The 61315-nt window shown below is 47.1% G+C and overlaps 18 protein-coding genes across 18 annotated transcripts; 10 read left to right on the top strand and 8 right to left on the bottom strand.

Moving 5' to 3' along the window:
- Positions 1-5775: 5775 nt before the first annotated feature.
- C8R40DRAFT_1001435 (Alpha/Beta hydrolase protein) lies at positions 5776-6797 on the top strand (the record flags this gene model as incomplete). The annotated part of the gene is made up of 3 exons (XM_046222761.1): positions 5776-5860; positions 5957-6521; positions 6629-6797. Coding segments are annotated over 3 exons (819 nt in total), but the record flags the coding sequence as incomplete, so codon positions are not given.
- Positions 6798-6848: 51 nt separating this feature from the next.
- Positions 6849-8624, bottom strand: C8R40DRAFT_391989 (uncharacterized protein). The gene is made up of 5 exons (XM_046234903.1): positions 8065-8624; positions 7931-7971; positions 7742-7836; positions 7581-7655; positions 6849-7526 (listed from the first exon to the last, which is right to left on the bottom strand). Exons 1-5 carry the CDS (start codon positions 8206-8208, stop codon positions 6958-6960), a joined length of 924 nt encoding a protein of 307 aa, XP_046084595.1. The 5' UTR covers positions 8209-8624; the 3' UTR covers positions 6849-6957.
- A 281-nt stretch (positions 8625-8905) lies between these two features.
- Positions 8906-9391, top strand: C8R40DRAFT_1172716 (uncharacterized protein; the record flags this gene model as incomplete). Its single annotated transcript, XM_046231899.1, has 3 exons — positions 8906-8995; positions 9060-9080; positions 9146-9391. The coding sequence occupies 3 exons, from the start codon at positions 8906-8908 to the stop codon at positions 9389-9391; spliced, it is 357 nt and encodes a 118-aa protein (XP_046084594.1).
- A 123-nt stretch (positions 9392-9514) lies between these two features.
- On the top strand, positions 9515-11184 carry C8R40DRAFT_1113890 (uncharacterized protein). The gene has a single exon (XM_046228492.1). The coding sequence runs from the start codon at positions 9750-9752 to the stop codon at positions 10833-10835; it is 1086 nt and encodes a 361-aa protein (XP_046084593.1). The 5' UTR covers positions 9515-9749; the 3' UTR covers positions 10836-11184.
- Positions 11185-12075: 891 nt separating this feature from the next.
- On the top strand, positions 12076-14198 carry C8R40DRAFT_1049991 (carbohydrate esterase family 8 protein; the record flags this gene model as incomplete). The annotated part of the gene is made up of 8 exons (XM_046224600.1): positions 12076-12373; positions 12604-12650; positions 12872-13030; positions 13236-13312; positions 13385-13566; positions 13667-13772; positions 13878-13990; positions 14071-14198. 8 exons carry the CDS (start codon positions 12076-12078, stop codon positions 14196-14198), a joined length of 1110 nt encoding a protein of 369 aa, XP_046084592.1.
- An 849-nt stretch (positions 14199-15047) lies between these two features.
- On the bottom strand, positions 15048-17499 carry C8R40DRAFT_1071056 (gamma-glutamyltranspeptidase; the record flags this gene model as incomplete). The annotated part of the gene is made up of 11 exons (XM_046226298.1): positions 15048-15127; positions 15207-15434; positions 15499-15601; positions 15661-15787; positions 15857-16147; positions 16231-16502; positions 16561-16750; positions 16826-17034; positions 17103-17150; positions 17223-17281; positions 17346-17499. The coding sequence occupies 11 exons, from the start codon at positions 17497-17499 to the stop codon at positions 15048-15050; spliced, it is 1761 nt and encodes a 586-aa protein (XP_046084591.1).
- A 1926-nt stretch (positions 17500-19425) lies between these two features.
- Positions 19426-19599, bottom strand: C8R40DRAFT_1023859 (uncharacterized protein; the record flags this gene model as incomplete). The annotated part of the gene is made up of 1 exon (XM_046223046.1): positions 19426-19599. A coding segment is annotated over one exon (174 nt), but the record flags the coding sequence as incomplete, so codon positions are not given.
- An 8034-nt stretch (positions 19600-27633) lies between these two features.
- On the bottom strand, positions 27634-28276 carry C8R40DRAFT_1172709 (uncharacterized protein; the record flags this gene model as incomplete). Its single annotated transcript, XM_046231898.1, has 2 exons — positions 27634-28088; positions 28138-28276. The coding sequence occupies 2 exons, from the start codon at positions 28274-28276 to the stop codon at positions 27634-27636; spliced, it is 594 nt and encodes a 197-aa protein (XP_046084589.1).
- A 1520-nt stretch (positions 28277-29796) lies between these two features.
- Positions 29797-30425, top strand: C8R40DRAFT_1071053 (uncharacterized protein; the record flags this gene model as incomplete). Its single annotated transcript, XM_046226297.1, has 2 exons — positions 29797-29917; positions 29965-30425. The coding sequence occupies 2 exons, from the start codon at positions 29797-29799 to the stop codon at positions 30423-30425; spliced, it is 582 nt and encodes a 193-aa protein (XP_046084588.1).
- An 889-nt stretch (positions 30426-31314) lies between these two features.
- Positions 31315-33431, bottom strand: C8R40DRAFT_391834 (pheromone A receptor-domain-containing protein). The gene is made up of 9 exons (XM_046234902.1): positions 33042-33431; positions 32731-32853; positions 32573-32676; positions 32452-32518; positions 32374-32388; positions 32186-32308; positions 31632-32136; positions 31504-31579; positions 31315-31411 (listed from the first exon to the last, which is right to left on the bottom strand). The coding sequence occupies exons 1-9, from the start codon at positions 33142-33144 to the stop codon at positions 31403-31405; spliced, it is 1125 nt and encodes a 374-aa protein (XP_046084587.1). The 5' UTR covers positions 33145-33431; the 3' UTR covers positions 31315-31402.
- Positions 33432-34138: 707 nt separating this feature from the next.
- Positions 34139-36469, top strand: C8R40DRAFT_1113844 (kinase-like domain-containing protein). Its single transcript, XM_046228491.1, has 4 exons — positions 34139-34691; positions 34742-35402; positions 35471-35642; positions 35851-36469. Exons 1-4 carry the CDS (start codon positions 34420-34422, stop codon positions 36063-36065), a joined length of 1320 nt encoding a protein of 439 aa, XP_046084586.1. The 5' UTR covers positions 34139-34419; the 3' UTR covers positions 36066-36469.
- Positions 36470-37154: 685 nt separating this feature from the next.
- C8R40DRAFT_1238565 (uncharacterized protein) lies at positions 37155-38020 on the top strand (the record flags this gene model as incomplete). Its single annotated transcript, XM_046233462.1, has 3 exons — positions 37155-37469; positions 37531-37631; positions 37691-38020. The coding sequence occupies 3 exons, from the start codon at positions 37155-37157 to the stop codon at positions 37803-37805; spliced, it is 531 nt and encodes a 176-aa protein (XP_046084585.1). The 3' UTR covers positions 37806-38020.
- A 1413-nt stretch (positions 38021-39433) lies between these two features.
- On the bottom strand, positions 39434-40237 carry C8R40DRAFT_1029609 (uncharacterized protein; the record flags this gene model as incomplete). The annotated part of the gene is made up of 3 exons (XM_046223126.1): positions 39434-39690; positions 39738-40086; positions 40148-40237. Coding segments are annotated over 3 exons (696 nt in total), but the record flags the coding sequence as incomplete, so codon positions are not given.
- A 347-nt stretch (positions 40238-40584) lies between these two features.
- C8R40DRAFT_1071049 (uncharacterized protein) lies at positions 40585-42433 on the bottom strand (the record flags this gene model as incomplete). The annotated part of the gene is made up of 5 exons (XM_046226296.1): positions 40585-40652; positions 40726-40756; positions 40784-40894; positions 40949-42191; positions 42249-42433. The coding sequence occupies 5 exons, from the start codon at positions 42431-42433 to the stop codon at positions 40585-40587; spliced, it is 1638 nt and encodes a 545-aa protein (XP_046084583.1).
- C8R40DRAFT_1172703 (uncharacterized protein) lies at positions 42384-43965 on the top strand (the record flags this gene model as incomplete). The annotated part of the gene is made up of 5 exons (XM_046231897.1): positions 42384-42860; positions 42910-42973; positions 43034-43608; positions 43659-43878; positions 43931-43965. 5 exons carry the CDS (start codon positions 42384-42386, stop codon positions 43963-43965), a joined length of 1371 nt encoding a protein of 456 aa, XP_046084582.1.
- A 6650-nt stretch (positions 43966-50615) lies between these two features.
- On the top strand, positions 50616-55187 carry C8R40DRAFT_1198338 (uncharacterized protein; the record flags this gene model as incomplete). Its single annotated transcript, XM_046233093.1, has 18 exons — positions 50616-50630; positions 50682-51131; positions 51191-51218; positions 51272-51628; positions 51682-51987; positions 52037-52090; positions 52143-52253; positions 52287-52388; positions 52442-52534; positions 52588-52656; positions 52706-52867; positions 53111-53167; positions 53257-53318; positions 53379-53806; positions 53884-54301; positions 54352-54746; positions 54912-54975; positions 55143-55187. 18 exons carry the CDS (start codon positions 50616-50618, stop codon positions 55185-55187), a joined length of 3216 nt encoding a protein of 1071 aa, XP_046084581.1.
- Positions 55188-55704: 517 nt separating this feature from the next.
- On the bottom strand, positions 55705-57232 carry C8R40DRAFT_1172700 (uncharacterized protein; the record flags this gene model as incomplete). Its single annotated transcript, XM_046231896.1, has 6 exons — positions 55705-55815; positions 55882-55950; positions 56013-56533; positions 56584-56754; positions 56806-57001; positions 57050-57232. The coding sequence occupies 6 exons, from the start codon at positions 57230-57232 to the stop codon at positions 55705-55707; spliced, it is 1251 nt and encodes a 416-aa protein (XP_046084580.1).
- Positions 57233-57358: 126 nt separating this feature from the next.
- Positions 57359-58881, top strand: C8R40DRAFT_1050012 (NAD-P-binding protein; the record flags this gene model as incomplete). The annotated part of the gene is made up of 7 exons (XM_046224601.1): positions 57359-57535; positions 57593-57768; positions 57862-58011; positions 58074-58267; positions 58337-58493; positions 58551-58612; positions 58682-58881. 7 exons carry the CDS (start codon positions 57359-57361, stop codon positions 58879-58881), a joined length of 1116 nt encoding a protein of 371 aa, XP_046084579.1.
- Positions 58882-61315: the final 2434 nt, after the last annotated feature.

Raw genomic sequence — 61315 nt, 5'->3', positions numbered from 1 at the left:
GACTACATCCGAAGGATGACCATTCACGTATGACATACCAAGGGTATTCTTATTGGACCTTACACTGGCAGGAGTTTGGAAGAACTTACTCAAGTGACCATGAACCGAGGATTGACTCGAAATGACTTTCTAGAACTCAGGAATTATCAAATACTCCTTCTAGAACAAGATCAGGCATTAATCTAAAAGACTGCGATTTAGTCTAATAGACCAATCAAGTTGCATGGTTAAGGAAAATGACTAGAAGAACGATCGAAGTACTGCGAGGCTCCGAAGACATATCAAATGGATGTCAAAGAGACCTGACGTAGGAAACATTGAAGAATGCAATTAAATGAATACTATGCGTAACTCCCTTGATAGAGTATAGGCACAATGGGTGTCTGTTGAAAGAGAGAAGCAATTAGTTTAATCCAGATGAATCAGATTGATAGGATTAGAATCGAGGAGAGCTGATTTGCCTCCGGACGAGATGACAAACGATCGAAGTAAGTGTTGAACCGCAATGACAGTTGAACACCATTCGAGTCATTCTCTAAAAACAATTAAATTAAATGAATATTGGAGTACCTACCTATGTTTGGAGGTATACTAGAATCTTGGAACCAATATGGACCAAATAAGGACATGTAGATTCAAATTAAATGGTATCTGACTGAGTGTAGAAGTTTCCTTGCGGTTCCGAACGTTTATTGTATTAAATTGATTGTACTATGCGCCTCTATATTCTGTATGTATAAATAGCGATCCGATGTATCTGGAATGAAAAAAGTGATTTTGGGACGACGTTGCAGTGCTAATCCGTAAAAAGGAAAGACACACTCCCGCCAGACTGAAACCTCTTCGCTAGCAGCCATTCGGGCCCGGCACTTGTGAGTATAGGAACGTTGTGTTCTGCTCCTTGTGACTGCGAGAAGTATATCCAGTTGTTGGGTATTCTTCGAACTTAGGATCAGTCGTTGGTCTTAAGGGCAAATCACGCTGTGTGGTTGTGCCAGCACATAGTTCTAGCCCTCCGTAGGGGTCTGTGTGTTTCGGTTTTAATTTACTTTGATTCAAACCCCCAATTCTTGATATACCCAAATCAATACAAACCAAAGCACAAATCGTGCTGAATCTACCTTGATCAAAGGAATACATCGAATCCTTAGAACGATTCAAATTGATTGATCGAAGCTTCGTACTTAGCTCTCAAAGCTTTGCGGAACCTTTGCCAACGCTACCCCTTGCTATTAAATAAATTTGATAGCAGTGAACTCGCATATTGTGTATTAGATTGGTTGGTTGGAGTGCCCATTAGATTCCTTCCTTTCTCTTTCACACAAAAACGAGGCAAGCTCGTTACCGCTCGGTACTCCGAAGATCCACTCTTATTGTAATCTTACTCTTATTGTTCTTTCTCGCTACACATACCCTTACGTTCTAGTCCTTCCTTATTGTCTTTTACTTTACCCTGCAGGTACTACTCGTATAGCTCCTAGTAGTTAGTCTGGCGCTCCGCACCGATGTGCCGATCCGTAGATATAAATACTGCCTGTACGCTACTGTAGTTCCTCAGTTTAATTATCGACTTAGATTCCCTCTTTAACTCTGTGCTCTCTAAGTCTTCAGGCTCACTGCCTTGAAGTACTACCTCTATAACCTTTGGACTTATAAGTTCTCTGGTTCGCTCCTCGTCACCGGCGATACCACCGCTCCGACTTGGCTGCTACTCAGCTCCTCCCTTTTATACTCCTGATCTCCGGGGACTAACGGCGTAACGGCGGTGTTGTTAATAACTTCACTACTGTCCCACTCGTCTTCCGCACTTAGACACCTTCTGGCCCTGGCACGGTTTCACGGTGTACATGATCTTAACAATCTCCTTGAGCAATATGGTTTGATTGAATGTATTACTCATGACCTCCCACTCTGATACAAATTTGATGGTCCCGATCCTAATTTTTCTTTATATGCCGACGTGGATCCTGAGTCTCTTACAAAGATCTATCAAGCCCTCATTGGTTGCCTCCTGTTTCTTGTGCTATGTATGCGACCTGATATTGCATACTCAGTTATGTTTCTTGCACAATTCAACTCGAAACCATTGCTGAGACATCTTGTTGCTGCAAAAGGAACACTTTGATATCTTGCTAAAACTCGGACCTGGTCCTTGCAATATGGGGGTGATCTTCGATTAGATCTTGCCAATACTCTCGGACTCAAATCTGACATGATGGCTCTATGTGGGTGAATGTTGGGCAGGACGGTAACGAGCTTGCCTCGTTTTTGTGTGAAAGAGAAAGGAAGGAATCAAATGTGCACTCCAACCAACCAATCTAATACACAATATGCGAGTTCACTGCTATTAAATTTATTTAATAGCAAGGGGTAGCGTTGTTAAAGGTTCCGCAAAGCTTTGAGAGCTAGGTAAGAAGCTTCGATCAATCAATTTGAATCATTCTAAGGATTCGGTATATTCCTTTGATTAAGGTAGATTCACCACAATTTGTGCTTTGGATGTATTGATATGGGTATATCAAGAATTGGGGGTTTGAATCAAAGTAAATTAAAACTGAAACACACAGACCCCTACGGAGGGCTAGAACTATGTGCTGGCACAACCACACAGCGTGATTTGCCCTTAAGACCAACAACTGATCCTAAGTTCGAAGAATACCCAACAACTGGATATACTTCTCGCAGTCACAAGGAGCAGAACACAATGTTCCTATACTCACAAGTGCCGGGCCCGAATGGTTGCTAGCAAAGAGGTTTCAGTCTGGTGGGAGTGTGTCTTTCCTTTTTACGGATTAGCACTGCAACGTCCAGTCAGAATTTGTTGAGCTGTTATTGGAGTACAATTGTGAAGTTGGTTTGAAATCGTTCAACATATAAAGAAAAGACCTAGGGAAAAACCCATAACTTCTTAGCAAGTATCTATATGAAGAGCAAAAGAAACAATCCTCAGTGTTGAACTGAAGAGGATCAGAACAGCTCTTATTATACCTATATGAAGAGCGAAAGAAACAATCTATCTAGTTAATGAGTCTCTGATAGGATAGGTATGATAATAGGAAAAACTTACCCTCAGTGTCAAACAGAAGAGGATCAGAACAGCTGAGGGTAAATAGTGTGTGAATGGCGAACTAAATAATGCGAGTCACATGTGAGCGGAATGAATTGGCCCAAAAAGGAAAGTACTTCCAACAACCTGCAACTAACTCAACATTCAACTTGTCTATTGAAGATACAAAATATTCAAGGCTCGGACTGCATCATTCCCGTTACGAGAATTCACTCCAACCTCAAGAATGACATCAAGCTGAACAAGCCCTCTATGCCGCCATCAACTCTGCAAGACTGTCTCAACTGCCTACTTCAACACCACATGCTTCGGGTACATCAAAACATCCCCTTCCCAAGATTGAGTTACCAAGCAATTTTTTGTTTTTTTTCACCTGTCCAATTAATTGGTTCCCAGGTCAGTGTGTCTTAAATTTTAAATTTCATTCTCAGATACATGCTTTATTATGTTGCACCTTTGTATGTAGATACTAAGTAATGATTCAGTCCAATAAAAGATTTGAAAATTTTGGAAAAGAGCAGAAAAATGAACATTCCGAGTACTGCAGTGGGCCTTGATTATGTAAATGAGTTGATGCCCAGCCTCAATATTTTGAATCCAGGTTTCAAGTGATGCCGGGGTTAGGATTACAGAAACTGTACTGAGCACTAATTTAATCAGGCTCAACATCAACTATCGTTGGGTTAAACCTGGTTGAATAGAACTGCACGCCTGTGTAGTATACACTGGGTATACATAAGTTCAAGCTTTGAATTGTTTGACCCAATTATAAGTAGTCAATCATCCAGTAGAATGGCCTTACAACCTCGTAAGTGGTTGCTCATAATACATCCATTGGAGGTAGGACTGAAACAGTCAACCTTCCGCGTCTAACTGTCTGAAGAGATTTCCTGGCACAGATGACGTTTAGGCTCATTTAAGTCTTGCTAGACCTCACCAGTAATCACAGTACACAATTCTTGTGAAAAACCTTCAAACCTTGACTTGAGAATTCAATATTCAGTCTCCTGTGTGATCCAAATTCCAATCATTTGATATTTTCCTTTCTAACGCACTTCCGTTTTCGGATCGATTTTAACTCTCTATGCTACAACACTGTTACACAGGCCCCCTCACCCCAGCATCCGCACATCCGCGGGTATTCCGACTCCGTGGGAGTTTGCGCTACAACACTTTGTGTTTGTTTGTTTCCCGGTTCAGCCCTCTATGATAGCCACCATTAATGCTTCGCCCCGCTCGCAATAAGGTTCTAGGACCCAATCATCGTCAATCATCCGGTAGAATGGCATTGAACTCGTAAGTGGTTGCTCATAATACATCCGTTGTAAGTAGGTTGATTTCCGTCTAACAATTTAAAGAGATTTCTCATGTTTCCCATGAGGTCTTGTGTATGTAACATTCGCAGCAACTTTCAAACCTTGGCTTTACATTCCAAAGTTCCTGTGTCATCCATCCAATCATTCATTCAAGCGTTTACTACTTACTTTCCTTCCCAACACTCCGTTTTCAGATCGCTTTCTATACTCTCAAGTTACAATAACACTAAATGTTTGAACGCGTTCAATGGTCAATCCGCTTTTTTTCGGATGTACTTACTTGTGCGAAAAACCTTCAAACCTTGACTTGACAATTCAGTCTCCTGTGTCAATCATTCAATAACTCAATACTGTCCTTTCCAACTCACTCCGTTTTCAGATCGCTTTTTATACTCTCAAATTATTTATACTCAACGTTCAAACGCGTTCAATCAGTCAAACCGCTTTTCTTCGGATGTACTTGTCTCCGATGTCTTCCAACAACTCCGTTCACAGATCGCTTGTTATACTCAATTACCACTCAATAACACTCGATATTTCAAACGCGTTCAAACGGTTAATCCGCTGTTCTTCGGAAGTACTTGTTTGATGATTTTCTCTCGGAAGTACTTTTTCATAATTTCTTCCGAGAAGAATTCTGAAGATCATTGTCATGAGTCCCTTGTGTGTGGGGAATTATCCCAAGAGTTTTTTAGTTCATTTTTTCGGCGGGTGATTCACCCATTGATATTGATATACATACCCCTTCAAGGAATTTCTGGATTTGATTTACATATGTATACCCCCTTCAAGTCGGAATCGTGGATTTGATTTACATATTATGATGTAGGTTGAAGCCCTGTTGCTTTCCTTCCCCCCCTCCTCTCCTCCCCCTGGCTCCTCCTTAGACATCCGGAAAGTCAAAGACACCGAACAGGATCCACTAAATATGCGAAGCGCTGAGATTCTCGAAGCAATCCGACGCAATAACACGAATTTCTCACCTGCCGTCGCGGAGGTGAGTCTGAGGCTAGTATTTTCGCCTGCCAATACTATGACTTACTAAGTTACACCCGTTCCCCTCCCACCTTCCACCCACCTTCCATGCATCCTAAGGCCTTCCGCCAGATATACGGCAAGAAACACCACGAGTTAAACCGAACCAAATCACACAGGGTAGTTCGAGAGAATATCTCGTATGGCCCTCATGAACGTAATGTCCTAGATGTGTATTTACCAGCGGAAGGAGCTTCTCCCGCGTCTCCTGCGTCTCCGGTTTCTCCTGCCTCTTCCACTCCTCCTGCCTCCCCTTCCTCTCCAGCTTCTCCCAAGTCTCCCACGTCTCTAGCTTCTCCCACGTTTCCTGCCTCTCCTCCTCCGTCGTCATCGTCTCCATCGTCTCCGGGGTATAATCGACCTGTAATGATATACGTGCATGGCGGACGTCTGGTTGCCGGAGATAAAGTGTGGTATAAAGGATCATTATACGCTAATATCGGTACGTAGATCGTCGGGGTGTCAATACAGAACTTTTCGCACTGATTTTCAAGGTTCCTTTTCTTCTTTTTATTCACCACTCAAACAATACCCACAGGCGATTACTTCGCATCCCACGGCATAATCACCGTAATCATCAACTATCGACTAGTGCCCGACGTTACATATCCCGGAGGCGCCGAAGATATCCAGAGGGCTCGAGAGTGGGTTTATCACAATATCTCGAAGGCAGAGTTCGGGGAGGGTGATCCTGAGAAAGTCGTGTTGGTGGGACATAGCGCAGGGGGGTTACATCTCGCCACTAACCTTTATTTATACCCCCCGGAGCCAAAGCCAAAGCCACTGAAATACTCTGTACAACCTGAGTCGTTCAAAGAAACTCCAACATCCTCACACCCTCCTCCTCCTCCTCCTCCCCCAATCGCAGGAATCGTCTTCATATCCACCCCCTTCGAATTCGTCGATACCGATACCTTCAGTCCGATGCCGCCGCATAACACCCAATTTCAAACAGCGTTGAAGGCGTATTACGGGACGCAACACCTCGATGAGGTGCATGAGTTGTCACCAATTGGTTTGATGATGGAGAAGATACCGGATGATTCTCCGCTGCTGGATCCAAGGAAATTACCGTGTTTGGTTGTTTTGGCGCAGTATGATCCGTGAGTTGTACATAGTTCTCTCTCTCTATCTCCGTTTTTTTTTGGCAAGGCAAGAATCTTTTTTTCTGAAAACGAGTTGTTCCCTGGGGTTTTTTTTTTTCTTGCAGACAAGGGATTCAAGACCCGACATTCGCGTTTGTCGACGAGTATCGGAGGAGAAGCCCGCAGGGGGTGTTGCCGGAATTCGTGGTATTGGGAGGACATAATCATATCTCGCATGTATGTTCGATTGGGACGGAGGATGATGTACAGGGGAGGATGTTGCGTGAGTTTATAGGCAGAGTATGTTGAACTTGGGGCCTTCACCGGTTCACCGCACAGTTCAAGTTAGTTGTCTTCCAAGTCCGAATCCAAGTCACCCGAGGTGAATTTATGTAAAGTAGTAGTAGTAGTACAGTACAGAAAAAGAACAAATTTTCAAAAGATGTTTATTGAATCACAAACGTGTAACAGTCCACCACAATATCTCCCTTGACTTATCATCAAGCGACAACCCAGCATCGACTCTGATCAAATCCTCGCCGGTACTACCCCCACCATCATTATCCCCCGCGCCGGGAACCAGAAACACCTCTTTCTCCCACATATCTTTCCACGACTCCGGACTATGTCGATAGAACAACGTCCCCGTGCTGTTCCTTTCCCCTTCCTGAGGCGTCGCGGCACCGCGGTGGGAGCCGAATATAATGGAACCGGGAACAGGAGAAAGGAGGGACGCGAGTTTCTTGGCTATCAAGAGCTGTTCGTCCTTCTTGAATAGATGGAAAAAGGCGGAAGTGTGGATTGCGGAGAGATGTCCGCGGAGAGGATCGAGGGATTTTGGGTTGGGTTGGAGGAGGAGAGATTGGAGAGACACGGAGGGTATGAAGTTTGGAGGTGATTCGTGTGACAGCAGCGGAGGTTGGGTGGATATGAAGGAAGACTCGAGCACGTTTCCTGGAACGAATGTGACTGGGAATGTTGTTGGGTTGGTGTTGAAGAGTTCGTGTCCGAAGTTCCAAAAGTCTGGTGGTAACAGTAAATACCATAGATACGTAGATGTAGGATTTTATTACCCACCAGGTCGAAGATCAGACGCAATCACGTTCTGAGCAGGGAATCCATCCTCGATTGCTTTGCGTAAATCGTTCCCGACTTTCAAGTCGTAAGTACGTCAGTGTATCAGTACTCCGTTGTTTCTCTTTCTCTCTACAGCACGAAGAACAAAAATTTAAACTCACAACAACACCCTATATCCAAAAACAAAGCATTTGCCCGTGTAGAGCCTAGTTCTAACAGTTGTTTGTACCCGGATTGAGAACGAAGGATACGGAATCTAGTGGAAAGTTACAAGTAGCAGAAATTATTCGTCAAGGGATTAGTAGACGAAACGACTCGGAGTGCGTTTCTTGAAGGATCCAGGTCCATACCTCAGAAATCCAAAAGTCCAGATACAATGATACGGATACACCTAGTCGCAGCGGAATATGTACAACGTACAATGTACAAGGACAGTGGCAATTTAGAGAAGCTGGATGCTGGTGAATGCCAAAAAACTTCTTACATCAAGAGCCTTCTGCGCAATCTCCGCAATACGTTCCTTCAATTTCTCCTCGTCGGCTATTCCGGTTTGTCTTTTGTAGAACGCTAGTTCATCTTGATTTAGGGTGAGGTGGGAGAGTGAGATGGTACGGGTTTCTAAAGCCATTGCCAAAAGGTATTGAGAGTATTAGTATTGGGTGAGGAGGAGGAGGGGATCCGATGCCAATGGTGGTGGTTTGGTGGGTGGGTGAGAGCACTTGGGGCTATTTATGGGACTTGGGAAATAAAGGACTCTTTCGGGATTTCTGCGATATCAAAAATAGACTGATGATAAGACTGGTTCAATTGGTATCGCAGAAACAAGTCTAAGTTTTTTAGCGCTAGTACTTGTATGTCTAGTACTTGAGTCTTGTATGTACCCCTCTTCGAATTGACAACATTCAAACGTGGGTGGGTGAGTGTTGAAATTAAACGTTGAACAAGAACGTTCAAACGTTCAATGCTCAACGTTCAACACCCATCTGATTTCTGGCTGAACTTTGATTCTCTAAAACTTAAAATGTAGTATTAGTTGTCTCTATTCTTGGTATATGTATTCCTGGTGTATTCCTGGTGGAGGCAACTCTCAGGGTGTGCGCCATATCTAATATCTAGAAGTGATAAGTATAAAAAGCATGCAACAGATTTGTTTGGGGAGTCTTTTACTTTTAGTATAAGAAAAGATTTAAAAAAAGGACACACGTTCATATGCACACGCAGACTAACACAACAACTCGGACTCACACACTCACAACTCACCACAACTCACAACTCACACTCACACTAACACAACAACTACCAGCGGACAGCCGACATACCAACAAATGAAAACCCTCGACGTCATCGTCGTAGGCGCAGGCATCGGTGGACTATCGACCGCACTTGCGCTCGCGGCGGACGGACGTCGGGTTACGGTAGGTTACAGTGTTGGATGCTATTAAGGAGTTTGCGAAGGTACGCTGTTCTCACGGTTGATAGAAACGAGTGGAGGACCTTTCTGTGTGTTTATATACAACACCCAAATCCTCCAAGAATAGCTGCATCTGCACGACGGACCCGCACAGGAGGCCCAGGACGCCCTCATGGCCTTGGGCGACTCGGAAGACAACCCGATTTTTTGGGCAAGTGGGGTTATGAGGGATTGGTTGTTTGGGTGGGAGGTTGGGGCGCAGACGAGGGGGTTGGGTGTGAGTCATGTGAAGGAGGGAGGGGAAAGAGAGGAAGGGGAAGGGAAGAGAGAAGGGGCGGAGGAAGAGGAAGAGATGGGTGGAGATGGGGATTCCGAAATTCCCACCATTACCACCGCCTGAGGCATCGGTGTATCCAGGGAAGAATTGGAGAGCGAACTTATTGGGAATGGCCGAAGTCATTTGGATGACTAAGCTATTCGATGACTAAGTTATTTGTACACCCGTCGGGGACAAACAACCCACCGGGGCCATTGTCCTTTGAACAATGAATATTTGAATGATATGTTTAACCCCCCATTGTGGTGTTTTTGTGATAAAGAGCGTGGGGGGTTGAGGATATGGGGTGCATATTTTCATCGGTCCTCGTATCGACTTTTGCGACTTTGAACTCGTCCTTCTCGTCCTTGCAAACTCGTCTTGAAGACCCTTTTGTATTCAACACAGCGAGTACTATGTACGTATTTTTCCTGTCTTTCCTATGCACAAACAAACAAACAAACGCATACCTAACCCTCCGTTCATCCAGACTCCCACGTCCGATTCCTCGCAGAGCGATTCTTCTCCTACTTCCTACTTGCCCCTCTACGAAATGCTCATCCAACCCATCCCGATCAGTCCTACTTTCACCTCTACTGCTTTCACCTCTACTGCTTTCACCTCTACTGCTTTCACCTCTACTTCTTTCACCCCTACTGCTTTCACCCCTATTACGTTCATCGGCTCACCCACCGCATTGATTGCGATAGCGAGAACGTCGAGGGATGGGGACGGGTGGAAGTATAGGCACAGGTATGGGTATGGGTATGGGAATGGGGATAGGTATGGGGATGTGGTGGTTCCTCAACCGATTGAGTTACCGAGGCTTTTGGTGTTTGGGGATGGGATGGAGGTCGACGACCACGACGTCTTCCACGACGACCACGACGACCACGACGACGATAACCAGAACCACAACGAGGCCGTACTCGACGTGGATGTACTCGACGCAGACGTGGACTCGTCCGATTCCGATTCAGAATCAACCACCTCAACCACATCCCATATCTCCGATATATCTTCCATGACTTCCGTGTCGTCCTCATCCTCCATAGCCAAGTCATCACCGGCAGCAGCAGCAGCGGGGGTGGTGTACGTCCCACCGCACAAACTCTCCACCACCAAACCGGAATCGGATTTCGAATACGAAAGCTCTATCCCCTCACACCGTCTCCTCTCCTACTCCCGCTCCCAACACTCCTCTAAATCCTATCCCAACCCCAACCCCAAATCCCAATCCACATCCCAATCCAAATCCACATCCACATCCAAATCCCAGTCCAAATCATCGGTAAATCGATACAAATACCAAGGCGGTGAAACGGGCGTTATGACCGGGGGTGTTATGTTGGGTTCTGCTATTCGTTCTCCGTTTACGCCTACTCGTCCCACACTTGCATCTACTCGTACTCGTTCTCCACTTGCGCGCCACACGAAACGCGGTACTACGCGTACGTTGATCTTGGGTCCGGATTCTTCTTCGTCTTCGGATTGGCGGCGTCCGCGTGTTCCAGGTCTTTTGGCGTAGACGAATGAACGGATAAATGGACTCAAGGACGAACGAACGAACGAACGAACGCTTTGCCTAAACGAACCCTTTGAAGACGAGATGAACATTGAAATGACACCGGGACAGTCTAAGTGACTTGGTTTCGTATTTTGTAGAGCTGTATCATAAATAACCAAAACACCCTGAACGCATTGTATGTATCTTTTATGTACCTATTCCATACTGTATCGATGTATCTATATCCGTTTATTCCTGTATCAGTGTATCCTTCCAACTTTCCATCTTTCCCTCTTATTTTTGTTTTTTTGATATCTACGTTGAGATTCAGGGAGTTCATACAAGCAACTTAAACATAAATAAACACAACCCCATTACCCCTCCTCACATGAAAACGAAGGTCTCGAGGAACATGACCCCACCATGACTACATATTTGTGAGGACTGGTAATCTAGTAATACCTAGCCAGTTCCGAGTCCGGCGGCACTGGATGGTATTACTTGGCTGATAGCCTAATTAAACAAGAGCAAAATGTGCCTGCAGATCAAAAAAAAATTGTTCAATTCCAGGTAGAATAAACCTTGCACCTTGCAAGCAAGGTGACTTTCTCGTAGTTTGGCTCAAGTGATACCATCCACAAGTACGCCATTCAGTGATTGGCAGTATAACCCGACCCCGGACCGCTCCTTTCTATAGTAGTACGCACTGCGCAGCAAGCCCGAAAATTTCCCCCCCATTTTCCACCACATCCACCGTGACCATATATCCACGCCCAACGGTATCGATGCAATTACCATGTATCCACACTCTCCACCAATACGATGATATGTACCATATGTATGTATCATTGGCATGACTATAACGTTACACCGTACCCCACTCCCGTAGGCTCCCGTGCGTTCCCCCCCTCCCGAATCCCCCGTCTGAGGCTCCGCAGGGCTCCGCCCGGACCGTTTTTCAAGGGACTAATAACGCCGAGTGTTTATGTAGACAAATTGTCCATACAGCAAAGGGTTCATGAGGTGCATACCATACGAAGCAACCGGAGTAATATTCGGATACGTTCTGGTCATTATGCATTTTATGGCCCCAAGCAATCCGAGAACACGAGTCGGGAACCACACGTCATGCAGCACATTGTCTGTGTTATTCTCGGAAGAAGAACTTACGAGGTAGATAGAACTATTAAAGAAAGCAGTTGATCCAGAACCGTTGAAATCCCCTCCGTCAACTTAACCTCGTCAATACTAGCTCGTCGATATGGCTTCTTCCCGCGGCTCGTCCCTACGCCGAATCTCTCTCCTCTCCTTACTCTTCGTGTACTTCCCCATCATCACCACCTATTCCTATTCTGTCTTTGGAGTCAACGCGAAGCCCATCGACCTTCCGTTGTCGACGTCAAGTTCGCAACTGAGCAAACGCACTGCACGTACTACGGCTCCCGCTGGGGCCCTCGTTGTAAGTAAATCCCCTGCAAGTGGGCAGTATAGCACTGTACAGGCGGCGGTGGACGCGCTTCCGGATGATGGATCGACGCAGGTTATTTTCATCGAGACGGGTGTGTGTGCATATGTCATTGTTTTGTTTTTCTTTCCCCTTTTCTTCAATATGGTTTTTTTGTTCATGTCTTGCAGTGTCGTGGTCGTGTTCTCCACGCATCAGAAAAATTACTTTTCATCTATAACTATTGACTCTACATCTCTTTGACTCTTTCATGATTGTTTTACCATGATACTCCAGCACAATCTCAATTGACATAACGAATACTGACACTATTTTCAAACTTAGGAACATACGACGAACAAGTGTATATTGACAGGAGCGGAATGTTGACGGTATGTTCACCAATCTAAACCACTCTGACTCTCTCAAACTCCAGATCATCGACTGACTGTATTCTTTTTCCCTTTTCCTTTGCTTGTATCATAAACCTTTCCATTACCACCCCATCGAATTATCTATCTACATCTACATCTACATACATAACACCGAACCAAAACCCTGTTCATGTTACATGCCACTCCAACTTGAATTTACCCTTCGCTGCCTTCTGAAGATCCTCGGCGAAACCGCCAACACCGCCAACTACGCCTCCAACGTCGTCACTATCACTAACTCGCTCTCAGCCACCGCTGCCGGATCGGACGACGCGAGCGGAACCTTGAGGGTACATAAAGATGATTTCGCGCTATATAATATCAACGTGAAGAATACTGTGAGTGATCTACTTACTCATTCTGTCAAGTTCTTTTTTTGGGAGGATCTATTACTGTGTTTACCATACACTACTTGGATCGTGTTCTGTGTCTATACTGGCTTGGATCTATAGAATACTTGAACAGTACATAATTTTCTTTCAGTCGAACTGATCTCTGACCCCGTGTTCGTTTTTGTTTTGTTTTTTTTGCCTGGGTTTCTAGTTCGGACAAGGTTCACAGGCACTTGCGCTTAGCGCGTATGGAACGAACCATGGGTATTACGGTGTGGGATTTTACAGGTAAGATCGTGATACTAGCTATAACTTTAACCTCACTTTCTCGCACCCCGTTAACCTCGCACCCCCACCCAGCTATCAAGACACCGTTTTAGCCGAACAGGGTGCCCAATACTACGGTTATTGCTACATCGAAGGCGCGGTAGACTTCATCTTTGGTCAACACGGGTTCGCGTTCTTCCAGAGAAGCACCATTGCGTCCGTTGGTCCTGGAACGATTACTGCTGACGGACCGAGTGAAAAAGGAGATGGGCTTTGTGAGTTTTTCTCTTGTGGTGTTTGATGAAAGGGCTAGCAGAGAGAACTGACAAGTTTCTCTCTCTCCTTCGTTCCCTCTTACGTTCTCCGAATGAATAGTCGTCATCAATGAATCGACAATCGAACAAAGCGCTGCTGCGACTGAAGATTTGACCGGGCTGGTTTATTTGGGGAGACCGTGGACTGAATATGCTACGTATGTTTTGTTTCCAGTCTTTCCTTTTTCTTCCTCTTTCTTATTCCTTCTCTTCCTCCCCCTCCCCCCCTCCTCCCCCACCCCTTCCGCTGTCTGTCCGATTCAAACACACAGCGTTGCCTTCACCTCCTGTACCCTCGGCTCCGTCATCAACAGTGCCGGCTGGGAAATATGGTCCACCTCCGAACCGAACACAGAGGATGTTACATTTGCGGAATATGACAATGGTGGTAGGTACCTTCTTTCCTGGTGTTAATTTTGTCTGTATTCGCCGGCTGACCCTATACTCTTCCCTATCTCTCAATAGGCGCCGGCTCCGTTGGAACCCGTGCCTCTTTCGCGACGAAACTGACGTCGAATGCTGGGTATACCGCTGCGGCTGTTTTGGGGAGTAGTTGGACATCCTGGGTTGATCAGGGGTATGTTGATCAGTAAGTGGGTTGAGGGTCTAGGCTGAATTGTCAATATGGCTGGGGAAGAAGGGGAAGGGGAAGGCAGGGAATGAATCATGTTACCATACATTGTATACCACTGTGTTTCAGTTGCTCGTGTTGAATGTTTTGTCTGGTCTAATCTTTTTGCAGGGTTTGTAGCGAAATGCTATGATTCCCATAGCATTAATTGCCCCCATTGGGGAAACACACACGTCTTGCTTGTGATGCTGCAGGCTAATGTGTTTGCCAAAACAGCATCACATTTGCTATGTCTTCAATGATGTGCAGTAGCAACCCTGGTGAGGCAAAATAATGTACAAACAATGAAGAAAGGTCAGTAATGCATGGTGGTTGTCGCATCTGTCTCACACCTGTTGATGAGTAGCACGGTTGGTGGACGCTCAATTAGGCAAGGTAGGGAATTTGGACAGGTTTGCCTTTTTGGGCTTCCACCCGCGGTGGCACAGAACAAGGTCCTCAATTCAAGCATGGGTCGAAACATATGCTTTTCAAAGCTTATTTTTTTTGTATTTGTATTTGTTGGTGGATTTAAGTAAGTATTTGCCCCCGTTTCTTTTGTTTCATGCATGGATTAGAACTTGAAGAGCAGAAAATATTCAACGTAAATTTGTCTGTCGCTCGCCCACGAGGATTTGCTATTTATGATATGGCAAGTGGAGACAACAATTATCCGTTCATTATCTTCTTTACATGTAGACCACAATGGTACTTTATACTTTTTTTCTGAGCATGATATCTCCTCCACGAATGTCAGTCTTAAACCCCCGTCATTGAATTGGTCCAGCAAACTTATCATATCAAGGCCAGTGAGCATAACCTTACCGATAACCTAGTATGCCAAACCAGCACCAGCTGCTTTTCGAGGATCATTCGCTGCTTCAATCGTACCATTTGGTTGGCGGATAACAACTATAACAGAGGGAAGAATCATTAATATTTAGACAGCAGGTAAACATCGGAGAAAAGATGATGAGAAAAAAACACATACCATGCGCCGTAGACCCCGTCGTACTCTGATAGGAGATATTATAACCCATATCTCTAAAGTACGCCACTGTACCATTATCATAACCCGCAATCCCAACGTTTTCCGACGCATACTCGAAATACGTGTTACCATCAAGCTGGTCGTGCCAGCGAGAATGATGGACACATAGTGTAGAGTTGAGACCTTGATCTATATGATGGTAGAGGTGCTGGAGAGTGGCGGTAATAACTATTGATAGAACGACGAGTGAACTTCAAAAAGAGGTCGGAGATCGTGTAGCGGAACGACGCACTTCGACTGCCACCTGCACTTCCTGTCGCAATGATGATATCGCCCGTCTCCAAATCCTCTGCGATCGAGGAAGCAATTGATGACTGTGGCCGTTTTCCGCCAGCCTGAAATTGTATATACAGATGAGGGAAAAGGATATATCGAAAAACAAAATGATACACACGATATAGTTCGCCGGCGAAGCACTGAAACCGAAATCATTGATCTCTCCCGGGGAAGAAAAGTCACCCATCTCGTCGTTGAGAATGACTCCATCCGAAGTCATTAGATATGAGCCCCAGAAGTTGTTACTATTCCAGAATGCAATCGAGTTCATGGAAGTGAGTCCCTGCTGCTACTGACGAACAAAGAAATCTTACACAGTAGTCGTCAAAGATATCGCCATCCCATCTTTATCAATGACTGCCATATGTGAAGTGCCATTGTCAATGAGAACTTGGTAGTTTTCTGGATTATAATAAGTCACAGGGAACGTCTGGTTATCCATAATCTTGCTCCGAGTTTCATTTACCACAGCCTCAGTGAGAAAGTACGCTTCAAGCTCAGTGACGTTCGGGGTGAAAGCCGGGTCACCGTATTCAGTTCTCTGTCCATATGCGAAGCGGGTGGCTTCAACTAGTCGATGAGTAGTTAGATTGATGGAGGGGTCGCTATGAATAGACAGATGAATAAGTATGCGCGTTAGAACAAATGAAGTATTGAAGAAGAGCTGGGAATTGGAACACCGATGTACCTGTCTGAAACATTCCCATCGAAACCCTCGAATATTTTGAGCGCGCTAAGCACCACAGTCCCACTAGACGGGGCTACGGTGGAAAAAATCCTGGTATTGCGGTACGTGATATTCCGAGGCTGACGAACAATCGCTGTATAACCAGCCAAATCGTCCGTGGTCATAATCCCGTTACTTTGATATACAGTTGAAGCAGTGTTAATGGCAATGTCACCCGTATAGAAGACGTCGGCACCATGTTGGGCAATCTTCTCCAGAGTTTTGGCATATCTCTAGCGTTCAGCTGTCATTGGTACAACGGTATAAGAAAAGTGAGGACGTCATTCTAACCTTGCGATAGCAAATATCCCCTTCGACAAGAACAGTACCATTGGGAGCATATGTTTCGGCCCAGATAGCATCCTGCGTAATGAAGTCCAATCCTTGCAAAGCAGAAGCAAGGTCAATGTTGACTTCGAATCCATTTTGAGCGAGGTTTATGGCTGGTACGAAAAGATCTTCCCAAGGCAGGGACCCGTGTCTAGTCGACAGATAGACATTAATGATATAAATGGTACCTTCAAACTTGTGCCTTGTTACCGGTCTTGTTACTTACCGCTGATGGAGTGTCTCCCAGCCACGCAAATCCCCCGGAACACCGACTGAAAGACCGCCCAAAAACGAAGCGTCCGGGTCGGAATTGTTGACATACATGTATTCGTTCCCCGCAGCAGGCATCGTTTCTCTGAAATCGATCATCTCGTAGTCGTGACTGCCATCATCATTGTTGAAGCGGACGAGCATGAATCCGCCTCCGCCGATCCCCTGCAAGGAGACAAGCAAAGCAGGATGAATGGATGAAACGTTTTAACATTGACGCGGCCAGAGCGTACCGAATGGTAAGCAGATATCACTCCCACACAGAGACCTGACGCGATGATCTACATGCCGAAAAACGCTGTCAGCCATACGGAGATGATCTTTCTATAGATAGAAACACCGGAAAAACAAACCGCATCAGCTGCATTCCCTCCTTGCTTGAGAATGTTGATTCCGATTTCCGTGCAAGGTGCTACGGGGCATGATGAACGAATGAGATGCCAGGTATCCTCAAGATTGTGAAAATTCCAACGCACCAGCCTCTGTTGCAATACCGCCATGAGGAGCGGTCTCTCGAGATAAAACCTGGTCACCCGTGCTAACAGCTGCGCCGTGAACAACAGGTACAACAGTGGCAGCACTGAGGAAGAGAAGGAATGATCCAACGAGTCGAAGCTTCCTGGAAAGCATCTTGGTTGTATGAGGTACAAGTCAGGTCAGTATCAAGAGAAGAGGCCCGAAGTCGTCTGCTTTATATGAGTGTTCTTGGGTGTTACCCCTTAACTCGGGGCAATCACCATTGTATCAATTGAGCAGCTATTCGAGGCTAGTTTTGATGTGCTAGGATGTGCTGGCTGGACTGTGGCTGGATATTGAATGTTTGAATGGAGGACCAATCGGTGGCAGCATGTTTTAGTGACAATGTAGCGGTTGTTTTGACAGTATGGCTGATGTTGCCTGGGAGGTTCATTGCTAGTGTAGAGACAAGGAACGGTGTATATTTCCTCCCGTACGACAGAGAAAGATGAGACGGTCCTGTGTATTCGGGAGTCCGAGGTGCCTCGTACCAGGACTTTGCCTTCGGAATCGATAGGTCCAAATACCTTTCTTCTGCCGTTGCTGTACCACGATGTGTGCGCGAAGAGCCGAAGTTGCACACGGAGCAAACTGATCATGAAGTTCTGGATGAGCTGTGTGCCGAAGGATGAGACCAACTTGAGTTCCTATCAGCTTCTGGGATCTTGTGCAACTGCTGATCAAAAAGCTGATAATACCATACTAGTGCCATGGAACAGAAGCAAAAGGATCGCGATCACGTGCATAGACCTCCAAGATACTGATAAGATAAGTATTCGCTCAACTGTGGAGAATGTAAAGCACTGTTAAGTGCTCTATGTTAGTTTTGTCCGGGGCACAGCCCCGCTGGGTGGGAGATCACACGAAAAGCGGGTTGGCTGAGCCTTAGAGTGTCATTGTCCAAAGACTGCACAGTAGAGCTGTAGAGTGACGTAGGTAAGGGTGGGTTCACAAAACGAGCCTGAACGATTTACAGACTTTTACAGAGATGAGAGCCTCAGCGAAGTTCAAAGGCGTTAAGCGCCGCTCTCATCGCCATCTGAGACTCTGCTGCCTTCTCTCGGATCAGGATAGTATAGGCATCATACCGGCGGTGAGGTCTGGTTCCAGCCATCGGTTTACCGTGAACCTTGTGCTAGTACAGTGCTAGTGTAACATCCAAGTCTGCAGCAATTGCTCGTTGTACATGCGATTGTAGGCCACTGCACTACCGTGCATGGCAAAAACTCGGCTCCTTCCTTGTGGGTTATTAAATATCAATTAAATATTATGGAATCAAAAAAACGGGGGCGCCTTTCAGGCGCCGACATTGATTCTTTGAGAAAAGCAGAATAAAAGTAAATTTACTTATCTACATATGGAGTAACAGGGAATAACCGAATGAGACGAGAAAAAGTAATTGTGACAGAGGGTGACAGTCCCGTGATATCCCGTGCCGGTCACAAGAAATCAATACAATTCAACTCAGTGTTACATTTGGCCAAATAAGGTGAAACTACTACCATAAAAGGAAATCAAAATTGTATGCAGCGGCGTATATAAGGACGATACTTCCGTAAACTACAGCCTCGTAATTGACTTCCCACTCCACAAAATATATTTTTCTTGTTGATTTTGTTGTGTCAACTTCAGCGTTTCGAGAGTGTACGCCTGGATTTATCTATGTACGGACGATGCCTAGTTTCCAATTTTTCTCTCCCACTCCAGTATAACATCAACAGTGGCAAGGAATGTCTCTTCCTACGGAATATAACTCTTCAAACCCTCTTTTGCGAATGTGATATCCAATGGTGCCCTAGTCTGGGCCAGGAAGTGAACTCTCTTTAGGCAATCTCTTGGCCAACTCCGGTTTCTTCCTACTGATCAACATCAACTCCGTGACGTCTTTCCATTTTAGCGTCCCATTGCCGATGTTGAACCTCTTGTCGCGCCCGGGAACCGGGGGAGTCAAAAGCACGAGGACAATGCGCTCGAGCGGCATCCCGGACGTCAATCATATGCCCGATAGGGATCGGAGAGCTCAGGAGCGCTGAGCATCTTGACGAATCCGTTTGTGCCGAGACTGCTAAGGGAGAATGTGAGAGAGCTGAGTTGGGGACCGAAGATTGCAGGAGGTAGAACGACGGTGAAGTCCACGTCAAAGTGACAGCAGGATATATCCCTTATAGCTTTATCAGCAAGGGTTTGGGATTCTTGGTAGACCCGCATTCCGTCGTTCGATAGTTTACGGAGTGATGGAACCGAGGTCTTTCTCAATGAGAACGCGAGTACCGAAGGCAGCTTGGGCATCAGCTAGAGAGGGTGATAAGTTTCGTCGTTGGGGGTAATGTGGGTGGCCTACCGTCAAAGAGGTTTACGAATGTCCCACTCACACCTGCAGCGATGGATTGCTTTACTACTGCGACGGTGCCTTCGTAAGCTCCCTGTTGAGGTAAAACATCAGGACGGCGAGTAATACTAAACAATGGTTATGACATCCGAAGATGATAGTGGACGAACTCACGGAATAAAGATCCTATCCGGTAATTCTTTCACCATAAACAGGCGAAGCAGAGTGTATTGAGGCTTCAGCGTCTTTCAACGCTGCTGTGTGATCTGAAGTCAGACTCTTGGTACTTCCAGTGTTTCAAGCTGCACCGTAGTGGCTTGAGGGAAAATAGCCTGGAGCTTCGCAGTCGAACGAGCGGTAGCGCGAACGGTGTAGCCTTTCTTGAGGAGCTGAGAAATGAGATGTTCCCGGCCCAAGAAAGCCAGTTCCATCAGTAACCTTTGAATCCAACGTGACTGTCAGCTTGATACCAAATCATACAGAAAGGAGGCACGTACGAGAACAGTTCCTTTAGAGTCAGACATTTTGTCCATTTTGTCCAAGTTTGTATAATGAGATGAGTGATTGAAGGACGATGAATAGCAGTTTCAGTGACAATATTACTCGAATACGTCGCCTTCATGGGCCATTGTCATAACCAATTCGGCCATCTGGTGTGTGTCATAAAGTACGCAGCCCCTATCATTTTCCTTTTCTCACCGTCTCGACGCCTTTACTTGTACGATACATCATCCCATCACTGTCAAACCCCCATCGATTACTGATCCATCGATTACTGATCCACCTGACCCATCTTCTCCTTCTATTGGCTTCCGCCACCTTCCTTGTTCCTAAACTGTACAGTATTACATCGTTGTTTCTCGCAGACCGGATTATGTATATATAGCCAACCCTCCACAGCCTGGTCCCTTATCTTGACCTCTCTGTCATTATCTGGGACCAGGTATGTGCTTACTTATTATTACCTATGACTACGATACTCAATATATCTCTGTCATTATCTGGGACCAGCCTGCCGCCGTTCTGCTTAGTCGCTCCGCCTTGTTGCCTTGTCCAGTTGCTCCGCCTCACCGTTCCGCTTAGTCGCTCCGCTTTCCCGCTCCGTTAGTCACTCCGCCTCTGCCGCTTCGTGACATTAGGTCAAGATCCATTACTGCACTGACAGCCTACCGATAAGGTTGTCCTTGCAGGGTCTATAGACACCACGTCTTCCCCAGTTCCGCCCGACTCTGAAACACCTGCTGCCAGTATAGACTGCTCCGCACTCCCGCATGCACTTGACCCCAGAGACCAAGCTCACGCCCATAACAACGACGATACTTGGCGCGATTGCCAGTCTCAACCTTGCCCCAACGCCCTTTCGAACTCAATCCGAGAGCCACTCACTGTGAGCAATATAACCTTCCTGCCAATTCCCCAGCCCCGATTGCCTACTCCCATCATGTCGACTCCTATCCCGCCTGCCCCAAACACCTCTGCGGAGGATCTCATGGCTCAGCTCATCAGACAAGTAGCTAACCTTGCTACAGCTATGGAGGAACGCTCATCCTCTAAGTCAAGCATGAACAAACCCGAGGTTTTCAAGGGTAAAGATGGCGCTGAAGCCCGTCGCTTCATGGCTCAGTTCCAGAATTGGGCGTCAGAACAACCGGATCTCGCCAAAAGCCAAGTAAAACTCATCAAGTCCGCCTTGGGCTTCTTCACAGAAAGTGCCGGAGATTGGGCAACTCCCCATCTGCTACATTTCAATGCGGAAAATCCCCCTTTCGGAGGAAATTGGGAGGCGTTTCTGAAGGAATTTAGCCAACGGTTTGAACCAATGGACCCAGGTATGGAAGCCCGTAGCGAGATCAAGAATCTTAGGCAAAGTAAAGGACAGACAGTTGCGGAATTCGCTCAGAAGTTCAAGGATATCGGAGATCGGACTGAAATGTCTGATATCGACTTGCGGGAACGTTTCTTCACTGCATTACTCCCAGAGATCCGACAACACCTCATCACCGTAAACATTGCCCAAGGAATTGCTCCGACTCTGAAGGAGGCAATCAAACGGGCCATATCGGTGGATGTCTACCTGCACGATCCCACCATGACTGGCCGGAACTCTGGATACCCTCCCACGCATACCGCTCATACTACCCCTGCTGACCCCCACGCTATGGACATTGATGCAACCCACACCAGTAATGGGAATACTAGGGAAGCATTCCTAGCTCGCATGCGAGGACGATGCTTCGGCTGCGGTGCCCAAGGTCATGTCAAGCAAAACTGCCCACACCGAGAAACCACCTGCCGCTACTGTGGACGTCGAGGACATCTGGAAGCAGTCTGCCAAGACAAATTCATGGGACTCGGACGAGACCGAGGCCGACGCCAGCAACCTCGACGCCAACAGATATCCGCTACGGGACCCGCGCCATTCTCCCTATTCCCAAACGAATCCGTCCAAATCGCGTCCTCGACCCCAACATCTGCTCCTGCACCCATAGCTGCTACTCCGAGCCCCCCTAACCAGGACTTTTCCAATCAGATTGGTCAAATAAGGGAATTACTTGATCGTGCTAATGCTATGTCCTCCTCGTCCTCTGGCTTTCAACAGGGTTTTTAAAGAGGGTACCCGCTTCGGCTGCACCGAGAGTACCCCGTAATCAGTTTGTTATGTTCGCTACTTCCTCGTATGACTCGCACCCATCATGTACAATATCGTCGATCCGGGAATTAAACTCTACTTCCCCACATTTCCGAATTCATGCGAGACTAAGAGGAAGGAATCACAGTATAACAACTGCAGCCATGGTAGACTGTGGAGCTACCGCCCTGTTTTTAAACCAAGACTTTGTCACCCGGAACCATGTAAGATGTGCACCCCTCCATAAACCAATCGACGTTTTTAATATCGATGGAACACCTAACCGAGCTGGACGGATAACCCATTTTGCACGTCTAGCACTCACAGTGGATAATCAAGAGCGATGGATGGACTTTCTGATCACCAACCTAGGAGGTGAAGACATCATCCTTGGACTCCCCTGGCTACGGAAGGTAAATCCGGAGATTGATTGGGAGAAAGGACGACTTTCAGTAAAGCCTCCTCGAGTAACGATAGAAGAAGTCCCAGACGAGGAGATCTTGTACTCTCATCTAGCTGCCACTCACACAGAAACCCCGATCCTCGAACTCCCGGAACTGGAACCTCCCGCAGAAAACCCCCACATTGAGGTGCCACTAGAAGCAACCCTGGAACCGAGTGAATCAGCAGCGGTGGAAGAACCACCAATACACCGAATTCGAGCCAATCATAAAACTCGCCGGGCATGGGTAAAAGCAGGAATTCTAGAGGAACAGACGGAGGAAGTCTGGTGCGCCGCAGGATTCACTTACTCCCAGCAGCTAGCAGAGGAAGCCAACCGAGACAAACCTGTTAAAACCTTCGAAGAAATGGTCCCTGAGCAGTATCGTGATTTCAAGAAGGTTTTCTCAGAATCCGCCTCCGAACGATTACCTGCCCACCAACCTTGGGACCATGCGATTGATCTCGTACCTGGAGCACCGGCAACCATGCGTACCAAGATTTATCCCATGTCCCTAAATGAGCAGGAGGAGTTGGATCGTTTCCTAGAAGAAAACCTACGGAAAGGCTATATCGTCCCCTCAAAATCACCAATCTCATCACCGGTCTTCTTCATAAAGAAGAAGGATGGGAAACTCCGTTTTGTACAAGACTACCGGAAACTGAACGAGTACACTGTGAAGAACCGATACCCTCTCCCATTAGTTGCTGACATCATTAGCCGACTTCAGGGAGCCAGATACTTCACGAAGTTTGATGTCCGCTGGGGTTACAATAACATACGGATTAAGAAGGGGCATGAATGGAAAGGCGCGTTCGCAACAACCCGAGGCTTGTTTGAGCCTAAGGTCATGTTCTTTGGTCTCACAAATTCCCCCGCCACGTTCCAAGCACTTATGAATGCTATATTTGCTGATCTCATTGCAGCCGGCAAGGTGGCAGTCTACCTAGATGACATCCTTATCTTCAGTAACGATCTCGAGGAACACCGACGAATGGTACGGGAAGTATTAACTCGGTTAGAAAAGCACGACCTCTACCTACGACCCGAAAAATGCGAATTTGAACAACAACAGATTGAATACCTCGGACTCATCATCTCAGAAGGGGAGGTGAGAATGGATCCGGTAAAAGTAGCGGCTGTTCGTGACTGGCCAGTCCCTACTAACCTTCGGGAACTACGAGGGTTCTTGGGATTTGCAAACTTCTACCGACGCTTTATCCGGAATTTTGCCAAAATAGCACGGCCTCTGAACGACCTGACGAAGAAAGACACCAGCTTTACCTGGACCGACACTCGACAGAAAGCATTTGATACCCTTCGAGAAGCCTTCATCTCCGCACCGATCCTTGCTCTATGGACACCAGATAGGCCTACTCGAATCGAGGTAGACGCATCAGGCTTTGCCACGGGAGGCGCCCTTATGCAGAAGCAAGACGATGGCCAATGGCATCCGGTAGCCTTCAGATCGGCATCCATGCAGCCAGCGGAACGGAACTACGAAATCTACGATCGAGAAATGCTTGCTATCATTGAAGCACTGAAGGATTGGAGGAACTTTCTAGAAGGACTCCCTCAACCATTCGACATCATTACGGACCATTCGAACCTCGAATTCTGGCGCACTGCACAAGACCTCACCCGCCGACAAGCCCGATGGGCCCTCTATCTGTCACGGTTTGACTTTCATATGATCCACCGCCCTGGCAGAGTAAACACCCAAGCTGATGCTCTCTCCCGCATGGCAGTTCATCATGTATCGGACAGCGATGATAACCGACAACAGACAGTCCTTAAACCTGGCCACTTCGTAAAAATTGCAGCTTCGATCCTACAGAACCCCTTAGAGGATCGTATCCGGAAAGCCTCAGAACGGGAGGCACAGGTATTGGAGGGTCTCAAAACAGTCAAAGAGCACGGACTACAGCGCTTGGCCAATGGGATAGCCGAATGGGAAGAAGACAATGGGTTGGTCTACTACCGAGGTCGAGTATACGTACCAGCAAACGACGACCTACGCACTGAGGTACTCCGTCAATGCCACGACCATCCAACTGCAGGACACCCCGGACTACACGGGACACTTGACTTGGTCAGTACCCATTTCTGGTGGCCTACGTTGCGCTCTTTTGTGGAAAAATACGTTGAGGGATGCGAGGTTTGTGCCCGTAAGAAGATCCAGCGACACCCACGGGCCGTAACTCAACCATTAGATGTACCATCCGGTCTATGGGAAGAGGTAGGGGTTGACCTGATAACACAGCTACCTAACTCCCAAGGCTACGATGCTGTCTTGGTTTGCACAGACTTGTATGGAAAACAAATTCACGCCATTCCTTGCACCAGCTCCATCACAGCCGAAGGCGTTGCCGATATTTACTACCGAGAGATCTTCCGTCTCCATGGTCTTCCTCTTCATTTTAAATCCGACCGCGGACCCCAGTTTGCAGCTAAACTCATGCGATCCCTTCTTGCTAGGCTAGGAATTAAATCAGATCTAACCTCCGGATACCGTCCTCAGTCCAATGGCCAAACCGAACGAGCAAATCAGGAAGTAGAGAAATACATCCGCCTCTATGTAGGACGACGACAAGACGACTGGGCAGAGCACCTTCCCATGGCGGAGTTTGTGATTAACTCACGGACTCATTCTGCGCTAGGCATGTCCCCGTTCGAGCTAACCTACGGCTATCTTCCCCTGTTCAATATCCCAGTGGGCCAACGCAGCGGTATTCCAGCCGTGGATGACCGTATACGGATCCTCCGAGAAGCGCGACAAGATGCCGGAGCTGCCTTACACCTAGGAAAGAAACAACAGAAGGAGGGATACGAACGCGGGAAGCGGAAAGCTCATCAATTTAAAGTTGGAGACCTAGTCTGGCTCAGTGCAGAAGACATTAACCTTCAGCTTTCCAGTGAAAAGTTAGGAGATCGACAGCTTGGCCCTTATCGCATTCTGGAGAAAATTGGCCCTTTAGACTACCGCCTTGACCTTCCCCTATCCCTAGATCGCCTCCATCCCGTCTTCCATGTTGATAAACTATACCCCTGGAAAGGTAACTCCATTAATGGCGAAATACCAACACCACCAGAGCCGGTATACTTAGAGGATGAAGACGAACCGGAATACGAAGTAGAGGAGATCTTAGACAGCCGGGTTCGATGGAAGAAGTTGGAATATTTGGTTAAGTGGAAAGGTTACGACGCAGGGCACAACTCTTGGGAACCCGCAGCCAACCTCAGTCGAGCACCAAAAATTGTTCGGGCCTTTCATAAAAAACACCCAACAGCGGCAAAGCCTTGACCATCGAGGGCAATGGTCATAAGGAGGGGGGTAATGTCATAAAGTACGCAGCCCCTATCATTTTCCTTTTCTCACCGTCTCGACGCCTTTACTTGTACGATACATCATCCCATCACTGTCAAACCCCCATCGATTACTGATCCATCGATTACTGATCCACCTGACCCATCTTCTCCTTCTATTGGCTTCCGCCACCTTCCTTGTTCCTAAACTGTACAGTATTACATCGTTGTTTCTCGCAGACCGGATTATGTATATATAGCCAACCCTCCACAGCCTGGTCCCTTATCTTGACCTCTCTGTCATTATCTGGGACCAGGTATGTGCTTACTTATTATTACCTATGACTACGATACTCAATATATCTCTGTCATTATCTGGGACCAGCCTGCCGCCGTTCTGCTTAGTCGCTCCGCCTTGTTGCCTTGTCCAGTTGCTCCGCCTCACCGTTCCGCTTAGTCGCTCCGCTTTCCCGCTCCGTTAGTCACTCCGCCTCTGCCGCTTCGTGACAGTGTGCATACTCGTTGTTCTTGCAAACTTGAGCGGATGAAGCATTCCGTATCCCCGCCTGGCCGTTGCAGACTTGCACTTCAGATTACTTATCGAATTGCTTTGTACATACTAATAGGGTTCATTTGTTGATTTCTGATCACTAATTTTGGGAGTTTTGTGGGAAATTTTCCCTGCACGGCCGTAAACTTTACTATACCTACCAAGCTAGATACTTAGGGCGTAACAAAAAAACAAGCAAGACATAAAGCTCAAGGGCCGCGACCGATGCAGATAATTCAGTGCGGAGTGAGCACATTTGGGATAGCAGGCGTCTGCACATCAATCGAGCGAATCTATGTGCAAACTTTCAAGTCTTAGTGAGTGCTCACTAACTGAAGACCAAGGTGGCATGAAGGCGTACACCCAACAATCTTGCAAAAGAAATTTCTTGGGCCTTGCCAGTAGCGTTCTGAGGAGTTTGGAAGGGATTCTGGACGGGTTTACTAATGGTACCGGAGTGGCAACATGTGGCATTCACAAAGCTTCGCAAATGCAAGTACGATAGCGCAGATTCCTTCAACCATTCTATTCTCCCTGTAACAGCTACCATATTTCATCCATAGATCAGTGCTTGGGAAGAAAGACTTCAGGGTGGCGATTCAATGACCTCCCTCAAACACATTGGCTCAAGAGAGATGTAACTGTGATGTTCGTGCTTCAAGCAAGTCTGACCTTCGCATTCGCCGCAGGAAGGATGTTCTGGTCCTCATTATCTTCTTGGATCCAATCACGCCCACCGATCATCGAGCAAACTTAACAAATTTTAAGTTTGTTAAACCAATCAGATTTTATTGGACAACTTTCATCATACACCAGTCATACACAGAAATCGTCAAAGGGATAGATAGATTGATACACGGCACCGGGGTGAAATGTGCCTGATTCAAATGTTCCTCATTTTCATTGAGACAGGTATTTTGTATATCCCCAGTGTACATTGAACTTACACCACGTACACAGACCTACATGCATACAGAATACTCAGGACTTGGTCAAGATGCATCACCTTTCGCATCGTGCATCTCATTATAGATCGTCACCCAAGCCTCAGGAGGTTGCGGAGCCGAAACCGCCTTTACAGATGCCAAATATGCAAACACCCCATTCAGATACGCCAGATTAGTTTTCGGAACATTGTTGCCTTTGTGCAGTGCAGGAACATCTGTGAGTAGACCTTGAAACACTTTGGCTTTCTCGGCTGAGGAGGTGAACGAGGCCTTCTCATGGAGGTCTTGCAGCTTTATTAGTGTTCCCCCATTTGTCCTAGGTTCTGGTACTCGTATGGCTGTCAGAGTGCCAGCTGGCCCTGGGTGAGCCTGAAATCCATCTGTGCCAATGAAGATGGCCCAGTCTTCGTCACTCTCTACTCTAGTAGTGTCTGGGTTGGTTATTATCGACCCAGTTTTGCTTTTCCGCAGAAGTCTGATCGGAAGGTTTTTAAAACGACCTAGAAAGATTTGGTTTATGGTGCGGGAAATTTTACTAGAAGAACCTACGATCATCTCGTTGTTCCAGTTCTCTGACAGAGTTTTTCTGGGGGGTCACGGTCAAGGGAGAGGAATGCACTCCAAGGAAGGTGGCAAAGATGAGCCACACGACGAACAGACGTGACGCTTGAGATGGGAAGTGAACCATACAGAGAGTTGAACGTGACTCTGAGTGATAGTGAACAATATAGGTCTGGCCTGCAGATCCAAGCGAATGTATGTCTCAGGAGCTGATGATCCCAAGGGTGTTCAAGTTATGAGTAACTGCAGCATGGTCAGTCATCGAGTTGACAAACAATGGTAGCTCAAGATTGAGTACCGTGTTGCAAATAGAAAGGCGACATACCGAACCTGCGTTACTCGGTTGCTTGACCTGTGAGCAGGTAGGAAGATCTACCTCATTCACTTCCGCTCGTTCGATCTTTATATGGTCCATTTTTATACTATACATACCATCCTTCGCTTATGTCCAGTAAACTATTTGGGCCCGGGTGCATTCAAGTCGTTTGAAACTTGTTTCCTGACATTTGTTGCATATCGGTCGATGCTTTCAATACATCTAATCTATTTATAGCAAAAAAATTTTCTATGTAGGGTGGAGGGGACCAAGAGGGGACATACCGGAAGTATTCAAAGGATAGGATTTGGATTTTGATTTTGATTTTTGCCCAGCAATGAAACTGACCCGGCCGTAGCTCACCGTCAACCTACCATCAACTTGAATGAAGGGTAATAGGTCCCGGTAAGTATGTCGTAGGTCCTGGTCAGGTCTCGGTAGAGCACCGGTAGAGTATTGAATTATAACTGATTGTTAGCCCCGAGTCAGATCCCTCGTTGTCCCTTGATGCTGCTGGAAATCAAAACTTCAAGTTGAGTCTTAACACAAGACATCATGAAACAGAAAGCTCAGCACATCCAGGCCTCAGGCTTTGAGTAGAAATGTCAGCCTGGAAAGGGGGTAGAGATTTCGCGCTGATACACATAGTGTCGGTTGATTGCACTAGTGGAGGGAAGCTTAGGTGAATTTCGAGTCTTCAGGAGCGGGAGATGTTGGGGAGATGAAGTTAAGCACTACGTGGTGGCGGTGGATGGAAGCAAACAGAGTGGGAGCGGGAAGGAGCGGGAGCAGGCCTGTGCTTCCATCACATGCATGACTGAAGGTGACCAGGGGAACTCTGGAACTCTGGACCTCATAACGAGGCGGCGAGCAAGAAAATACAAACGTCCAATATCATAGACTCGGATATCACTGTTTGCGGCAGTAAATGAACATCCGATAGATACCTAGGCTTTGAGCAGTGATATCATTGAATAAACGGTATAAAGACCCAACAGTTGTAATGAACAGTCAGCCCTTTTCCCTACAGTGACGCTGGTTCGGTATGTTACTCTTCCTTTTACCATACATTGGAATTCCGTCTCGTCGCCACGATCACTGACCATGTCAATCCTGTTACACAACAGTTACATATTCATAATAAATCGCCTCAGAGTGCACGAGCTGTAAACTGTGTAGATCTGCCGGTCAGACCTCATTCCTCAGTGGTGCGTAAGTCTACACTAGGCACGCTTATTTGCTGACGTTCATGTTCCTTTATTACTCTCAATTAGTCCTCTCGACTGACGCGCTTAATCCAACTTCCCTGTGCTTCGTCCACTACTTCCGAAATGTCCCGTCGTTTATTGTCTGTTTGCGTCATCTTCGCTATTTTTATCGGGGCCATGTCTTATCCTTTGTCTTCAACTCCCTACAACGCATCTTTCGGAGGGTTAGAACAACGAGACAACCGTAAGTCATTTTTGTCACAATTTCAGCTTTGAATCAAAATTGTGCAGGAGCATACCCCGGTCGTTACAGAAACCTCCCGATTAAATTAATGCGGAAAACAAAAGAAGGGGTATTGATAACAAAGCCGGATACCAAAGTAACAGCGGATGAACAATGGATACTCTTCATTGGGCCAGACGGATTCCACGCCCACCCAGGGTCTGGTAAAAGTTTAATAGCTGAGCACGTACCAGCGCCTCGGACAGCGCTAGGCTATATGCCGACAATGCAAGACCTTGGTGAGAAGGCTACGTTCCCAACAGCAGAAGAAAGAGACGAAGTCTTTAAGAAGCTGCTCACTGACGTCCCGGCGTTGCATGGAGGTGCTGGGGTCTCACAGACGGATCTGAGTTATCTGAATGGAATATTTGCGTATTTAGCATCAGTGAAGGCGGTTTCGAGTTCCAGACCGCCTGAGGAATGGATGAAGTTGTATAACGAGATGCATGCTGTAAAAGGATATGCATAGTGCCACACCTGTGTAGTATTGCGGATATTTACCAACCAGTTCCTACGCTCAAATCAGTACCATTGTAGCGCACCAATATTGTAGTGATCGAATGAGAGAGACCGAAAGAATTGGGGCTTAGGCCTAGTGAGTAGACAATTGGCTGTTACATGTGAATGCACTTGCAGCTGCTACGGTGACGATTGACTTTGAGCGACCTAATCTTGTCCTTCTTCGATCTTGTTCAAAGCTACTACTTCTAAATGTAATAAAAATATCTCTTGCAGCGTATGAGTACAGTTTTGTGCAGACGACGTATCGAATCATTTTTCTAAAAAGCTTCCGAGTCTCCTTCGAACGTAAGGATATCCGCGACCAAACGGCTTGGCGTATGCCGCCTACGGGAAGGAGTACGTCCTTGTCGTGCGAGAAAATCAACTGCTACAGCCGAAGGACCAGGAATGGAGACAACAGGAAGGACCAGAGAAGCGCTATTGCTGTGATTTGGGCTAGTCATATCGATACGGTACGGCTGTAGATCCTTGACGGAGCTAGGCGTAGAAGGGACGTCTGGAGGAGGATCGGGAAGTGGACCCGTCGGAGGTGACGTTGGCGAGGCCCAAAAACTGCGCGATAAGGAGCGCGTGCGAGCAAAAGATCCCCGCGTATAACCGCCATGTGAACCCGTACTATTACTTCGACCCCGTACTGTAGCAACATCAGTTGAAGAGAAGGATGATTGAGGTGAGGAGGCGCGACGCGCCCCACTTCCGGTCTTAAATTTGACATAGACTGAGGGATCGCGACTCGGATTCGGAACATGAACGGATGGTGGATTTGAGATTACCGAAGAAAAGGGATTCGTGAAGTCAGGGGCTGGCTTTTGGCTGGAAATAGATCCAATGTGATTGATGGGAGGGGAGGACGCAACAAACGACAGGTGAGCTGGAAGGGATGGCGTGACCAGTGTTCTGGGTTCGGGAGCAGTGGAAAGAGAGTTATTTGTCCTGCAATCAGTAGTCATCACAGTTTTTTTGTCGTAAATATGTTTCGGATAGGGGTTATCGAGCTTGAATGGGTCTTCTGGGTGAGCGCTCACAATCGCCTGGTCGACAAATTGAGGTTTGCTGATGGAAGCACTGCGTTTGGATGTTGATGCCAGTGTGCTCATAGACCTAGTGACTGGATTCAGCATGCTTATCAACGCCCACAAGAGCCATGACGTACCCTTCCGCACTCTCCATATCTTCGTTGGCATAATGCACGATCCCTCTATCACCTGCATTTGGCATCGTCTTCTCGACTTCGAACATCCACTTCTTCCTTCCTCCACATCCAAGGAGCATCTTGTACCTCCGCCTCGCCTCGCTCGTTAGCCCAAAAAACACGAAAAATAACAATGCCAGCCCGACGAAAATCCAACGATTAGCCTCCAGCAAAAATTCCGTCATCATGTCTCCGCGCCACTCATTCTCATCGTAGACATTGACAGCCTTGATATCGAGGTGAGTCAACTTCCACGATTTCCAATACACGAACCCATCCGCGCTGGCAGTTGCGTTGAAATAGACGACAAAGACGGCATAAGAGATGCTGCATAAGATAGAGATGATTCCAAGGGTGAGAAACCAGAGGAAGGATACTGAGAGTGTAGTTTGACGATGAAACGTGGGTGAATATTGGGTGTCTAGCATATATTTGTACATGCGATGGTATGCGATGAGTGCTAGAACTAATGTAATCTGGTTAGGGCCGTATGTAACGAAGACGAGAGTGCGCACCATTAAAAGTCGTAGAGGCGATGCCAAGGAGAAATTGAGGTGCCAAGAGAAGGAGGTACATCATAAGCACATTATCAGATGCTGCAATACAACCAAAGCCTTCGTAAATGTCAAATCGTCGGTCTGTTCAAAGGTTAAAGAATTATCCATCGAGAAATATTTATGTTAGGCGAAATTGCAAAACTCACCTTGAACAAAATACTCTGAAAGTCGAATCACAATTCTATCAATACTTCAGCTACAGGACCTAAAGAAGTGCAGCTTACGGAATATCATCTCTGTCACTGGAACGCCCAACCCCAAAAGTAACTCAATGACAACTACACCCCTTTTCTAGCGGGCTTCATGAGCAATATGGAGCAAACTCTTGGAGCGAACGGCATATACCTCGAGGGTTCTCACTCGATCCGAGGCAACGAGCCAAAGCCGAAGATTGATGCATAACGACACAGATGATATAGCGCTGTTTGCTCCAACCAAGAATTTTGCAGCTACAGTGTAGACTTTAGAAGTTCGAAGGGTGAGAGATAAGCATTGATATTCACAGATATCGCACCATAGTGGTGCAAAATTGGAGGTACTGTTGTTCCAAAGAATAGAGTTGATGGAAAGAACGAGGCAAGCTAAGCCCGTCCAAGCCATGAAAAGGCAGGTTCCAGTGTTCCTGGCTGCAGAGTGGAGAAAGATAGAAGACATGAGTATGAGAGAAGAGGGGGAGAAGAAGAAGCATGGGGCATTCAGGCGAAAGGAACTAAAAATTGTCGTCAACCCATCTGTCCACCCGATATCAAAACCACTCAGGAGCCCACCCATCCAGCTAGCACCAACTCGAAATGCATCAACACGAAATGCTCACTTTTAAAGTGCCAATAAAAAGGAATAAATACTAGAACTGACGCAGAAAGGGAAAGACCAAAGAAAAGAGTGTCGATATCGAAATTAGAAGAAGCGGCAACCATTCCGATATCTTGTTGAACGCCTAGAAGAGTATGAATCTGAACGAATGGGGTGCTCTAGTTCAAGAGCGGTGAGGATACTGGCGCAGTAAGGATTGTTGAAAGAAGAAACAGCGACGGAAAGCGAAACATGAAAAGTGAGAGGGGGAAGAAGGTGAGGCCAGCCGTCGACGTGATGACTCGTGTAGTAGCGGTATTTCTATTACCGAGAGGCTCGCAACCGTTCCAATCACCGATGTCGCTACAGTCGGCGGTAGGTGCACTGCAGTATGGAAGCACAACTTGAAGAGATTGGGAATCAGTTCTCAATTGCGACGAGCTGTAATGTTGTTTTATGATGTTACATAGATCTAAAATTGACAAATATCTTCATTTAGCTGTTCAGAGCGGTTACATAGATACTTGCCAGCTCAGTACGAGGCGTATATGCATGCTGTACAAATGCGTCCCACGGGCCACAGCTGACAGTTCGAGATAGAGCGGTTTTTTATTACGTTCTTGAGGAGAGGTTGCACACTTGAGTTAGTTGCGCCCCTGCCCCTGGATTATAATATCGAGATGGGATGTCTTCTAGTGATGTATCGTTGAGCAACACGATTTAACACGATCTATCACCTTCAATGTCAGTCAGTATCAAGATGGCGATGAGTTATTAAGGATTAGACCAGAAGGAATAGATAATACAAGTCGGTTCAAGATTTCCAGAGTTAGACCAGCATCATAAGAGTACCAGAGCGAGGCGAAACGATAGTTGCCATCCCTGTGCAACATGAAGAACGGCCAAGACGAGATACTTAGTCCACCTGATGCTGAGTGTTCCCACCCACAAGTGCGGATGTAACGTCGTTGGGCATCATGTATGCTACTGATTAGAATTCTAAAGTTAGTCGAGGGATTCTGGCGAAGATGCTGTGGTCTGATTCTGGTAAGTACGGGCAGATGCGGGACTGACAGTGACTGTGAGAAATGGTGACGGGCTCTGGCCGGGCCGAGCCATGTTCTTTTTACTCTTCGCTGATCCCCACTACTGCCCAGCTTTTTGATGCTTCTGAAAAATTTCTAAGTTTTCATTCGAAGTCATGGTTCCTAACCGAAAAATTCAGCAAGGAAACCTGGAGAACCCACAATATTTTGCCAAATTCCAAGCCGTTTCATTACGTCCGAGTTGGAGTATTCTCACATGACTTTCGGATAGCAGAGTGCTTATAACGCAGCCTAGTTGAGCTATACAGTTTTCCAGGCTTCCCCCCCAGCTTCCCCCTCCTCACTCCACTCAAAATGTTAATGATCCGTTCTTCATCTACAAGCGCCTTTTCAGGCGCGTCCGCTCTTTCTAGACGTTCATTCTCAAGGACTCCGAGCCAGTCCCTCGCAGCGCTCGTCAACGGATTCAAGCCCCTCGATGAACCTTTGCACCTTAGCGTTGACGACGGCTATGGCTTTGCTCGGATAAAATCTGGTGATAATCTCGGTCAACATGACAGGTTCTCCGTCATCCGTCGATTAGGATGGGGGATGTATTCCAGTACGTGGTTGGCAAAAGACCATCAGTCTGTGCAAAATTTATCTTCGCCAATTCCGGTAGCTAATCTTCCTGCAGGGATAAGAAACACGTAGCTGTCAAGGTCCTCACAGGCTTTGCAACTCGACTCGCTCACGAAGGACTCACTCCTGAGCTTGATGTCCTCCGAAAACTTTCCTCTAGTCCACATGGAGCAGAACCCAAGGAAGGCCACTGCCTCTCTCTTCATTCCAACTTTCTTCATCCCGGCCGAGCAGACACAGGTCCTCATCTATGTCTCGTTACAGATGTGTTTGGTGGTGATGTAGAGCATCTCAAACGAATCTACGCCCGTAACGGTTTCCCTCTCAGTCTCGCCAAACGTATATTGTTCCATACGTTGAAGGGACTCACGACGATGCATCAGCAGGGAATCGTTCACACCGATCTCAAGCACGATAACATTCTGTTCGACGGGGGAAACACAGACCTAGGTTCTGCAGATCCTCTTCCAATCCCGTCCATCAACGAGGCTTTAGACCGGACCTTCGTGATTGCAGACTTTGGAAATGGTGAGTATCGTAGATCCGTATTTATTCAGGCTATCAAACCATCACACTTCTCATTGATTACCGTTCTAGCCCAATTCGTTGGCAAACCCACGTTTGACGAAATCACGGCCGAGGCCCTTCGAGCACCGGAAACGTTGCTCCGCGGCCCATGGGACGAGAAAGTCGATATCTGGACTTTTGGTTGTTTGGTATGTTATCTGTCAAATCAATGGCGTTTTCCAGACTACTATCACAAACTTACCCCACCCCCGCACAGGCATTTGAATTCCTCTGCGGCCGTCAATTGTTCAAGAAGCGCTCTTATTCCGAGCACCTCCTTGACACCGTAGGTGGACATCTTTGGCGCATGCAATGTTTCACCGATGAGAAATTTGATGTTGAACAATTGAAGAATAGCGAGTTGGGCTACACGTATTTTGATGCTTCCTGTAAGTTTTCCTAAATATAGAGGAGTTCCGGACTCAGCTAATGCATATTCTCTTATTTTCGTTATTTTTTTCTTCCCCTTCCCACCGTCTCCCTATTCCCCGTTCCTTCTTCCTGTTATCTTCATCCCTTCTTCTGTCTTCCCTTTCTATCACCTTCCATGTTCTTCTCACCATTCACCGTCGTTCCCACTGTCTCGTATTTACATAGGCCAACTCAGATCCCGCCCTCCCCTACTCTCCCACACTGTTTCCAAAATCCTTGCAAGTTTCAACATTCTAGACACCGAACAACTCGGCACCACCGCCTCCTTCCTTCACCGCTGTCTCCGACTCGACCCCCATAACCGGGCCTCAGCCGAGGAGCTGCTCGACGACCCGTTTTGGGTAGGTGTACACGATGGTGTCAGTGCGGAGAAAGCATAGAACTTGAAAATTATTTAAAGATTAGAAAAAGGTATGTATATGGTATATCTTGGTAAATGGTGGCTTCTCTATGGTACCATCATATTTCGTATTCGGGTCCATTTCGGCGTGCACATCTTCTACGGTTTTATTTTCACTTGGGCTTGGGGTCTCCGCGTGGGTGATTGAACCCACATACATACTATTAGACTATTCATGCTACGATATATCTTGGTTCCTGTTCTATTCTTGCGACACACAGACAATCGGTATACCGATCGTGTAACCTTATCTTAGGGCAGTTTGTGGGTTACTTTAGCTGTATTTTTCCCTAGATTTATCATTTAGAGTAGCAAAAGGAAAGTCCAAAATTATTCTGTTTTCGGACTCGGAAATCAGTGAAATAGTGAGCGACAACAAGGGCCATCACCTTGCTTGCAAGGTCTATTCCACTCGGTATTTGACCTCTTGATGTGCAGGCACATTTTGCTCATGTTTGGCACCTGCTTCCGGATCAAACTAGCGCTTATTACCTACATACACGCTGCTTGCTACTGCTACGTCGTACGTTGCCCACGACCCTGCCACGACCACACTCATTGCCACAGTCATTTTCGTTCTATTTCTATCATCCTATTTCTACACGCCGCTTACTACTCCCACCTTTCCGCTGCTACCTACGACGACCACACTCATTACCACACCGGCCTGCAGTAGCCACTGCGTGTATCCTTTCAAAAACAAATGTTCTTTTTCGAAATCTTGTCCCTCCCGCAAATGAACGCGAACATTCCACTCGATGTTGAATTCTCTTTTTCCCCCTGCTTGCAGCGTTGAGGTTACGTTCATATAAACCTGGTCATAAGTCAGTTTTCTGCCTCCTTAACAAAATGTTGTCATTTCCTTACCGTTTCTACTCGTGAATAGCAACATTTAAATGTCTTCATCACCCCATCCGTACTAACGCTCCCCGTACTTTCAAATACACGCCCCCCTGAGACTTGCGCGTGCACGCCTACCTCTGTCCACCATTGCCCATTGACATCGAAGTCCCGGAAGCGGGGATCGTTTCCTGTAAATTCGTGCAACGTCCCCCCCCACTCAGCTCCCATGTCTACCAAAGTACCTGCTCCCCGATTCTCTGTCGTCATTAGGCCTCCTCCGTCTACTTCATCGTCGCCAGTGCCGTGCATGAAGATGTGTCCCACTCCGCCTCTTTGCGTTGCCACCAGCGGCCCAATTACGGTATTCGTTCCTGGTGCATACTGTTTGCTCACCACCACTGGAAATTGTGTCTTTGTTACCGTCGGATACTGTCCGTTCGGTATTGGTGCATATTGTGCGTTCGTTATTGGTGGATACAAGTTCGGTATTGGTGGATATTGTGCGCTCGCTACTGATGGATACTGTGCGTTTCCTGTGTCTGTACGTCCACCATGGCTTACATAAATTGCGGGTACTGCTTGACGTTCCCCGCCCTTTCTAGATTTTTTTTTTGGCCCTTCCGTTTCTGCGGGCACTTCACCCTGATGTTTTCCTTTGCTGTCGGGTGTCTGTTGTCCCTTCTGAACGTCGTCCTGTGCAACCGTTACTAGTGCGTCCATCCTATCCAATAATTAGCTATTTCTTACACTTTTTCTTTGCAGTCGTACCGTGGTTGTCACTTGGGTTGCGTTCCTTTCCTCTTCAACTTCTTCGCTGGGGCCTTCTTATACCTTCGTTCCCGATCTCCGCTCTTTTCCGGTCCCCATTTCCACGTAACCTTCACCCCTAAATTACGCGACCGCTTTCTTTCATATTTCTGGTTTTCTTCTCTTCCTCTCCTGCCTACGCTTTTGCGCTGCACCGTAGTACCACTCATGCTTCCATATACTTCCGAAATCAGTTCCGCTTTCTTACTCCGTGGATGTATATTATATCTACCAAATCCGTATTCAACTTTGCCCTCCTTCGTTCTTTCACCCCCTATATTCTCCTCAAATTTCAAATTGATGCGCGAGCATCGGAACAAATCGGGCCATCCACAACATCGCCTGTGGTTCTTACCTCGCTTACGATGTTATCGTATATAACGCAGTTCGTTGTGTTCGTCAATTATGGCATCTTTCCGTCCCAAAAAAGAGAAATCTGTTTCTCCTTGCCTTACAGTGAAAAAAGAAGATTTACCTTCATTGCCCCTTCCTGTGAAAAAACAGGAGAGTGCCTCCGTTTCTTTCCCTGATGTACTGCCTCCTGTCTCTGTACCTCAGCCATCAGCCGGCCCATCTGCACGCATCCGTTCAGCAACCCCAAATCAACACCATCCCGTCCCTAGAACTTCTGATCGTACTCCCACCACTTCCCAACGCAAGTCCCGTCGGCTGAAACGATCTCCTCTCCCCCCTTCCAGCCGTCAACTGCGACCTAGAGTGAACAAAATCACCTACAATGAAAATGGTATTTCCCTCCATATTTATGTCCTTCCCCAACTGACATTTTTCTCTCATCCAGCGTTGATTCGTTCCTACATGCGTCGTTGATTTCCTCCATTTCCATAACTTTCGCGCATTTTCGTTGATCGGTATGTTTCACCACTTACCCGTTTCTATCTGCTCACCGTCGCGCTTTCTTTCAGCTCATCATTGTGTGTTTTCACGTACTGTTAATCTTATGTCATGCCTTTGTACGCAGTGAAATAACAAAGATCGTTGCATGTTCGTGGTTACACCCTCTTCATTATGATAAAAAATGTGCATGTTTCCAATTGAAACGCACAATAATGCCCTCCTCATCTAACACATCAACCCACTCATTGAATCGACAAACATCGAGTCTCATTTTTCTCGGATACGGAATGTTGACGACCAATTTGATAGCCTCCTCACGCCTGCTTCCTTTTCGCGCCATTGCCACCGACTACGCACCCGTAAGACTCAGATCCTCGCAGCATTAATTTTACTCACCACAGTCATTCCTGGATGTGCTCGATTCACTTCCATAACGAACTCGTGCAACTCGAAAATTGCTGTCGGTGGCCTTTCTACTAGCTGCGCTACTTCTCGTGCAACCTTCACTGCCGTTTCGTCCCACACGTAACTTGTTCTTCGCGAACGGTTTAGACGCTGCAAAATAAGTACACCAACATCACGCCTGCGTCCCCGTTTGTCAGTGCCCCTATTATTATCCCCACTGTCCACTTACTGTAAGGTTCCGTCATACATGAATTGTTCGATTTCGTTGAGCTTCTCTTCCAGGTATTCCCAATCTCCAGGTGCAACCACATAATTGTGCTGCATCCCCGAACCTATTATTGCCATCGACAAGATCTTGTTCCCGTCCTGCTCATACGCCATTTGAAAGCTGTTTGCAGCCGCGAAGTCAGGTTGACTTGGCGTTCGCCCGCAATATTGTATCGGAACAAACCACGACCTCGAATCGTCCATAAATCGTGGGCAGACAGCCGCCAAATCCGATCTTCCATCCAACATCCGCGAGATCGCGGGTGTTTCGATAACCCTTAAACCGCGACTCACATATTTCTGAATTCCTGCTTCGTACGACGGGTTATGTTTCCCATTATCCAGTTTGACAGTCACTTTATCCTTGAACGTCGCGCGAGGAAACAACGAATATGCTGCCCGATGGGAGATGAAGTTCATTACGCACGCTAGAACTACTTCAACATTGAACTCTGTCGAAACAACTGATACGCACTTGAATGGAATGACAACACCACATCAACCGCGCAGTGCCGTGCTGCTATGAGTTGAATAGTAATTCCCTTATCGTTTTGAAAGTCCCATACTTGCACAATGCTATCATCGTCATAATCAGTTTGCCCACGGCCGTCGTTATCTTGTAGGTTCTTCACTCGTTCGAAATCTTCTGCGAATGATGATAGCTGATGTTCTCTTCTGGCGAATCTGTATTGGATCGACATATACCACTGTCCCACAATGAGACACTCCTTTAGCACACAGTATGTATCCAGATCGGTGTCATAAATTTCTCGGCTGAAGAACTGGTAACCTGCTGAACCCGAGACAAGAAGTCCTGTCGCCGACTTTTCAATTGTCAGTGAATTTTCGGACATCAGGTAAAATTCCGCTGTTGGGCTTTCTCACCTGTACGTCATGAAACTCACTCATTTCTTCCTTCGAAAAGAACCGACGAAGTATCGGCTCCACTTTCAACGACCTGCGCAGAAACGCTTTCTTCTCTTGCAGACCCCACCTACACGTAGCGCCGAAGTGGTCGAGATCGTTATGATCCAGGCCTGCGAAGAATGCATCTGGAATGCCTTGTGAACTAGCAAGAGCTTCTAAGTAAGCTCTCGTCCTTTGCACAAACCTGCTTATACTTACTACAGCTGGTACAGGTAATTTGGTTCCATGAGGTCTACTTTTGTGACGAGAATGGACATGATCCTCGCTCATTTCGTGTCCCAACCACCTTTTTTTAAAGGCAACTATACCCGAATGCGGTGTCAATTTCGCGTTGATATCCCTTCTTATTCCGATATTTCATCATCAATCGTGGACCGTTATCGGAATTCTACGGGTTACAACCTCGTATGGAATACACCCCTTACAACTCCACCTCCCAGGAACTCGCCCGGTACGACAACATCTGCAATATCTCAACATTGGTTGTACTAAAGCGGTATTTTACCCGATACTAGCCTAGAATCGTACTGCGTCACCTTCCACTATGTGATCCCTGTAATAGTTCCCCTACAACGCATCATCACCGTCACACACTACTTCCCAGTCGTTTCCTACACCTTTGTTTCCTACACGTCGCCAACTTCTGCCGCCAAGTGTAATATGTCGAAGGGATGTACTCTGTTCAAGACTGCGAATTTTGCTAATCTGTTGCATTCGTGAGTAAATACTGCACGGTAACGACGTCGTTTCTGCTCTCACCCGCAACCAATTTCCAGCGCTCGCAGGTGCCAGTACTCTGAGCGTATCCAAATTCGGACACCGCTCCATGATTTGTGCATATACCTCATCGTCTGTCACCGAACCTCGCATCGTAAATCCCGTCACATCTCTCATGTCAGGCAAGTGGTTGTAAACTGCCATTGACGCAACACGGTCATCGGTGAAGTTCACGAATTTCAGCAACTTCGCATCTATCCCGCCTGACGTGAACAGATGCATGGGCCCGGAATACGATTCCAGAGATGGAAGGTGGGTAAGGAATGTTGCATCTCCTTGGCGGTTTGGTACGCGACCTTCGATACGCAACTCCTTCAACTGAGGGAACGCTTCCATGAACTGCACGAATCGCGATCTCTCTCGAACACAACAACTTTCATCCGTTGGCCACGTCCACATCGTTGACTTGACGGTGAGTGTCCGAACACTTTTTGGAAGTTCTGTTATGAAATTCTTGCCCACAAAGCTTGATCTCCACACCACAACAACGTACTCCGGATCCAAACATCGAATCAAGGAAAGGCTCTGACTGACGCCGTGCCAACACATGATTTCTGCCATCAGTCTCCGAATGTTCCGATTCACCCCCGTAAAATCGACCAAAGGGTGGAAACAACAGCGGACAAGGGATAGTTCCTCCACTGTTGTCAGTGAATCGAGGACTAGTGCGAACCTCCGAGGGAAAAACATCCCAATGAACGTGATTGAGCGGAGTGATGTGAACAGCCTCAATATCGCTGTGTGTTTTCGCCAGTCGTTTCCATATCTATATCGCGCTACCGAGTGTTCAACTATGACATCGAATGATTGGACGTTGCCTAATATCACTTTTTTGACTAGTGGGAAGATCTGGCGTGCGCGTTTCTTCCATACCGGTGCGTACTCGATCAATTTGGCGGGCTGATGAATCCGTAAGGTTTTCCAGATCATAGGATGCAGAATACCGGACAGTCGACGGTTGCAAGCCGCTAGTGCGACGACTGATTGGTGGTCGGCGAAGCCTCCAATATGGTACCAGATTTCATTCGGTGTTATAGAAACAGGCCCCAGACAGGCAAGACTGTCTTCGAACGACATGGGTAGGGCAGGGAATGTATAATAGCCAACTTTATCGGACTTGTTACCTTTATTGAAACTTTTGCGTCTCCCCTCCATCCACCAGTAAGTGGATCTGGATCTGGATCCGGACCAGAACGGAGCAAAGTCTAAACGCTTGTCGTGCGTACTCAGGAGATGTGCAGGGTCCCTCATAAGTGAAATTTCACCAACCCTGCCGACTCACTAGCGACACTGCAATGCACATGGCACGTCTACAGCTTTCCGATTTTGCCCATGCACGTCTTTGTCGTTCGAGGTGGCCCTTTCTATTTTCGTTCTATATTTACTTTGTCTCCGTTTGTGTTTCCCTCCCTCGCTTATGGCTACTACTTCGTTCCAAGGAATGCCCCCAGAGATCCTGTCTCGCATTGCTTTTTACACTGTCGATTGTGCTACTACCGTAGTCGCACTTCCTTTGGTGTGCAAACAGGCTTATATCGCATCCATCCCCAATCTATACGCCAAAGTCACCGAAAGAGCCCTTCCCACGCTTGCAAAACCGTCTTCCGAATGTCAGGAACTTATGGGTTGCCGCCATCCAGCTTACTACGTCGAGCATGTCCGCATTGCTCCTGATATAAGCAACGACACATTTCTCACTTATTTCGTGGACGCGTTCAATAACGTTTCCCGTTACGCGAAAAACAAAAAGTCGTTTACTTTTCAGCCTTTTTATCTCTGTGACTTGCGCCCTGTTCCCAGAATGGCTAATTTCGAGTCTAACGGTTTCGAGGCGGTGTCTCTCCGTTGCTCCACACCTCCAAACCTTCCCGTCGATCTGTTCTCCTCATTAATGGTTAGTGCTCATGTTGTATGATTTATCTTTGCTTAATCCAATACGTTAGACTGCATTGTGCTCTCGAACGTTAAGGAACCTCACGCTTGACTTTCACATGGTATCCGTTCCAGGTTTGTCTAATCCGTCCATCACCATCAACTCTCTCTAAATAGTAATGAACATACTGTTAGTGATTTTTCCGGTTGCGGCAAACGCACTCAACAATGTGCAACTGCGTTGTCCGTCTCTACGAACCCTTCACATCGTCTTCGACGCATTACGACAGGGACCTATGACTGCGATGAACGCTCTCTTCCATTCTACGTCGTTTGTCTTCCCGCACTTGGAAGACTTCCACCTTTTTGATATTGATGGTGACCTCGATATTGCTGCTTTCCTTCTCCGTCACCCGAAGATCAAAAAACTTGGTTATGTCCCTGGTTGGACTGTCGATTTATTGTCATTCCTGAAGGATCCACGACTAGTTCCCCTGTTGGAATGTTTCTCTGGTTGTGGTCACGTTGTACCAGTTGTTGCTTCATACCCTTTTCGCCCGCTTACCACAGTCATTATCACTGATTGGAAGCCTGAAACTTCGAAACTGGGGCACCTGATTGACGGACTTTTGCAGATACCATCCCTCCGCGACTTACGTTTCCTTCAGATTGACTGCTTTACTATTGATGAACTACGGATGTTCGAATCCGTGTTCCATACTCTCGAGCTTTTCGAATGCAATTTAATTGCAAACTCCAGCACTCCCGATGTAAGCTTTGCACTATTTTATGTGGTGACATCATTCTCATTGGTGTTTAGAAAACTATAATCAATTCATTTTACGACTTTTCTACTCATATAAGTCCATCTCTTTCCCGCCTTATTGTGCATACTTTTTATCCTAAGTCATATTCATTGCAAAATATTCATCGCGACGCTATCGATCGCGCATGGAGTGGGCGTACACTGACAACTGCCCTACATATATCTGTTGTATCCGACAGAGACAAACAGTCACTTTTGGAATGTCACCTTTCCTGTACGTTTATTCATTCATCCGTTAAACCTCGCTGTGGTAATTATTGCAATAGCTGTTGTACCTACCGTTCGTAGTCCATCGGTTTGAATTCGGTTAATATGTTGCCTTAATGTCATTTGTTGTGCTTGCAGTTACGTCTAAGATAACTGAAAGTTCAATCTAATCGCTATCACACGTGAGCGTGAAATGTGACTAATTTTCCCACAACCTTCCTTCTGTCCATGCCTTCGTTGTTACCTCTTCATATTCATCTAGCCTCTGATCTTCTGCTTCTAACACGGGTGACGGATGAGTGACGAATAGTCCTTCATCAAACCCGCGCAGTATTCGGATTGTGTCTCTTCCCCGACTACGAGACAACGCCACATATGCTCCGAATGCGTTCAACTTACTGCCGTAGTTGGGACTTGCCAAATCGACGATAACGTACTCTATGGTTTGGCCTTGGCTCTTTAGATCAGTGAACGCATATCCTGGGGTCAATGCTAGCTGCCGACGAAGAATCGTCCGGTTACCTGTCGCATTCACAGCGGCACTGAATTTTGTCTCCTGCGGTACAATGGGCAGTAATCCTTGTGGAAAACCTTTCAGGCGAACAGATGTTTCACCATCGGGTTTGAAAAAAATACAAGCAGGAGGGTAATGCAGTATTGTTGCACCATCCATTACTTCATGCTGTATGGGTTCGCGTTCGTCCAGTATTATCTTCGTCACCGTGCCTCTGGTTCCGTTTGCTAGGTCGGCTTCGGTGGCGATATTAGCCAATACCATTGCTTTCATACCAACGGCAATCTCTACTCGGTGCTCAAGGTTCCCAGTCCTCTTGATATCAAGCTTGGCGATCCTGAGAAGCTGCGCTGGCGTGAGTGAATCTCCAGCAATAGTATCTTCCGCGGGACATGAATACAAACGCTCATTGTTCACTTTGCAGTGACGCCGTACGGCTGCCTTATTCCACTTCCGACGAACCGAGTTCCTTGGTGTAATCAACACTGCGCTATTCCATCCTGCCTGCATAAAGTCTATCTGAGGATTCGTTTCGATGTCAAGTCTGAGCTTTTTAAGCTCCTCTAAATCTTCCGCATTGCACGAACCTGTTCGAAGGCGGGTCAACAATGCCATCCAACGCACATCTTTCACTCGGATCTGCTGCCTCAAAGTCACGACGTTATGGAATTCCGTATAGATATGTCGACCCATTATAGAGTATGAATTCGCTCCAGAAGTGTTCGGTTCGTACAGTGCTCCACGGCCGTTGCCAACGGGAGGATACTGGTGGAAGTCCCCACATAGGATGACATTCATTCCCCCGAAATACTGATCGCGACTGGGTTTGTCTTCAGTGGCTGCTACGTGGGCACATATCGTGCTCGTCCGTCCTAGAAGCTCTTTTGTGGCCATGGAACACTCATCAAGGATCAAGTACCTAGCAGGACCTATATTCACTGCCCGCCGCCGTTGTATCGCGGCAGACGCATTTGCAATCAAATCCTCTCCTGCTTTCGCACCGACCTTGATTCCTGCCCACGTATGCAGGGTCTTTCCTCCGAAATGGGACGCTGCGACGCCAGTTGTGGCCGTCTTCGCGAGCAACTTCTCCAGTCCTAGTCGTCGAAACGTCTCACTGATAGCGTTGATAACGACAGTTTTTCCCGTTCCCCCTGCTCCCTGCAGAAGTAAAAGAAGCTGACCCGGTTCATGGCCTGCAAGTGTCCTTTCAAGATGGTCCACCACAATGTCATGCGCCCGTCCTTGTTCTTCGTTCAGCCTATCACGTAGACCCCTTCCTGAATCATCGTGGCTCGCTTCGTCAGTTCCGATATGCTCTCTTTCAACAATCGCGGATGTTGAAGGGTTCACAACAACGTTCCCGAGGTCCCGCACGATGTCATCCACAACCAATTGCGCTCCAGAACTTGCGTACTCGACAAGTTCGTTGTGCCAATCCTGGAAATCCACCTTCTCCTCTAATGTACACCGTCCTGCAAATGGAGCGCCCGCAACCGGCTCGAATTCACGTTCGAAAACTCCTGCGTGATATGCGCTCTCCATTGCGGTATACGCGTACATCTCCTGCGCCATTCCTTCTCGCTGTTGCGCTTTGTAGATGTCTTCTTCGGATGCAAATTCGTCGTCGGCGACACCAGTTCCACTTCGTTCTTCAATCACCATCTCGCTTTCCGCCTGCTCGGGAGCAACATAGGTCTGGTATTCCTTCTCACGCCGTGCCGCTGATTGGTCCGAGCACCGATAAAAGTACTGGACATTAGAAATGAAGTCGTGCATACGGTCCGAACAATGGTCTGTGAAGTCCGACCATGCGTCCTCAAAAGTATGAAAGCCTTTTGTGATATCGGTGATCTTCCTCCATGGCTTCAGAATTGCGAGCATCAGAAGAATATATATTGTCCTATCCTCTGGACGATCATTACGAGGGAACCAACGTCCGACGTAGAGTGGAACATTTTCGTGACCATCCTGGCGTACCAACCGAACATGGTTCGGCTTCTTATTCGGCGCGTACTGATGTCGAAATCCGGCTATTCTACCAGTCCGTTTTGACTTCGTCAGCTTCTCCATCCCGCCTTCGCTGTCTTTCTCGTACTTATCGTATGTGTCAGCAAAAAAGTCTTTCACATTGTAGTGCTGCAGGCTGTCACCGCGGTCGGTATAGTCGTCAAGTTGGGTTCGCGTCTCTAGTTCTCCTGAAACCATGGTGAGTGTAATTTCCTCTGCCTTTGATCTTGTTAGCTATACTGAAAGCAGATATGACTTGGATTTACCTCTGCAGCTGTATTATCGGGTACTTGCTCTATCTCACAACCACCTCCTTCCCTCACGACGCGCGCCCACCTGTGAAGGCAAAATCAGGGCTAAGTTTGTGAGTCCACTCGAAATGCCCATACCTCTTCTCTTGTAATATTGCGTAATGTTTTCGAAGTGTTGACTGTATGCCTTCCAGGTATATCGGAACAAACGTGTGGGAAATATACCGGTCCCCCCACCCCATAAGGTAGCTGATGACCTCTGGTGCACTCAATTCCTGCTGACGGTTCAACGCAGTAGCACACCTCATGACCAATTTCCTTGATGCTTGAATCATATCATGATTTCTACGTTCTTGTTCATGATGATACGCCAATCGCTGCGCCAATATTGCACTCTCATTCGTGGAACGGTCCCGCTTTTTCGTGGAATAAGTGGTAATATAGTATGTCATATCCTGTGTTTCGTCTCCGTTCGTAACCAGTTTTTGATCATTATTGCAGAGCTGCGTTTCCAGGATGGTGGGATTGAATCCATTGAGGAAACCGACCGTTCGCTTCATTCCCCATGTTCCATCTTCGTCGATGAAGTCAAACTGTGATGTTGGCCATGGTGCACGCCTTTTACACCGCAAAGCCCCTTTTATGAGTTTGTAGCATCGCTCTGGGCTGCATTCGTGGAATTGCAGTGTACGTGCAAGTTCGACTTCCCGTTTCAATCGCTTCGTCTCGTAGTCCGGGTCTTGTGGACAAAGGGGACGGTCGTATGCAACTGAAGCTTTCGGTCGAATGGCCATTAGTTCAGACTGTGTTTTCCCGACGTCTGCTCTCATAGTCGTTGAGATGAATTTCACCACCTTCGCCCGGAATTCTGCTGATTTCAGTGCGTCTCTCATTTCAGTAGGATTGGGAGCACCCTGCAGCCACATTATCGTGTGCAGGTGTAGTGTACCTCGTCCTTGCGATTCCACCATCCCCACATGTGCTTGGACCAACCCCACGATGCCAGCTCGACGCATGGGATGCCCCAAACCGGTCCTTCGAAAACCGTACAATACCTCTAGAGTTGCCCGTACCGTGAAGTGGAAGAATTGCGCAGCAGCGTACGGATCTCTCGCTAAATTAATTCCACGCTGCGTTGATGACGGACCTCGATCAGAAAGAAAGGTATCGAGGTCTATTTTTTCACCTGCGAAGACCTGCGCAATGGGATTATGTGTATCGGAGGGATTTATGGTGATCCACAACGAAGGTGGGTTGAATGCCACGTTCAGGGACCATATCTGTGCCCGGACACTTGCTCGATGTTCATCTGTCGCAAGTACTTTCGATCGCACCGCCGTAAGCTGGGACCGAAGCGCCCGTACTGCAGGGTTTGTAATCTGCTTTTTCTTTTTCTCCTCCTCACTAGCCTGTAGCAAATCTTTCGCTGTCAACTTTCGAATGGCTTCCTCGTGTTTCCTGAACTGGAAGCGACTGATCCGAAGACTTGCCTTCGCGCATATTTCTCGCCTTTGAATAACGCCAAAAACCTGAAAGATGAACTGGTGATCCATCCGAAATCGTCTATCTGCGTACTGTAATGCCCATTTCGCGTGTGCTGCATATGACACTTCAATTGGCCGCTCGGTCTCGAAACCTCCTTCACCATACGGAAACAGGTGGGGAAAGCACCCCAACAGATGGTTAGGATTCTCAACCGTGCCCCACGTAAGTTCACCATCTTTATTCTTCCTCCCATAGGTGTTAACTAAACTCCCAGGTTTGATGCGATAGTTCTCACTTTGGGAAATTGTATTGCGCATTGCATGTGCAAATACATCGCTTTCCGGAATTGTGCTACCATCAACATCGACAACACCTAGTGCTTGCAAAGGCGCTGTGTGGGGAGTTACGACTTAATTGATGTGAAAGATGAACATAAATCAATCAATAATACCTTCTTCGACTTTGCCATAATCATTGAAATTGTGATTTTCCTCTTCCCCAGTATCTGACTCACTGTCGGAACATCGTTCAACTTTGATGCCGATTTCAGAATGGAATCTCTCTGGACCGTAAACTTTCACTCACAATCGTCGCTTCGGAAAATATCATTACTTGGACCTTCTTCGCCATTCTCATCGGTCTGATCTTGATTCGGCACATAACCCCCATTCTCCTTATCCAACACCCCTACATCGTCCACCCACTTCATGTTGTGGGAGACTTCGTAAGGAACATCGTCTTCGGGAAGTGCATTCAAATTACTCTCCGATATCTTCTGCCCTTCGTATAGCGGGTTTCTGGGAATTAGCCAACAGAGTGCATCACGAACACGATTTCGCCGAACGCGGAGGTAAGCAGGAAGTTGTTTTAACGGGATGTTATTTGGGCCAATGAACGTCACGCCTATAGTTGCCGCAAGGATCGCCGGGCGAGGGGGTAGATAACCAGGATCGATCATACCTATGATATCTTCGGTATTCAAAAAGTACGACGATACGTTGCCTCTCACCGCACTGGTGAGCATTTCGTTCGGTAAGCCTCGAGCTCCGCGACTTTTTGGAAAAAGCTTGACAATGTACGCAGCGGCGAAGAATCTAGACACCAGGATGCGCTCACACAGCGAGAGAATGCGCAATTGGAAAGGAACTTCTCCTAGCCACATATTGTTGGCAAGTGACAACGGAGGTCGTTTCGGTGTCGGTGCTGACAAGTGTTGGAAGCACGTTTTGCATGCGTAACCAGGAACTTTTTTGGTTAAGGGATCATAGTACAACAGCATTCCAACGGTTAGAATGTGTGCAGGGTGACTTTTGAGGGGTTTCAACAGTCCAGCATTGGGTATGGATGCGGGGTATATTGATTCTGCCTCTGAACTGAACAGCTGTCGTGCACAGATACAACAGATCACTTGTCGTACAGCCGCATTTCCCGTTGCTGCAATGAAATCGTTTACAAGCTCGCGACGGCTCTGTTCGTCTGGGACATTCAAGAATGGTCGATCGAGCACAGGAACTCGGGGTGGCTCCAGGCGTAACATCAGCTTTGACATAACGGGCGGTGGCTGTTGCGTGATGAGTTCTGCGATCCAATCTTTACTCGCAGCTTCGAAACCCCCAATGTCCATCCCTACATCACGCATCGCACTCAAAATCTCCGACGTTGTACATGAGGCGATTTTATGACCAAGCTGAACATGTACTGGATTCTGTACATGCTGGGAATTGATATCAGAATCGCAGCACAAATTCGGGACAACATGCAACTCACGGGTTGTAAACGCTGATACAACTGGTTGTATACCGCAGGTGTGAGTGAAGTGAAGTATTTCGCGAGTTTGGTTTTGTTCTTGAACAGTGTCACAGGTACGGGGATACTTTCGCTCGCTGTGATTGCCATGAGTTCATCTTTGCTGAAGTGCTGAAGTAGTTCTAGGTTGATTTCGTGGGTCCGTTCAGGGATCGTGCGGTTTGAGGTAAGGGACACGACAATAACGCTGAGAATTTCTGCTGGCAACCTGTGAAGTGCTTTACATATCTCTGCTTTGCTTCGGATATCTGTGGCTCGCAAGTGGATGTCGTGCTCCTTCAATATTGAGATGATTTCCCTTTTTGTGTAGGCTTTCAGCAATGATTCAATGCGTGATCGGTCGTTCTCCATGGATTCAGCAAGTGCGAACACTTTCGCAGCATAACATAATTACGTTCCAAATTGGGTCGTGTTTTTCTGAGTGGCGGGAAAACAGGGGTACATGTACGCCACGGTTTCCTTCAGGGTCCATACCTCGCTTTGCTCTTAATTTCGCTAACCGTAAATCTCCAATACTCAGACTTCAGCCGACCCTGGATACTTAGGCGAGACACGGAAAGTTCAAGAACTCAACAATACTGCTCGGAAGGCTCCAAGTCCACAACTCCCCGTATGTATAAGGATGGCATATATTTTGACTTGCCTTTCATACGTCTCTCCGTTCGTCGATTTAGGACAATGAACAATCAGAACGTAAGGACTTCGTTTTCATATTTGTACTACCACTGATGCATGAAGTCGTAGATGACGCCGAACGAATATTCGCAGCTTCACCAGACACTTCAAGGCCGCTTGTTTTATTTAGGCCGTGAGGGTCCTCTACCTGAAGGGTGTGAGTGGTTTACGCTGGACGGGAAGAAGAGGTTCTGTGCACCCCTCTCCGCGGGGCAAGATACGCCGACTTCTGTACCGTTCGAGATTGTTGGTCGGGTAGGGACAAACTTGAACAACACCGGTTTGTTGGGGGGTTGGACACCCTCTGGACAGTACCCACCTGCTGGATCACGCCGTTCGTTCCAACTAGGACCGCCTTTGTCCGGGGTCTTTCGAAATGAGTGGATTGTAGCCGTAACGAAGTTAAAAGAGCTTCAAACGGCTGGTGCAAACAACACTCGAAAGGTTAGATATCTTTTCGTACATGAAAACGTCCCTCCGTTGGATTCCCTTATCAAAATGGGTTGCAAAGTGTTTCGCGTAAGTAATACATATCCAAAATTCTTGTCAAAGAAGTTGAATGCTAACAAATTCAATAGGACTTGGACGAAGGGGAGGCAAGCGACGGTGAGAAACCGACACTTCTCATTCATATACACAGTGACTGATGAATACCACAGAATTACTTTTCGCGGCCATTCCGAAAGACAAGAGGGATAACAGTGATTGGACCGAAATCAGGCAGACGCAGGCACTCGCGCCGTTCCCGCTGTTCGGGAGAAATGGCGAAGTGATTCCAATAAAGAGAGTACGCGGTATCATAGCTGGGGCTACCGTTCGGGTATCGTTCGGGCTCCGCTGCTGGCGGTTCAACCCCAACGAGCCTTTTTCGTTTGCCGCGGACATTATTCGTGTGGATCTGCTCAACACTCCTCAAGATGTTGCTGGTCCTCAAAGTATATTTCCTCTGACACCTCCCGTAACTCCGCAACACAGTGTCCTGGCGTCGAACGGAGGTAGCGGTAATTCAGAGGGTGGTCAGTTGTAATTGACATTTTGCTTTATGATCTGTCGTCTCACATATTTGTAGGTCACACGCCCGTGTATCGCACCCAACCACTTTTTGCCTTTCAGAATGTTGGTTCTCCCCAACATGACACTTCGATTCTCGGTGCTATTCCCTATGGTAGTTCACCTCAAACCCCGACTCGTGGTAGCCCTCACTATCCTTTGAACTATGGTTCACCCACACCTGGCGGGATGAACACGATTGCGTCGCCCTACCAAGGGGTTATAGAGCAGTTTCCGGGGAACGCTACCAGCCCTCCACGCATTCTTGGACCTGCCTTCGGTACTACTGATAGGCTTCCCACAGGAGAACGTATTCCTATCGAAGGTTAGTTTATACAAATTGAGTACACGCGAGTGCTGAGCAGTGAATATAGGAAGGGATAATCACTTGAGCGGCAGCGGACACCACTTTGATAACAACAGCCACGGTATGTCAACGGATCTCATAAAGCGTGATTACTGATACATTCATCACCACAGGTCATATGGGAGAATACCCGACTGTATACAATCCCGCTTCAGAGATGAATGCTTTGACTCCGTTATACAACGTCGATAGCCGCGGCGGAAACGGTAAACGATCATTCTCAAGTAGGTGACAAAGGTTACTAAATGGAATACAAGAACACCAGCTCTATCGGTATCAGAACGGTTTCAGCAATGACAGTACAGCTGCAAGAGGGAACGACGTGACACGTCCGCAGGGAGGAACAGCGGAACGTACGGGTTAGTCCACTTGCGTTCGTGGGTGCACTCTGAATTGAACACCCAAGTTACAGGAACATACCACAACAGCGGCGGCTCGCAAATGAACCTGAACACTGGTGGCACAGGGAATGACACCTCTGGCCTGGAAGCCGCGACAGGTGAAGGTAGGCTCCGTTCATTTTTCGTGTGCATGTAAATTGAACCAGTAATTTTATAGGTACATTGCGCAACATCAACACCTCTGGAGAACATGATAACGAAGCAGGGCCGGGAGTTCATCTGGAAGGTATGTGAACGCACAGTTTCACTGTATTGTATAATACATCGCGTTTCAGGGGTTGCAACATCGAATCCCGCTGCAGGATCGTTGCCAACGACACCCAGTGATGATTCAGCTAGGGACAACGTCAGATCAAAAGTGCTGAAGCGCGGAAGAAAAGCGGACGAAGTTGATGACGACGGCGAGGGAGACAAAGGACACAAAGTTGTCAAAAAAGGTAAGATGCGTGCAGAATGAGTTACCATGGCGTGTGGCGTGAAAACTCGTATTGTAACAGTTATTGTCAATAGAAACGCATGTTAAGAATCGAAAATTAGTGATTTTAGAATTTAAGATGTGTAGACGTTTGCACGGGTACTTCGCAAAAAAAGCAGCTTAGACGCTGCATGGACGCATAATCTGAACATAGTCGCATAATCTGAACCTGAGCAGACCTGTGCATAACTACAATTAAGCGAAGTAAGGCGGAGTAAGCGCCACATACGAATACCAGATGCCTACCACCGTAACCTCCGAAGTAAGCGAGACTTCCGATTGAACCCGCGACAACTTCAACAGAGAGTATAATAAGCGGAAGATTCATTTCGAATTCAATGTTGACGCCAGTCAAACAAAGGAAAAAAAGAGCCGTGACGAAAAGGGCAGAATACTTCACCAACATCGCAACGGTACGTGCATTAATATTATGCTTTTATGTGGCATAGAACTCACTATGAACTATTGTTCAGGATTTTCCTCTGCATCGACAAGGACTGTTATACGGGTACGACGGTTACATTGACATTGTTCCAGTACCTTTAGTACCACAGTACAACGATCCTGTTGACACAGCACCTCAATACATTTATACCGATTTCTGGATACCTCCGACGTTCAATGGCATCAGTACAGACAAAGGCGCTTTCGCGTGTTTGGGACGCCATGAAGTTGAACGATTTGATGGGCGAGGACGAAGAGCTTTGTTCAGTATCTATACAGAGGTCCAAGGTAACCCGAGCGTGCGGGAGCGACGACTCAACGAAGCCATTCAACGTTCAATTAAAGACGGAACAGCGCCAAGAGGGAACGTCCTCGTCATCAAGCATTGGGCAGTGTCACGAGAATTCACAGACATTGACTGCTGGGACCGGATCACCATCAACGACGTACTCCAAAGGTGTGTAAGTTTGACTACGGTTACAGATTTGATCAGTAACAGCATACAGGATGTTCGGATCCTCTACATGATGACAGTGCGAATTATCTGTTTCACCGGAACGTACCAACACAGATAGAACAGAAGATACTTCGGCAGTTAGGTTTGCGAGAGTGGACCATGCTGAAAAGGGTTTCTCGTTTCCATGCAGCAGAAGTTTCACATTTTATGGATACTAGAGTGGTGGAGCTGCTGAAAAGTTACACCGAACAACCATTGGCATTCGTTAACATGCTGACGAAAACAAAAAGCGTGGTCGGAGGACAGTTTGTTTTGCGGTTTCTCAACGTAACGCCTGAAAAACTGAACACTCCGTTACTCATTTTTGCTCCTCGGTTGGCGGAGGAATTGTGGTCTGATTTCATGTTAAAAGAGCGCCTCGTCTGCACTGTCGTTAGGGTACCGAACATTTTCGAGGATTATTGCGCGAAATACATGAAGATTGAAGGCAAAAGTGTGAGTGATGTTTATTTCACATTGCGTGTGTCCTGACATCTGGCTTATAGGGAGCTCGAATTCGAATATTGGTTGGTAAAAGGTCGTCGCCACTTGCAATGATACTCGGATATGGAGACACAATCGGTTGCAGCTTTATCAACGGGTCAGGAGTATACGTCGGGTACCCGGATGATGTGACAGAGGGAAAGGTTGTAATTGGCAACACAGGACCGTACGCGATGCCTCCGTTGCACGGCCGCAGGGAATTTCGTAGTGCCACTGCAGACGATAACGCAGTGAAGACCTTACATTGCGGCTGGCACTGCAGTGGACTGTGGCGCACTTTCATAGATGCAGGCACGGGAAGACATTTATGGTCGGGGGAGATGGTAGACAACAGAGAACGAGACACAGAGGTGGAATATTGGCGATGGAACACAGGAAGACCATGTCAAAATTCGAGGTGTCCTCGATACAACATACGCACTGATTATCGGGCGTCCGTATATCTTTAGCCCTGTGTTATATTTACCTTTATATACAATGTCATGTACTTGAAACCTGACCCAAGCAAGGTTCCGTCCACGATAGTGGAGCCTAGTAATTATTAGTCTTCGGATTTGTACAGTGCTTTGCGCAGGGGGCTACCGTCGGAGAAATCCGTGAATCCAATCTCTGTATCAAAAGCTTATGTGAGCATTCCCATACCTTCCGTTTTGAGCGAAATCGATACCCAGCTGCCGAAGTGCCGCTACGAAGTGATTTTCCTTTGCGCACAGTATTAGCACCAGGTCCTGCGAGTTCTAGGTAGCAATACATTCCTGGGTACTTTTAAATACTGCTGAGTGCATGAATTCAGAATTATATGTTGGACAGAGAGTATTATGTGGGTTTGACACACTGAAATCTTCATTAAAAACCTCCTCTGAACTTAATTTTATCATAATTCTCATACTTCGATATATTTGTGTCATGTTAAGGTTGAAAAGCCTCAGCAAAGTGTGTGCAGCACAGAATCAGTGCTGATCACTTCGTAGCGGCATCTCGGCAGTTGGGTATCGATTTCGCTCAAAACGGAAGGTATGGGAATGCTCACATAAGCTTTTGATACAGAGGTTGGATTCACGGATTTCTCCGACGGTAGCCCCCTGGCTTTGCGTAAGTCTTTGCTTGCTCGACTTTTTCACATCTATTTGTGTTTATTTATTTGTCCAATATATTTTTACCCCAAAAAGGATTCATCAATCACTTTTTGAAGCCCGACGGCCCTGGTGGTCCTCACAGAGAGCCCTCTCGAGCCTCGGCCCAAAAATGTATTGGACAAATAACTAGAAACAAACAGCAATAAACACTTGGTAAAAACTCCATACAAGCAAACCATTTCGCAAAGCACTGTACAAATGCCACTGAGGCAATCCCCTTCAGATCCCTTCAGATTCGGAATCCGTTGAGAATGAGCCTAACTCCGCTTCCTGTTCCTGAATTTGAGCCTTCAGTTTGGCAATTTTGGCCTCGGCACCCTTACGGCGCTTCTGGAACAGTACAAGAATCCTATGTGGTGAACACCAAAGTAAGGATGAAGGGTATTGCCAACCAACCTTCTCTTTTTTTGCAACTATCTTTGCAGCCAGTTTCTTGCTTTTCTGCTCCAGCTCTTCAGCCTCTCTCTATGAAGGAATAAGTGAAAGAAGTCAAACGGCTGCACTGATAAAGTACATGCCTCTATGACTTCAATTGGTGAAGGTAGAGAAGATGACACATTTTGGCTAAATTCTGAGGCTTTCATCTTGCCAGAATGATTGAGAATATCAGAATCGGCCTGTGCTCCACTAACATAGTCATCTGTAGCTTCAACTTGGTTAGGTTCTGAGCTAGTGGGTGGGGAAAAATTAGAATTGGGCTCCTTAGCCTTTCCCGATGACGAAGCTTTAACATTGGATTCTCCAGGAGCTGGTAGATCTACTATTGTGTTGGTATTCAGTGAATGTTGGGGACTCCTAGCTGCAATCAATGCTGGTACACTATGAGAAGAGTGAAGACTAGAGCTTGTGGGTTTCCCTCTAGGGCCAGCGCCAGCTCTCGGGGTGATTCTAGAACTTGACAAAGTATTTTCACGAGGAGTGATGTCAGTGAACGAATGTTTTCGGGATGGTGAAGAAGATGTTGATGCACTTGATGATGCACTTGCTTGGCGTTTTCTCTTTTGAGAATATATGCGTGTGGTTGTTGGATTCGAGAACGCGGAAACTTCTAGGAAAGAATTTTAAGGTAGGTTTGGTTGCAAATAGAATTCCACTCACCGTCATTATTTTTCCGCTTGAAGTTGAATTCGAACACAATCCATGGATACTTTTCATCCAGGATGTCAATGTCCAGATCGTCTACTCCAAGCAAGCATACTGCGTTCACGGTACCATTGAGTCGCCTGATTTCTAATCTGAGAGTCCCCATATTATCTGACGATTTGATGGCTGCAAAGGGTAATCAAACGCCAATTTGTTGTGCTGCGTTAAAATACATACAACGGGGGCGGAATCGCCTTGCAGGGTCCTCATGAAAGTGCTCCGACGAACGTTGCTGCGTATTTTGCTTAGAGCTGCACATCCAGACCTTGGACTCGACGGTTTCTAGGTGCCCGGTAGGCTTCCTGGAGAAGACAATACACCATAATGACATGGGCTCATTAGGACTGGTCCTCCAAGAGAGGTAATAGTCGACCTTCCAATGAATTAGTTTCTTATCAAATCCTTTGTCAGTTTTCCTCACCTCGGACTCGGACTCGGACTCGGACTCGGACTCGGAATCAGGCTCTTCATGAGGAGAAACTGAAGTCCTCACGGTGGTGGTCCCAGTTGTTTCGCTGAACGATGTTTCTGTATTACCTATGGGATGCTCATCTGTATGCGAGCTCGAAAGCCAGCATTCAATTCCGAGGGCTTTGAGCTTCATATCGCGATTGTACCGACGGTGAAAATTAGGGAACGAGGGGACCAACTAAAATAGACGCCCAATCACAAAATCCTGGTTCACGCGCGCACTGAAGTAATGACAGTTGAAGCGGTCTTTGCAGACGAAATGGCGCTCGGAATTCAAGGCAGTTCGATCACAAAGGCCCTGGTCGTACGCAAAGCGCATGCGAAATCTAATGAAGGATATGTGAATGATGTTGTCCTTGAAGAAATACCTCTCCGTCAACTCAACCCAGGGGAAATACTTGTGAAGATACATGCGGTAGCTTTTAATCATCGAGATGTGCGTACACCAGCAGACTTGAGCAAATGAATATAACTGTTTAACTGTTTACTACAGGTATGGATTAGGAAGGGAATGTATCCCAGTATTCAAGATGGTGCTGTCTTCGGAGCAGATGGAGCGGGCGTCGTTGTCGCCTTTGGAGACTCTCGGGATGATGGCATGTTGAATCAGAGGGTTTTCCTCCTTCCATCTCATGGATGGGATGATCATCCCAACGCTCCCGAATCGCAGTGTGTATTCTCAGATGATGCGAGCTGTATTGCAGTTCATTTGCATCAGGTCTTTTGAAAGTGGATTCTGACTGCTCGTTTTTATTAATGAAGGTTTGGCGTCATCGGTGGTGTTCGTTGGCCTCCCCTTGGTACATTTGCTGAATATGTGATCGTTGGAAAGGACCAAGTTATTCCTTCAGCTCCGCATCTCAGTGACACCGATATGGCGGCATGGCCATTAGCAGGACTTACTGCATGGAGGTTGGTGGACCTGTTAATTTCGGCTTTTGTAATACTTGACTTTTTGCTCCGGTCTTGTGCAGAGCAACCATGATTAATGCTGCAGTACAACCAGGTCAAAATATCCTGATCACTGGTATTGGGGGAGGTGTCGCCTTGGCTGCCCTTCAACTGGCTGTTGCTCAAGGTGCATCAGTATATGTCACTAGTGGAAGTCAGGAGAAGGTCAATAAAGCAGTAGAACTTGGAGCTAAAGGCGGAGCGAGTTACAAAGACGGTGGGTGGTCTATCATCTCTTCCTTCAAGTAGGCTCTGCGTTTTCTCACTACCACTCTGTACCGTACAGCCAGTTGGCCGAAGAGAATTCATAGACTACTTAGGAAGAATAGTCCTGCCGGTTCTCCTGCCATGCTTGATTCCGTTATTGATTCTGGCGGAGGAGATATCATGACTTCCATCGGCTCAATCTTGAAACAGGGAGGGAGAGTAGTATGCTATGGAATGTGAGTTGGACTAACAATCAGCTAGCATAAATAATGCTGATGACATATTGAAAATAGGACTGCTCAACCAAAAGTCACTTTCACGATGCGGGAAGTACTGAGAAACCAAAAACTCATTGGTACGCACTTCGCACATTGCTTGTACTGCAAGCAGAGAATTGCCTTTGTTCAACTCGTGTCTTTCCCAGGTTCGACGATGGGCTCAACACAGGACTTACGTGACGCTACGAAGTTTTTGTCCAAACACAAAATTGTTCCTGTTGTGTCGCAAGTCATACATGGTTTGGAAAATGCAGAAAAAGGGTTTGAGATGTTAAGATCCGGAGTACAATTCGGTAAAGTCGTTATTGAGGTCGGAGGTACCAGGGATGCGAAGGCGAAATTGTAATTTCCATATCACCGTTCACTGCATATTTCTGGAGTCTTAGTCTAAATATTAATATTTGCTTATACATACGCCAACGAAGAACCCCGCCAGTATGATCCTATCCATTCTCGCAAAGCTCATAACTCCTCTAGGCCATCTGAGGACTCGTCTGTCTTCGGCTGGGTTGTTGGCACTTGGGATGTAGCGGGTGTGGACAAAGAAGTTTTTTGATGCAAGGATTTCATGAGTGCGGCGGAATAATAAGTTTGTGGCGCGGTTCCTACTCCTACCACTCCACCATCCTTCAACCACTCCTTCGTTGTCACCCCAGGCTTTGTAGTGATGTCCTGCGGTAGTGAGGTCTGCGAAGGAGAGAACAAGCAGGTGGAATCCTGCTGCTTCAGCCCATCCAATGTCTCGTTCATTGTGATGACCTCGCCACCCGGGAAGGAGTCGGTACGACCTCCAGAAACCTTGGATACATAGGCCGATGCCATAGCCACTGCTGGCATCTGAGTATGCATGGATGTCGATGAGAGTTGCAGGTCCGGGGATGGGAGAGGAGATGGGGGCAGACAAGGTTGATTTCCACCAACGGAGATCCGCATGCCAGCCTCGAGGTGCATGATGTTTAGTAAATGGAGCCGCATGACTGAGTTTGGCCTCGAATTTCTCGAGTTCTATTAGGTACGATCTGTCAATGGGTAACACAAGGCTAACGTGGAGAAGCTTGCCATAAAGTCTCGATACTTGTTGGGTGTTGTGTGAAGGCCGACTTTCCCATTCTTCAAGCTCTTTCAAGTATTTCAGGTGCTTGGAGAGGGGAACCGAGACGAGTCGGGATGAGATGTGCCATTGGAAACCGAAGTATGTAGGGTCATCGCAGAAAGGAATGTCTTTGTCCTTAGCCCAATGGTAACCTAGCGGGAGGGTAATTCGGTCGATATCACAGAATGCATATGTGTATTTTTGATCTGCTGGTGATCTTGGAGATGTGTTTGAGAGGTCGCGGATGTCAAAGGTGAAGTCGTCATCAAATTCCTCGAGTTGCCCGCTTGGAAGGGTTTGGCCTAAGAATAGAAGTCTGCCCTTGTGGTGTTTGAGGCCACCTGTTTTGCGGATGCGAGTTTTGAGTTGACTTCTGAGCTCGTTGTACCATTTTGTTAGCGGGCCGAGGCCTCTACCTCTGCAGATTTCTACACCTGCATCTGCAACATGGCCATATGCGCCGCCGGCTGAAGAAAGACCGAACATGACCCTGGTGTCGATACAGAATTGGTCCGAGTCTAACCGAACTACTGCACCCGCCCACTGCGAAGGGTGCAATGGAACCATGCGGTAGGCTTCTGACAGGTCTCTGACTGCGCCTTGTGCATTTGGTGGCAGAGTCCATAAGAGTCGACAGGTGTTAGCAAATGTACCCCAAAAGCATGGGTAGAGAGATGAGTCAATGTTGGAGTTTATGGAGGAAATCGTAGCAAGCGAAGAGGTGGAGATGGGATTGTGAGGGAAAGAGAGGTTTTCGAGCAGACGGAACTTTCCTGGTTTTCCAGATTTGGGGATCATGGATATAGGAGACGTTTGGAAGGGGCCTATTGTTTCTTCGAGGATGTGTCTGGAGAATGGTCCGATCCATCGCTTTAGGTCGATCTCGTTATTTACAATTGATTCAAAGGCTTTTATGGACTCAGGGTCATCTAGCTTATTAGGAGGGGAGAAAGTATGGTTGATTGGGGGAATACCGATTTTGAAGCCGAAACAAATTGAATTTGATAAAGTTGGGTATTTGGGGAGTAGTCCGAGTTCTGATAGAGCCAGATGCCATGCTTCTGCATTCAAGGGTGTGCGAATGCGCGTTCTACTGTCCTTCAGGGCAGTTTTCAGCTCCATGACTGGAGTGAGCGCAGCCTGAGCAGCGGTGCTTCTCCGGGTGCATTTTGCTGGTGCATCCATTAGGACGCTGCCAGTCTGCACACAGTTCGAGTCCCGCGAAGGTACCCCTTGAGATTTCCAGGTAGCTGTTTCTGTTCCAGTTGCAGAGAACTGCTTGCTTTCCATTCCATAGTGTGGTTCGCGAACACCGGCGGATGTCGTGTTTGTCCCTGCCAAGGCATCTGTGACACCGCGATAGTTTTGCCTGATTGGCTTCATGAAAGGAGCGTGGAAAATCAGGTGTGTGGTCCTCCTCTTGCTTGATGTTACTAGCTTTGCGAGGGGACGTGGATGGGTAAGGATTGTGTCTGGATTTGAAGGGCCTTGATTGGTGATGAGAATCCGAGACCCAGGTGTTATTGAGTTGCGAGGAGGCATTCCGGGAATGGTGCTGGGCAATGACTGCCTGCATCTCTGGTTAGCGGTGGTAGCGTAGCGAGGGATTAAAGGTTCGGGTAGCGTTAGCGAAATTTAGCATTAGCGAGTTCGTGATAGCAGTCAAGGGTTGTTGGGTTGGTTAGCG

This window comes from Lentinula edodes (assembly GCF_021015755.1).
Source record: "Lentinula edodes strain Le(Bin) 0899 ss11 chromosome Unknown C8R40scaffold_26, whole genome shotgun sequence".
Classification (NCBI taxonomy): domain Eukaryota; kingdom Fungi; phylum Basidiomycota; class Agaricomycetes; order Agaricales; family Omphalotaceae; genus Lentinula; species Lentinula edodes.
This window is presented reverse-complemented; position numbering and strand designations above follow the sequence as displayed.

Coding starts and splice junctions, on each gene's coding strand:
- C8R40DRAFT_1113890 (XM_046228492.1), top strand. CDS start 9,750: ATGCACAAACAAACAAACAAACGCATACCTAACCCTCCGTTCATCCAG.
- C8R40DRAFT_1113844 (XM_046228491.1), top strand. CDS start 34,420: ATGTTAATGATCCGTTCTTCATCTACAAGCGCCTTTTCAGGCGCGTCC. Junction 35,403..35,470: donor TCTGGACTTTTGGTTGTTTG/GTATGTTATCTG, acceptor ACCCCCGCACAG/GCATTTGAATTCCTCTGCGG. Junction 35,643..35,850: donor CACGTATTTTGATGCTTCCT/GTAAGTTTTCCT, acceptor GTATTTACATAG/GCCAACTCAGATCCCGCCCT.
- C8R40DRAFT_391834 (XM_046234902.1), bottom strand. CDS start 33,144: ATGGTTGCCGCTTCTTCTAATTTCGATATCGACACTCTTTTCTTTGGT. Junction 32,677..32,730: donor ACCACTATGGTGCGATATCT/GTGAATATCAAT, acceptor TCTACACTGTAG/CTGCAAAATTCTTGGTTGGA. Junction 31,580..31,631: donor GATATGGAGAGTGCGGAAGG/GTACGTCATGGC, acceptor TCCAGTCACTAG/GTCTATGAGCACACTGGCAT.
- C8R40DRAFT_391989 (XM_046234903.1), bottom strand. CDS start 8,208: ATGGCTTTAGAAACCCGTACCATCTCACTCTCCCACCTCACCCTAAAT. Junction 7,837..7,930: donor TGGACTTTTGGATTTCTGAG/GTATGGACCTGG, acceptor ACTTTCCACTAG/ATTCCGTATCCTTCGTTCTC. Junction 7,527..7,580: donor TGCGTCTGATCTTCGACCTG/GTGGGTAATAAA, acceptor TGTTACCACCAG/ACTTTTGGAACTTCGGACAC.